General features: G+C 53.8%; 1 protein-coding gene across 1 annotated transcript; it reads right to left on the reverse strand.

Annotated features, from left to right (window-relative positions):
- Nucleotides 1-17,387: 17,387 nt before the first annotated feature.
- LOC121353462 (transforming acidic coiled-coil-containing protein 2-like) lies at nucleotides 17,388-50,365 on the reverse strand (the record flags this gene model as incomplete). Its single annotated transcript, XM_041467325.1, has 15 exons — nucleotides 17,388-17,575; nucleotides 20,714-20,933; nucleotides 21,800-21,914; nucleotides 24,911-26,016; nucleotides 29,127-29,291; nucleotides 30,429-30,554; nucleotides 31,435-31,540; nucleotides 31,952-33,616; nucleotides 38,806-38,936; nucleotides 39,874-41,199; nucleotides 43,224-43,383; nucleotides 45,859-46,641; nucleotides 46,710-48,353; nucleotides 48,781-49,282; nucleotides 50,263-50,365. Coding segments are annotated over 15 exons (8,192 nt in total), but the record flags the coding sequence as incomplete, so codon positions are not given.
- Between the last annotated feature and the right edge of the window lie 570 nt (nucleotides 50,366-50,935).

Below are 50,935 nucleotides of genomic sequence, written 5' to 3' on the forward strand. Positions count from 1 at the left end.
CCATCCATCCATCCATCCATCCATCCATCCATCCATCCATCCATCCATCCATCCATCCATCCATCCATCCATCCATCCATCCATCCATCCATCCATCCATCCATCCATCCATCCATCCATCCATCCATCCATCCATCCATCCATCCCATCATCCATCCATCCATCCATCCATCCATCCATCCATCCATCATCCATCCATCATCCATCCATCCATCCATCCATCCATGCATCCATCCATCCATCATCCATCCATCCATCCATCATCCATCCATCCATCATCCATCCATCCATCCCCACCACTGCTTCCCCCTCTCTCCAGCCTGAGGAAAGCCCACAGGCTGTCTGCACAAGGAGATGGAGGAAAAGTGATTAAAGCAATTAAAGAACTCCACGTATCCCACCCCAGAGACACCTCTGTGATCCTCAATCTGCTTCACAGTTGTTGTTATTGTTAATATTAATTATATTGATTATTAACATCAGTATTTTATATTAATATAAATGCTATTAATAAAAAATTAATGCTATTAATAAAAATGCTATTAATTGTAGAATCACAGAATGGTTTGAGTGGAAGGGACCTCAAAGCTCACCCAGTGCCACCCCTGCCATAGGCAGGGACACCTCCCACTGTCCCAGGTGCTCCAGCCTGGCCTGGGACACTGCCAGGGATGGATGTCATTGACATCATCATCAGAGCAGGAGCAGCGTGTGTGGGGATGAGAGAATGCTCACTTCCCTTCCTGCACACACTCCCAGCCCCTGGGGTGCCTCCCTGGGGACAGCCAACTCTCCCTGCCACATTCAGGGCAAGGATTCATCAATAGTTATTAAAATCCCAATAGCAATATTGATTAGCAGCAGTAATTAAAGCTTTGCAAATGATTTTACCGTGGAAACGGGAACAGCTTCCAGGCCCCCTACCCAGAGTGCTCCAGGGACCTGTGGCCCAAGGTGACATCTGGGGACAAGAAGGCACAGGGGACTTTCCTGGGGTTTCCTGGCACAAAGGGACAGAGCAGAGCCGTGGCAGCAGAGTCAGAGCCCTGCTGGCACCACACACCTTGGGGTCCTGTGAGGGGCCCTCGGGTGCACCCTGCAGCTGCAAACATCTGGATGGAGGCAAGGGCTTCCCCAGCACCCACGAGCCCCATCGGGCTCAGCCTCCCCAGCAGGGTCAGTGGCACTGAGCTGCCCCTCCTGCCACCACGAGCCCTCCCCAGGCACCTTAGAGAACCTTTGGGGAGAAATTCCTCCCTGGGAGGGGCTGAGGCCCTGGCACAGGTGCCCAGAGCAGCTGGGGCTGCCCCTGGCTCCCTGGCAGTGCCCCAGGCCAGGCTGGACACTGGGACTGGAGCACCTGGGACAGTGGGAGGTGTCCCTGCCATGGCAGGGTGGCACTGGCTGGGATTCCATGGAGTTCTGCCTTTCCTGGGCCACTCTGCACAGCCCCAGGTCCCCCTGAAGCTTCAACCCACCCTGCAGGTCCTGCCAGCTCCAGGAGAGGACACACGAGAGGACAAATGCTCCAAAACCCATCCCTGCCAAGAAGGACTGTGGAAGAGTGGTGGGAACCTGAGGGCACAGCTGGGGATCAGCAGCCTGGCACAGACAGGGACAGACCCCAGGGGACAAACAGGGACAGATCCCAGGGGACAAACAGGGACAGACCCCAGGAGACAAACAGGGACAGATCCCAGGGCAGAGACCAGGATAGATCCCAGGGCACAGACAGGACAGATCCCAGGGCACAAACAGGGATAGACCCCAGGGGACAGACAGGACAGATCTCAGGGCACAGACAGGACAGATCCCAGGGCACAGACCAGGGGACAAACAGGGACAGATCCCAGGGGACAAACAGGGACAGACCCCAGGAGACAAACAGGGACAGATCCCAGGGCAGAGACCAGGATAGATCCCAGGGCACAGACAGGACAGATCCCAGGGCACAAACAGGGATAGACCCCAGGGGACAAACAGGGACAGATCCCGGGGCACAGACAGGGACAGACCCCAGGGTACAAATGGGACAGACCCCAGGACACAGACAGGACAGATCCCAGGGCACAGACAGGGACAGATCCCAAAGCACAGACAGGACAGATCCCGGGGCACAGGACAGATCCCAGGGCACAGAGCAGGACACATCCCAGGGCACAGACAGGACAGATCCCAGGGCAGAGACCAGGACAGATGCCAGGGCACAGACAGGCCCGGTGTCCCCAGCAGAGCGTGGCCTCGCTGCTCCTCCATAGCATGGGACATTTCTCCTCACTGCCCTCCCCTCAGCCGGGCAGGATTGCCTCTGCTCCCCCCGGGACTGTCAGCAGGCTGTGGGACGGGCCCTGCCCGGGCTGGGAGCAGCAGCTGGGGCTGCTGCACTTATAAAAGGCCTTTTTGTGGGCAGGAGCAGGCGCTGGCCCTGTCCCCTGCCACCAGCACGGCCGGCAGCTGCACCAGCCCGGGAGAGGGGAGTGAGGCCAGGGCAGCACGTGGGGAGTGCTGGGGTCACCCAGAGCTGGGGTCACCCAGAGCCTGGGGTCACCCAGAGCTGGGGTCACCCAGAGCTGGGGTCTCCCAGAGCCCGGGGTCACCCAGAGCCCAGGGGCACCCAGAGCTGGGGTCACCCAAAGCCTGGTGTCACCCAGAGGCTAGGTTCACCAGAGCCTGGTGTCACCCAGAGCTGGGGTCACCCAGAGCCCGGGGTCACCCAGAGCCCAGGGTCACCAGAGCTGGGGTCACCCAAAGCCTGGGGTCACCCAGAGCTGGGGTCACCCAGAGCCCGGGGTCACCCAGAGCTGGTGTCACCCAGAGCCTGGGGTCACAGACAGGAGAGGGGGCTCTGGCTGCAGGCTGCTCCCCCTCCCAGGCACTCCCTGTCCCCAGCCATGGACACAGGCACAGGAGGTGACCCCGGGCAGCCACAGCCTGGGGCTTCCTCAGCTCAAATTCCAGCACCCCTAACCTGGCACAGGTCCCTCTGCAAGGGACACCCTCAGGGGTGACAGTCCCAGAATCAGGGCATTGTTGGGGTGGGAAAAGCTCCAGGATCACCAAGTCCCAGCTCTGTCCAATCCCTACCTTGTCACCAGCCCAGAGCTCTGAGTGCCACCTCCAGGCCTTCCCTGGACACTTCCAGGGATGAGGACTCCACCATTGCCCTGGGCAGCCCCTTCCCAAGCACCCATTCCTTGAGGAAATTTCCCCAATATCCAACCAACACCCCCTGGCCCAGCCCGAGGCCGTTCCCTCTGCTCCTGTCCCTGTTCCCTGGAGCAGAGCCCGACCCCCCGGCTGTCCCCTCCTGGCAGGAGCTGTGCAGAGCCACAAGGTCCCCCTGAGCCTCCTGTGCTCCAGGCTGAGCCCCTTCCCAGCTCCTCAGCAATTCTCCAGCCCCTTCCCAGCTCCTCAGCAATACTCCAGCCCCTTCCCAGCTCCGTTCCTGCCCTAGCCACGTGTCCCTTCTCCAGTCAAACATCTCCTCACACAAACCCTGGCAGAGCCAGATGGAGACTCCCCAGAGCAGATGTGCCACCAGTGCCATCCCGGGACAGCTCACAGTGATGTCACAGAACTCCTCAGCCGTGTCCCCTCCTCGGTCACTCCCAGGGGCTCTTCCCTGGCCGGAGGAAGGTCAGGGCTGGCTGCTCAGTGGGTGAGTCAGGAGGGGAGGCTGGAGCCAGCCAGGACAATTCATGGGATGTTCTGAACCCATCTCAGCTGGAGGAGCAGCACGGCTGGGGAGAACAGCTTGGAATGCCTCCGGCATCGGGAAGTTGGAAGGAGCCTTTGTTGAAGCAACAGGGCAGCAGCATGTGGGCACACGAATAAAATTGGATTTGAAAACCCCCTTCTCCCCAGGAAGGCCCTCACAAGTGTCCTCATCCCCCTGGAATCTGAGCTCCTTCCAGCAGCATTAATCAGCGTGGCTCCCATTTGTCACGCCGAGGTCGCTCACCCTCCCACAGGGTCCAATTTGGCCGGGAGAATTCACTTTATCTGCTGATGTAGGGAGAAAAATATTACTAAAAGCTTGACTTTGAAACCTTGCTCGTGTGAAAGAGTCGGGCCTTTCCCATTTCCAGCCAGATTCCTGCCCCAGGCTGAACTCCTGCCCCGGCCCAGCGCTGACTTCAGCTGGCCCCAAGAGCAGTCACAGGCTCACAGAGGCAGCACAAAGGAAACAATATTTTAAAATCTGCTTCACTGGATTAAAGTGGGATCTGCACTAATGAACAGCCAGTCAGGAAGTCATGTCTTCCTCAGGGAATTGTTTCAGGAAAAGTGAATTATAATCCAGGATGCATTCATGGAAAAAATGAGATGGACTTTGGGGAGGGCTGACACAAAGCCCATAATCCATCTAATTCCAGGTGCCAGTGCAGGGGGTGGGCCTGCATGGTAAGGTCCCTGGCAATCCAAACCATCCTGGAATTCTGGAAGAGGTTTCCTCACCTGCTTTGGCAGAAATCCTTCATCTTCTCCTCTCCAAAGCCTTCCCGTGGTGCTCTCAGTGACAAAACTGGGAGGAGTCCCCAGCAGGCACCCACGCTGGACAGGCCATGTCCAGGCAGAGGGACAGCAACGGTGACCACAGACCTGGGCAATTCCTTCCCCAAGGAAATTGGGTACATGAGCTGTGTTTCACATCAGCACTGCAATGCATTGCCATGGAAACCCTTCCAGACCCCAGCAGTGACAGAGCGCGTCCCAGACACCACCCCAGCCCCTCAGCCCCTGCTGGAGAGGGGTTCTCCATGGCAGGGGTTCAGAAACACCCAAACCTGCTGGAGAGGGGTTCAGAAACACCCAAACCTGCTGGAGAGGGGTTCAGAAACACCCAAACCTCCTGGAGAGGGGTTCAGAAACACCCAAACCTGCTGGAGAGGGGTTCAGAAACACCCAAACCTCCTGGAGAGGGGTTCAGAAACACCCAAACCTGCTGGAGAGGGGCTCTCCATAGGGGGGGATTCCAAAACACCCAAACCTGCTGGAGAGGAGTTCAGAAACACCCAAACCTGCTGTAAAGGGGTTCCCAAAACACCCAAACCTGCTGGAGAGGGGTTCAGAAACACCCAAACCTGCTGGAGAGGGGTTCAGAAACACCCAAACCTCCTGGAGAGGGGTTCAGAAACACCCAAACCTGCTGGAGAGGGGCTCTCCATGGGAAGGACCCCACAAACCCCCACAGGGCTGCCCCCCCAGAGAGGAGGGTCAGGACTGATTCCCTCGGGATGGAATTTACAGCACAAAGAAGAATGAGTGGAAATGGTCACAAAGGAAGAAATGGAAGGTGCTTCTGTAGGGGGAAAAAGCCTCTCATTTTCAAATAAAGCACATTTAAAGCAAAAGGTGGATTTTTACACCTCTTTTCCATTTCCTCCTTTTCCATCTCATCCAGGAGGTTTCCCAGCTGCAGGTCAGGCTGTGGACACACATCTGTCCTACACAGCAATCCCTGGGGGGTGCTGCTGATCAAAGGACAATTCTGAATAACTGAAAACACAAATCTGTTCCGACAGTGCTGAAAAAAACCAGTCCTGCCCTAATTCCCCTTCCAGAGCTCTGCAGAATTTACCCTAAAAGTCTCTGTGTACAGTAGATTTGGAGGGGATGACTCCACTCTGGAACCAGCACAAGACAAGCACAATTTCCTGAGTGTTTGGAAAGCAGTTTGCTGGAAGCAGTGCCTGCAAATGTCAACAGCTTCCTTCCCCAGAGCTGCAGACTGGGAGCTCTGCATGCACAGGAGCTGCACCCACCTGAGGGCAGGGAAGGGCCCTGGAGCAGGGCAGGGGAGCATCCCCACGGAGACAGCAGGGCAGGAGGGATGGGAACACCCCCCCAGCAGCTCTGGGGGCAAATTTCATCACCCAAAGGTTTGTCCACTCCTGGAGAGCCCATCCTTGGAGGGATTTCAGAGCCCTGTGGAAGAGCTCTTGGGGACACGGCTCAGGGGTGGCCCTGGCAGTGCTGGGGGAACACGGGGCTTGATCTCAGAGGGATTTGGAGCAGCAAGGCCCTCCAGCTCCCTTTGTCTCCTCACTGAAGCTTGAAAACACAAATAAGCAGCTGAGTGGCCTTGAGCGAGCTCCAAGTGAGGCAGGAGCTCGTTAGGGCTCCAGCACCCCCCAGCCTCTTCTCCCAGGGAACAAATCTGTCCTGTGTGTCTCAGAATCCATCAGAGCTCAGCCCAGCGCGCTCAGCACCTTCTCCTTCACACAAAGCTCATTTCCAGCCCCAGAACAAATTCCAGAGGCAAGGCAACAATTCCACCCCACCTGATCCCAAGGCAGTGGAAGGAGCAAATTGCAGCTCAAGGCCAGGTTGGACAGGGCAGGGGCTGGCACTGGATGCCTTCAACCCAAAGCAGGCTGATACTGTGATAAACAGGTAAAACTGGATTTGGGGAGGGAGGAAGGTCTGAGAAGAGGAGCCACAGTCCAAGCTGATTTATCCCAGCCATGGGGTGGTGTTATTTGGAACCTGCACTTTAACTTCCACTACTGAGACCAGACCAGATCAGGGAATCCAGAATGGTTTGGGTTGGAAGGGACCTTAAATCCCACCCAGTGCCACCCCTGCCATGGCAGGGACACCTCCCACTGTCCCAGCTGGATCCAACCTGCCCTTGGGCACTGCCAGGGATCCAGGGCAGCCCCAGCTGCTCTGGGAATTCCAGCCCAGCCCCTGCCCACCCTCCCAGCCAGGAATTCCTTGCCAAGATCCCAGCCCAATCTGCCCTTTGCCAGTGGGAGCCATTCCCTGTGTGCTGTCCCTGCAGGCCTTGTCCCCAGTCCCTCTGCAGCTCTCCTGGAGCCCCTTCAGGGTCTCTCCAGAACCTTCCACCTCCAGTAGTGCCCAGCCCTCCCAGCACAGGGCGTTCCCTCCCAGCTGTTTCTGAGCTGAATTGCCACAAACATCTGAGGCAGAGAACATAGGAAGCCACAGCTCACACCCACTCTGTTTTCCTCAGATGTCTTTTCCTGTTTATCCATCCTATGAACTGCTCAGTGATGATCAGATGAAACTGAGACTTGAGCTTTCATAAACCTCCTCTCTCCCCTGCATCTTTTCAGTGATGCTGGCCCAGGGCACAGCCAGGGACCCTGGCAGGACAAACCATCTGGAAAAGTGGAGTCTCCCAGGAAAGGCCTGAAAGCTCCAACACCACCAGAGGTGCCTCTGCTCAGCCCCTCCTGGTCCCTCACAAACACAGCTGCAGCAGTTATTACAACTCAGCTGTTTTATTGAAGTACAAAACATAACAAGTGACTTTTCTACATTGAGACAGGAATTAAAAAAATAAAAAAAATCCTCGTTAAAACCCAGTGAAAATAAATATATAAAACTGCTATTCCAATCATGGAGTTATAAATACATTATGAAGCAAGTTTTTCCAGACTCTCTTTCCTCTGGAAGTGCCTAACACCACTATAAAACCCCAGCTATTTATTGAAAACCCTGACACTCCCCAGATCCCTAATTCTTACGTAGGGCAGGATCAATGAGCACAGAAGTGACCCAGAGCACCAAGTGAGGCTGCAGAAGCATTTACTGCCTTCTCCCTGTCCCAGCTGCTGTGTGCTCAGCCCAGCCTGGCCGAGGTGCTCCGTCAGCTCCAGGACACCTTCTTCCCCAGGACACGGCTGGTGATCTTCTGAGGGAGAAACAGAACAAGGGCAGTTAGTGCTTTGAAAACTGAAAATGCTGAGCACAGGTTCTCTGCACAGATGGCTATGGAATCCCAGAGGGGTTTGGCTGGAAGGGCCCTTCAAGCCCACCCAGTGCCACCCCTGAGGGCAGGGACACCTCCCCCTGATCCAGGTGGCCCCAAGCCCCATCCAGCCTGGCCTCAAGGAGCAATAAGCGGCACAAAATGGGAATTTAAACTGTCAGGATGAACTGTCGGCTCAGCAGCTGCCCAGTGAGAACACCAGGATCCCCCTGTGCAGGCTGGCACCAGGATATTCCCATGGGGAATGGTCAGGAGCAGGCCAGAGACTGTCCCTGGCACTGGCTGAGCTGTTCCCAGGCAGGATCCTGAGCAGAAGCTCCTGGAGCTGTGTGTGCCCAGCTGGGGGGGCTCAGGAGAGCCCTCCGCAGGGCCCAGGGAGGGTGGGGGCACAGACAGCGCCCTGCCCCAGCAGCAGGGGAGGAACCAGGGCTCCCCGGGCAGGGATGAGCCGGGGGAGCAGAGAGAGACCGGCACAGCCCTGAGGGCAACACGGGCAAAGCCAAAACCCCGCCCGGAGTGAGCTGGGACCCCCTGGAGTGCGTGCTAAAGAGTAACAGGGACAGCACACAACAGCTCCTGTGACCCGGCAGGGCTGCACCCACAGGGGCTGACAGCACCCTTCCAGGGCCTGACAGCACCCTTGCTGACAGCACCCTTCCAGGGCCTGCACCCACAGGGGCTGACAGCACCCTTCCAGGGCCTGCACCCACAGGGGCTGATAGCACCCTTCCAGGGCCTGAACCCACAGGGGCTGACAGCACCCTTCCAGGGCCTGCACCCACAGGGGCTCACCCACAGGGGCTGCCAGGACCCTTCCAGCCCAGATTCCAGATTCCTTCTAGGGCCTGAACCCACAGGGGCTGATAGCACCCTTCCAGGGCCTGCACCCACAGGGCTGCACCCACAGGGTTATACCCACAGGGGCTGCCAGGACCCTTCCAGGGCCTGTGCCCACAGGGCTGCACCCACAGGGGCTGCCAGGACCCTTCCAGCCCAGATTCCAGAACGTTCCCCCAGCAGGAGTGAGTGATTCCAGAACGTTCCCCCAGAGTGGGTGAATCCAGAACATTCCCCCTGCAGGAGGGATTCCACAACATTCCCCCACCCTTTCCAGGGCCTGCACCCACAGGCTGCACCCACAGGCTGCACCTACAGGGCTGCACCTACAGGGGCTGCCAGGACCCTTCCAGCCCAGATTCCAGAACGTTCCCCCAGCAGGAGTGGGTGATTCCAGAAGGTTCCCCACAGGCGTGGGTGATTCCAGAAGGTTCCCCACAGGCGTGGGTGATTCCAGAAGGTTCCCCACAGGCGTGGGTGATTCCAGAAGGTTCCCCACAGGCGTGGGTGATTCCAGAAGGTTCCCCACAGGCGTGGGTGATTCCAGAAGGTTCCCCACAGGCGTGGGTGATTCCAGAAGGTTCCCCAGGGCCTCCCGGCGCAGCCCAGAGCTGCTGCTCTCCCTGAGCGAGGGCAGTGACACCCTGGGCTGTGCCTGCCTCGGGCAGGCATTCCCAAACCCACAGAAATAAAGGTTCCTCAGGGCTGGGCTCCTGCCTCGCGGGACAGAGGGGAGTCAGCCAGGACCTGCTGCTCCCTTCCAGCTTTCTCCAATTCACCGGGATCACAAACTCGCTCCCCCTTGTGGAAGAGCCTCAGTAATGGAACCAATCTGGATCTGATAAACTCAGAAATTTCATTTCTGCTTCACTGGGGCTGAAAGTTCTGATTGCTGCTGCCATCAGATCAGAATCTGTTCCCACTACAGAGTGCAAAATTCCAGGGCACTCCCTGTCCCCTGATCTGACTGGGATGATTTTATGCTCTGTTTGAAATTAAAAGCACAAAAGCAAAGGGCTTCTGGGACAGAGCATCAGCCCAGATCCACGTGCACCCTGTGATAAAAATAACTCTGCTATCTTAATAAAGAGAAGCACTGAACAATTTCACAGATTAAGCATGTCCGTGCACTCCAGCCCAGGGATTTTTATGGGTCTAGTTCTAGGTGGGGCCATATTGTTTCCCCCTCCACTCAGTGCCAACAAAACTCCTTATTTTTCCCTTTTCCCCTCAGTGAGCTGCCCCAAACTGTCACAGAAATGCCTTGAGACCAGCCCTGACAGCCCCTCACTTCCCAGAGCCCTGCAGGGACATTTGCACTCTGCTTTACAAAAGGGAAGCAGATTTTGTTCATATATATATTCATTAATTTGGGGTATTATTTTGAGTCAAATCAACTCAGCTGCATCTCATCCCTCAGCCTGGACACTGAGATTGTCCCTCCCTGGCAGTGTCCCAGGCCAGGCTGGGCACTGGGGTTTGCAGAGCCTGGGACAGTGGGAGGTGTCCCACTGGGATGGGATCCATTCATTCATTCATTCACTGCTTCCTTGCCCACATTTTAATCACACCCTGTGAGCCCTCAAAGCCTTGGGGAAGGGGCTGGAGAATTGCTGAGGGAGCTGGGAAGGGCTGGAGAATTGCCGAGGGAGCTGGGAAGGGGCTCAGCCTGGAGCACAGGAGGCTCAGGGGGACCTTGTGGCTCTGCACAGCTCCTGCCAGGAGGGGACAGCCGGGGGAGCTGGGAAGGGGCTGGAGAAAATTGTGAGGAGCTGGGAAGGGGCTCAGCCTGGAGCACAGGAGGCTCAGGGGGCCCTTGTGGCTCTGCACAGCTCCTGCCAGGAGGGGACAGCCGGGGGGTCGGGCTCTGCTCCAGGGCACAGGGACAGGAGCAGAGGGAACGGCCTCAGGGGAGCCTCAGGGTGGGCATCAGCAGGAATTTCCCCATGGAAAGGGGGGTCAGGCACTGGAAGTGCCCAGGGAGGTTGGGAGTGCCATCCCTGTGGCCCTTGGGGACAGGGGCAGTGGTGGCCCTGGCAGAGCTGGGATGGTTGGACTGGACAGGCTCAGAGGGGTTTTCCATCCCGAGTGACTCCATGGCTCTGATTTTTGGGACAGGCCCCGTGGTGGTCAGGGAGCACAGGGGCTGTGCCCAGCCCCACCCAGAGCTGTGCCTGCCTCTGCCATGTTTTCCCTGGAGAAATGCCAGGGAGCTGCTCCCTGCGGGCTCATGGGGCTCCTCAGGGCCAGCAGCAGCAGCTCTGCCCCTCTGCTCCACGCCAGCCCTGGCACAGACCCCCGGAGCAGCCTGGGGCACAGGGGGTCCTTGAATGCCCCATCCCACACCTCATGGAGCTCCTGGAGCAGCTCCTTTCTGCCCCCAAAAGCTCTGTCTCATTTTTGGAGCCATTCCACAAAACCTGTGGTTGATTTTTCAGGCACAATGAGCCTCACTCAGAAGCTGGTGCTCTCAGGCCATCCTCACCAAGCCATTCCCTGATTTACAGCAGCTTTTCTGCACCAGCAGGGAGAACTAAAGCACCAGAATTATTCACTGCCATGAATCATCACCTCCCTTCCAATCAAACCCATATTTATGTACAAAAGTTCTGATCCTATTTCCTCCCTGCTTCCAGCCCACTCTGCCACTCCAAGTCAGTGACTGCCAGAACTCATTAATTCCTCAATCTTTACTGTACCAGCATCTGGAATTCTCAGACCAGGGAAAAAAAATGTCCTGAAAATACCCTGCCCAAGTATAGCAACAAATTAAAGTCTTTCTAGTGGTAAATTCCCCAAATTAGAGTAGGAAGATGTTTTGCAGAATACACTACAAGTGCTGACTTCCAAAATCCAATGACTTGCTGTTCCCAACAAACAGCCAAGCCTATTACTCCAGCTCTGGAATACTCCAGGAAAGGAGCTGTTCCAGCCAGGAGTTTAACACTAAAACTGAAGTGCAAGTTTAAGAGACAGAGTTTAAAGAAAAGGCCAGTTTTAGTTTCAGTGCTGAAACTAAACAGGGACACTGGTTTATCCCACAGCTTCCCAAACAGGGGTCCTGGCTGAGCAGGGCCAGTGCTGGGCAAACAGAAATTGCTGGAACCCTCAGAGGTATCCTGCCACCAGGACTGCAAGCTTTAGACTGGGTAAATTAAGTCTCCTGACTTTGTTAGGCACGGCTGGGAAGTTGGCTGGGAGTTCCCTGAGCCAAATCCAGCCACAGCCAGGGTACAGGAGAGCAAACCCAGCAGCCTCAAGGACACTTGTCCTTCCTGGGATGTGCTCCAAGACCCCTCAGCTCCACCCCAGACCCTGCACAAGCCCTTGTTTGGATCATTTCACCAGCACCACGTTCCGAGCCATTTTTCCATGGAATGGGAGGATTTCAGGAAAGGAAAGGTGTTGCAGAGCTTGGCTGGTGAGATGGAACACACCTGGGCACCCCCTCAGCCCAGCACCTGGACTCCAGAGCCCTGGGGTGTAGGACGTGCCTGGGGCTGTGTATTCCACCTGTCAGAGCTGGGGCAGCTCTCTGCTGTTCATGGGCAGTTTGCTTTATCCCTTCCACAGCCAATCCTCCCTCCAGGAGATATCCTCTGTTAATGGGCCATTAATTATTAATTATCTTCTGTTCATGGCCAGTGAGTGTCCCTGCATGGCTGATCAAATTCCATCATCCCACTGGGAGATGCTCTGCCCAGGGGAGGAGCCAAGCATTCCTACCTGGATACAATCTGAGCCTGGAACAGCACAGCAGCCTTTGCCCACTGCATTCCCTTGGGAGCAGCTTTCTCCTGCCCTGCATTCCCAGAGGAGCAGCTTTCTCCTGCCCTGCATTCCCAGAGGAGCAGCTTTCTCCTGCCCTGCATTCCCAGAGGAGCAGCTTTCTCCTGCCCTGCATTCCCAGAGGAGCAGCTTTCTCCTGCCCTGCATTCCCTTGGGAGCAGCTTTCTCCTGCCCTGCATTCCCAAGGAGCAGCTTTCTCCTGCCCTGCATTCCCTTGGGAGAAGCTTTCTCCTGCCCTGCATTCCCAGAGCAGCAGCTTTCTCCTGCCCTGCATTCCCAGAGGAAGAGCAGGCCCATCTCCAGCAGCCCTGGAGCTCCAGAGGAAAACTGCAGCCTTGTGCAGGATCCCTGCTCCAGCAGAACCACAGCTGGCACTGCAGGAGGGCTGAGCCCCCATGGGATGGGACTGTGCCACCACCCTGACCACAGGGCTCAGCTCCTGCTCTGACTCTGCCAGTGCTTTGTTTTCTTTTTTGTACTATTGCATTTGTATATTTAATTTCCTAGTAAAGAACTGTTATTCCTATTCCCATATCTTTGCTGAGAGCCCCTTAATTTCGAAATGACAATAATTCAGAGGAAGGGGGTTTCCATTTTCCATTTCAGGGGAGGCTCCTGCCTTCCTCAGCAGACACCTGGCTTTCCAAACAGAGACACCCCTCAGCAGATCCCTGTGTCTGGCACTCCCTGAGGGAACGTGGTGCTCCAGAGGGGAGGGGGTGTCACATATAGGTAAAACCTTACAAAAAAAAGCCTTCTAAAATCTGGCCTCGTAGTACTGTGAGATAATAATTGCAATGGTGAGAATCAGTTAGCAAGACAATCTATTCTTGTGAGAAGACAGCTCACAGCTGTGGAGAGGAAAATCCTACCCCTGTGAAACATTCACTCCCCAGGAGACAAGAATGTGAACAGACCTAGAAACAGAAAGGATTGATGGACATGGACACTAGCCCTTCCCAGCCAGTGAGCTGAGCTTGAATGAACTGCTGAGCAGTTAGATTCAGACATGGTGCCTTCTGATAACCACAGAAATATAATAAAACATATATTTATATAATATATATTATATGTTATATATATAATATATAATAGATTATATTACTATGTATTATATATAATTATATAAATATATATATTGAATAGCTTATATTTATATTATATATTTATATAAATGTATACCGAAATACATTTCTATCAAAAGACATATTTATTATATATATAGATATCATATCTATAATATAAATATATAAAATAAATATATGAAAAAATATATAACATGTTTTATTATATATATTATATAATAAAATATGAGCTATGTGAACAGAGATTTGGCTATTCTGCATGAACAAGTGTCTTTGTCCATCTCCACTGCAACCAGGGGGCACTCTCAGCTTTGTAGGGCTGAGCCCAGAGGGACCAGGGGCACTCCCAGCTTTGTAGGGCTGAGCCCAGAGGGACCAGGGGCACTCCCAGGTTTGTAGGGCTGAGCCCAGAGGGTGCTGCACTCACAGTTTTGTAGAGCTGAGCCCTCAGGCGGTAGGAGCTGTACTCCTGCTTCCTCTGCTCCTCCTCCCTCTTCCTCCTCACCTCGGGGAGCTGCTCGTACATCCTAAAGGGAGAGGGAAGGCAAAAACAGAGATTTGAAAATGCCCGACACTAAAAACCACAGCTGCTGTACACAGAGAGAAATATTATAAAAGAAAAGCCCTACAAAATATGGTTTAGGTCCTGCTACTTCAGCTGAACTAGTAGCTAGCTTGTAAGTTCTGATGTGAAAAAATTACAGTGAGAATCAAGTTTGCATAACAACTTATTCTTGTAAAGAAAAAAGTAATAACAAAAGATCTATCCTATGAGAATCTACAAAGAAAAAATGTAAACACCTGAAGAAAAAAAGCATTAACACATACACACACACACAAGCACCTTCTAACCAATAGATTGAGTGTTAAGGTTACTAACCAATTAGAAAACTGTATGAATATGAGCTTTATTTATTTCTATATTTATACTATTTATTATATTTATACATTTATATTTACTTTGTTTATTTAATATCAGCTTTATTCTTCCTGCATGAAGAAACTGAGTCCCATCTGCTTTACTGCAACACACACCCTCTGCTTTATCCCCACATCCCTAAGGGCTGCTGGCCAAGCACATCCCTGACAAAAGCGTTTGCAGTTTGCTGGTGTCCCACTGTGGAATCCCCAGCAGCACTGAGCCTGGGAATTCCTGCCTCTGGATCACCTCTCCTGCCCCTGGGGATGCCTCCCCTGCCCCTGGAACACCTCTCCTGCCCCTGGGACACCTCTCCTGCCTCTGGAACACCTCTCCTGCCTCTGGATCACCTCTCCTGCCCCTGGGACACCTCCCCTGCCCCTGGGACACCTCTCCTGCCCCTGGGACACCTCCCCTGCCCCTGGGACACCTCTCCTGCCCCTGGGACACCTCCCCTGCCCCTGGGACACCTCTCCTGCCCCTGGGACACCTCCCCTGCCCCTGGGACACCTCTCCTGCCCCTGGGACACCTCCCCTGCCCCTGGGACACCTCTCCTGCCCCTGGGACACCTCCCCTGCCCCTGGGACACCTCTCCTGCCTCTGGATCACCTCTCCTGCCCCTGGGACACCTCTCCTGCTCCTGGGACACCTCTCCTGCTCCTGGGACACCTCTCCTGCCTCTGGATCACCTCTCCTCCCCCTGCGGACACCTCTCCTGCCCCTCGAACACCTCTCCTGCCCCTGGGATGCCTCTCCCCCCAGCACCTCCTCAGAGCAGCCCCTGTAGCTCTGCCCTGCCGTGGTGACCCAGCTGCAGCTCAGTGTCCCCCGTGTCCCCAGCCCAGGACACTCCCATGTCCCTCCAGCCATGGCAGGAGTTCAGCACAGCAATCACCTCACTGAAGCTTTTTAGGCATTTCCAAAATTCCAGTGCTTTCAGTAGTGTTGCCCTGCTTTGTTTTCTCCTGTGCTGATGCTTCCCCAAGTTTTCCTTCAATCCTGCAATGGTTTGGGTTGGAAGGACCTCAAAGCCCATCCAGTGCCACCCCTGCCATGGGCAGGGACACCTTCCTCAGACATCCTAAGAACACTCTTAAATGCTAAAAATCATTAAAATGTATCATGAAAATCATTAAAGTCACAAAAATCATCAAGGGGTTTGTTTTATGTATTGTGTATTGCAGCAGGTGTTTGGTGGAATCCCAGAGAAACCGAGGTTGGCAGAAACCTCTGGAGGCCACCAAGCTCCTGCTCAAAGCAGGGTTAATGCCAAGGCTGGACCAGGCTGCTCAGGCCTCATCCCACCAACCTGTGATTATTTCCAGGAACTCAGGCTCTGCTGGTCCTGGCCCAGCACTTCCCATCCCATTCACAGCAAAATTCAGCTGCAGTGAACTCCCATTTTTTACTGTCCCTTCCCACACCCCCCTCTGCAGCACAGCTCTTCCAAAGGGCAAATCCATGGCAGTGTGCTGGGCACTGCAGAGATGAATTACTGCAGTCAAAAATAACACAAACCCTGCCCAAGGTGGCTTTTCCAAGGGTAAAAGTCTCTGTGTTCCCTTGGGGTGATTATTTCTATAGAGAGCCTCTTCCTTTGGGGGAATGGTGCCTCGCTGCTGCCCCAGTTACCCACTTTGTTAATTTGTGAGCTTCCTCAGATGCTCCAGTGTCCCCCAGCCCATTCCCTCTCCACGTGGGACCAAGTTTGCTGTGGATGGCTGACACTGCAGCAGAATCCTCAGCTTTAGCTACAGAAATCACTTTTCCAAAATGATTTTGTTTCTTGGAACTTCTAAGCAGGACACTTCTCCCTCTGATAAGGCACCTGCATTTTTCACTGAAAAAGCTGAATTATTTGCACACTCAGTTCTTTGACTGCAGAAAGGATTCAAAGCTCTTCCCTAGCCAGAGCACTGATCCACCTGAAATAAAATTCCCTGGACTTTACCTTTTAGATCTTTGAAACATCTCACGCTTGGGAATTGCTCTTCTTTTTTCTCTCATCAGGAAACCTGAACAGAAAATTTTGAGATAAGGGAACGATGAACGAGTTTGTTACAGCAACAACGTGAGTCCTTTGTAAGTTTTATAGAAGTTCTTACAAAAAACTCTTTATAAGATCTTACAGACAACAGGGTTAAATAACTGTAACAGCTTTAGGAGAAATACCTAGTAAATAAATACACCCTGAAGCATAATGTGGAGTTCATGAAACCAAAGAATTCAAAGCAGAGCCCTGAAGTACCTCGGTTGGACACCAGGTGATTTGCAGTCCTGCAGTCCTTCCTCCTCCCTGCAGGCTGCAGCAGCTGCTGGGGTGGCAGCAGTCTTTCCCCCTGGGATGGCAGCAGTCTTTCCCCCTGGGGTGGCCGCAGTTTCTCCCCCTGGGATGTGTGCAGCCTCCTCTCCTCGCGGAGCAGCCGCAGGTGCTGCAGGCGCTGCCCCGAGCGCGAGATGAAATCGGGGCGGTGCAGGGCCAGGGCTTCCTGAGGGGACACAAACAGACCCTGCCTGGCCAAGCTGGGGCTGGCAGCTGCAGGGGAGACCCAGAACATCCACCACGAACCCCAGAGCATGGGAAAAAATCCCCTGACAATATTGGGTGCAATATAAAACTCCTGTCCTTACGGCTGGGTAGGTGCTCGGAGGCCAGCAGCCTCTGAGCCTCTGGTTTAACAATGTGGAAATAAACTGGCCAGAAAGGAAAAAAACCCAAATAATAATAATAAAAACTCTTTTTGATCTCATACTATGTACACCTCAGTACTGTTTCTGCATGGAAACAAGTGCGGTGGGACATTCTGTCAGCTACATCCCCCTGGTTCCTGAAGCCAAGGGGTTTAATCCCTGTAACACCAGACCAAGTCAAATACTGGGGAAATAACTTAAATATCCTGGGGAAAGCCAGACTGCCATGAGCATGTGGAGGGCCCAGCAGTGCCTGGCTCAGCGTGGCCTCACCTGCAGCGTGAGCTTGCCCAGGGGCTGCCCCAGCCCCCTGCCAGCCCCCGTGGCTGTCGCGGCTCCCTGGCCCAGGCTGGGCTGCTCCTCCCAGTTCCTCTCCCGCAGGGGCTCTCTCCAGGGCTTTGTGCTGCTCCAGGGCTCAAACCAGGCTGGCCCAGGGCCAGGAGTGGCACTGCACTGGTTTTCCTTCCTCGACTCACATTCCAGGCCCTCTGCTGGGACGAGCCATGGAGTCCCTGTTAGAAGAACACAGAAGAGAAAGAAGATTTGAGGCAATTCCTGTGCCTGTTGTCCATCCCAATCCATGGTCTTTCCTGCAGGAATGAGGGGACACAGCCAGGAGAGGTGATGCCAGCTGACCCAAGGGGCATCCCAGATCACGGTCAGGAGGCAGAGCTGAGGGAAGAGGAAGGGGAGCACTTGGAATGACAGTGCTTTGACCTCCCAAGTCACATCAGGCACAATGGAGCTCTCCTGGGGATGGGAAAGTGGGCAAGGGCTTTCCAGGGTCCCTCCAGTGCCTACAGGGGGTTCCAAGGAGGCACAGAGGGACCTGGGACAAGGGAAATGGTCTGAAGCTGAAGGAGGGCAGGTTTACACCAGGTATGGGGAAGGAACTGTTCTCTGGGAGGGTGGGCAGGGGCTGGGCTGGAATTCCCAGAGCAGCTGCGGCTGCCCTGCATCCCTGGCAGTGCCCAAGGGCAGCCTGGGACAGTGGGAGGTGTCCCTGCCATGGCAGGGGTGGCACTGGATGACATTTAAGGTCCCTTCCCACCCAACCCATTCCAGGATTCTTCAAGTGGAGAATGAATTCCTTGTCTGGCTGTGTTTGTGTGGCTTTTCCTTTCCCTTCTATCCTGTCTCTATCCCAATCCAGTGGTTTCCCCACTCTCATGCTCCCATCCTGTCCCACATCCCTCAGAAGGGAAGGGCCAGGGGGCTCAGGTGCAGCTGGGGTTAGGGCACAGCAGTGCCCAGGTTTGCAGCTAAACCCAGCCAGTGCCAGCACTGCAGCAACCCCTCACTGCAGCTCAATTCAGGGGAATTTCTGTGGGAAAAGCCTTGGGCAGGCTCAAGAGAATTCCTTCCCTAGCAAGCCTTTATCAAACACCACTTTTGAAAAGCCCAGAACTGTTCACTTTCCATGTTTCCCTCCATGGAAAGAACAGTTATTTACCAGCAATCACACATTTTTAAGGAGCCTTTCTGCTGGGCTAAGCCCTGTGGCTCTTCATCCATGTTTTGGAAGATCATATGCTTTCCATCTCCCAAATGCTCAACGTGTCTCCAGGAATTGAGTTACTCACAGTTTACACACACAATGATGTGAATACATCAGCTGGGATTCTGAGCAGATATTCTGAAATTTCTAAATTAAACCCTTATGAGAGAGAATGATCAGTCCCCACAACAACAACAGTGATGAGTAAGGGAAATATTTTTAAACATTTAATTGTGACGTTGTGAAGAGTGGCAGGAATTTAAGAGACAAAAAAAAAAAAAAAAAAAAAGGGAAAAAAAAGAAAACGTCAGGAGACTCCACCAGCAGCCTAAAAATAGATCTTTCAAAAACAGTCAAGTTCTTCCCAATTTTCAACCAAGTACTCTGGAAAAATCTTCTGGGAAGCCTCAGGGCATGAGACATTAAGGACAAGTTGGTGACCAGCACTGAGAGTTTACCAGAACCCTTTGTATCTCAGAAATTCACGTTAAGCACCTCTCCACCTTGTTTACTCCTCCCTAATGACTGCATTTCCTGCTGTAACAGCCCTTTCGTGGCTGAACTGCCATCAGGAGTCAGCAGCAGCACCCCGGCAGGGTTTTGTGAGCTCCCCTGAGATCCCAGCAGGAGGAGGCTGCGGCAGGGTCAGCCCTGTGCAGAGCCAAGAGCCTGCAGGGGAAGGGCAGGGGGATGCCCTGGAGAGGTGACCTCAGGCTCGGGGCACTCCTCACAGCTCAGGGTGAGCAAGGAGGCTTCCCCCACGCTGCTCTGCAGCTCTGTGGGATTTATCCAGTTCTGTCCTGCCCACTGGCCTTCCCTACATGTTCTAGAGCGTTCTCCCTTCCCCGTTACCCCACTGGTGTGTTTGTGTAACCCTGCCCATCCACCCTGACATCCCCCACTGAGTGGAATCCTCTGCCCTTTGCCCACCCCTGTGCCTCAGGTCACTGACCCCACACTTGAACCTGTGCAGACCCCACGGTTTTGGCTTTGTCCCTGATCCCTTCAGCATGCTTTGGGATAAACCTTTGCTGGAATACATCACACAGTAACCCTTCCTGTCCTTGCTCTGCTGAGCTGTCTGTGGGGTGTGTGCATGGACTGGGAATGGCTGTTCCCATGGCCTGACTCTGAGCAGCTGCTGCAGGAGACACCTCCAAGGAGGCTGCAGCATCTCTACCACCCTGCAACACCGTCGGTCCCTTCCCTGTGTGCCAGCCCTGTGCCCTCAGACCACTGGATCCCTGACTCCCTGCTCCTGCATTCACAGCCTGGACCCTCCTTTGTGCTCGTCCCTGCCCCAGACCATTTCAGCACTGTCTGAAATAAAGCACGTTGGAACTCTGTGCCTGGACCCTCCCGTGCTGTGTGTGTTGACACATGAGGTGCTGAATTAACTGAGGCTAGAAACCCATTCCAGATTTAGGTGAAGTGTGCTGCTTTGACTTGTTTCATCTGTATATTCATTTGCTGTACTTGTAAAAACCCTGTGCTTGCAAAAGCTTACAGCTCCCAAAACTGCCTCAAACAAGGTGAAAAGAATGTGAACTTCCGAGCCAGAAGAAAATAGGAGAGGCCCCTTGGACCTTAAAACAAGAAGCAAACCAAAACTAAAGCTACAGGAGATGGATAGACAACTAGAGAGCTCTCTGCACAAGAACTGATCAGAACTAATTGTGATCAATAAATATGCAAAAATCTATTGTGAAACTTAATGCATATGCTACAGGTTAAGGGACAAAAAGGAAGTTTAGACACTTGAAGAGCACACATACCTTTAGAAATTATTCCCCTTGTACCCAGTGCTATAATAAACACTCCACCTTTCAACTTTAATTAGCTGAAGATTTGTCTGTCCACACATCAGTGTGTGTGCTGTGCTCTCGTGGCTCCTGCCCCTTGGCACAGGGTGCTCTTGGGGCAGGTTGTGTCCACCACCACCACGGATTGTGACACAGCCCTGGCTGTTCCCACCCTGCCCAGATGTCCCCAGCCCTGCCCAGGTGTCCCCAGCCCTGCCCCAGGTGTCCCCCACCCTGCCCCGGGAGTCCCCACCCTGCCCAGATGTCCCCAACCCTGCCCAGATGTCCCCAGCCCTGCCCCAGGTGTCCCAGCCCTGCCCAGGTGTCCCAGCCCTGCCCAGGGTGCTGACCTTGCTGGAAGTGCAGCCTGCTCCTCCTGGTCCGTGTGTCTGTCCGGAGCCTGCCCGGCAGTGCCCGGGGCTGCTGCCAGGCTCCCCCCTGTCCCTGTCCCTGTCCCCTGTCCCTGTCCCAGGGGCTCCCACAGCTGCTGGCTGCTCCTGGGCGTGGGGAAGGTCACCCCCACGTCCCGGGTGTTCTTCTTGGTGGCACTGCTGACGATCTCCAGGTCCCCTGGAATGGAAACCAAGCAGGGAAGTCTCAGTCCCGTGTGCCAGGGCAGGGAGCGACCCCACGCCAGCCCAGAGTGAAGTGCCTCACCCACCTCCAGCAGTCCAAACCTTTTATATTCGTATTTTACACTTCCCCAAACCAAGGAGAGTTTCCAGTGGCTCGGGATTGTTACTGCATGATAATCTGAGGGAAATTAAAACCAAATACCCCAAGCAAAATGTACATTTATCTGGGGGTGGGAATTCAACTGGAGTTAACTCTGCACTATGAAAATCCTTCCCTGATTCAATCTGCTTGCACACAAGCAGGAATAAATAAATAATTGCTGTATCTGATGAATAAACCAAGGCCATTACTCAATGTGATGATGGGGAGTTGGCGTGGAAATGAAAGCAATGAAGAAACTGCTAATTGCCACCAGAAAAAACCCAACTGCAGAACTGCACCAGGCCAGGAGCAGCTCGGGACTGAAATAGCATTGAACACCCAAAATATTCCCAGGAAGAACACGGAACACTGCAGTTGCCTTCTGAAATAGCATATGCCTACAAAACCCATTCTGGGAGGAACAGATGTCTTGGGGAAAAAACAATAGATAAAAAAAGGCAGCTCACCTTTGCCACAGAAATAGAGCAGAAGCTGAGCTTGATAAACTTTACAAGTGAGAAAATTGGCTTTTAAAGCAGCCCAAGAATGGCAAATAAACAGCTCATGTTCACTGAACACATCACCCTTCCCTGACAGCACTTGGAGTGAGTCTGGAGGGTGCTGCCTGCACAGACCCATCACCAGGAACTGGGGAGAAGGGGTTCCAAAGGCAGGAGAGGCAGGAGCAGCCCAGGGAGGTGTGGGACTCAGGGCCTCACCTGCCTGGATGCCTTTGCTCAGCATCCGTGTCCGTCTCTTGTGGCTGAGGGCAGAGCTGGGCCCCCAGGAGCTGCTGCTGGCACAGGTGGAATCCGAGGAGAAGGGGATGGTGCTCTACAAAAACAGGCAAGGGAACAGGAGTTCCTGAAATTCCAACCCAAAAGAGCAGCAAACAGCATTTAAACAGAAGGAAGTCATTGCTTTTCCCTCGTTGCACCTCGGTTCTGCTGTTGTCAGTGTTGTCAGAGCCCAGGCTGATCCGTCCCACTGCTCTCACAAAAGCCAGCCCTGGCTCCACCCCGTGCACTTCCAGCAGCCCACTTTGGTACATTAGTGAAAAGCACATTATTTACATGATAAAAGCACAATATTTCTGTGGGAGCAGCTTGCTGGGATCAGTCAGGACAGCACTGGGCATCCTCCAGCCCACCTGGGGCTGCTCAGCTGAGGGGACAGCTCAGAGCCCCTTCCAGGCCTGGAGGGGCTCCAGGAGAGCTGCAGAGGGACTGGGGACAAGGGACAGACGGACAGGGGATGGCTTCCACTGCCAGAGGGCAGGGATGGATGGGATACTGGGATTAGGAATTGCTCCCTGGGAGGGTGGGCAGGCAAAACCCTTTTGAAGCAGGGGAAGCTCTCCCTCACCCTGTGATCCTCACCAGAGTCCTCCAGGTGGGAGAAATTCAACTGCATAAATCCGAGAAACAGGAGGGACCGGGGAGTCTCACACCTTCCTTCACACCAAGCCAGGTGTGAAAGCTGCAGGGCTGGACACAGCTTGCAGGTCACACATTAATTTCAATTAATAAAGCCATTAAAAGCAGGAAGGCTGTGCCAAGCCTTGGCTCTGTGGGCTTTATTAACACCAGTGACCTGGCAGCACCTCCAGGCTCCCAGGGCACCCTGACAGTGCCCACAGCTCCCCTGAGCTCCAGCTCTAATTACAGAACTGCAATCAGGAACCTGGAGAAAATTACCTGCTGTCCTGTGAGTAACCCCCAGCACCAGCCACCACGGAAATGCAGAGGTCTGCTCTTCATTCCCTTTTACTGCAGCTCTATCACCCCAAACAAAACTCCAATACCAGGAGGAGGCCATTTTGGCTCTCATAAACCTGCTTTTCCTTAATCCCCTGTAACTGTCCCAGCTGCAGGAGAGGCACTCACAGATGCATGGATATGGATTTCCTTTCAGACAACAGAACATGTCAGCATTTGTATTGTGAACGTGTGAATCTGAATTATGTGCCCAGCAAAAATGTTTAAGAGCAGGGAGAAAACCCCCAGGATATGCCCTTCCCTGCACTTCCATGCAGCCTGGGCAGTGCCAGCAATATTCCTGGTGGGATGGGAGTATTCCCTGCTCTCCACTTCAGCTCTGCAGCTGCTGCCACACGGCAGCTCCAGGAGGAAAACCTCCAGGGATGCTCATGCAGAAAGCTGGAAGCAGCTTCTCTGGAAGCAGGGATGGAAACCTGCCTCAAACCACACATTTGCACTAAAAATACAAATAAATCTTCACTTTTCCTCAGCTAAACAGCCCAGAAGTGACCAAAATTGGAATTTTTAATTAAATTTTTATATTTTGCCATCTATCTTCTCTCACTTCTTATTTGAGGAGGGTCACGTATCCTCAGATGGATTTTCTAAAAGAATATTTCACCAGCAGATAAAAAATGTGAGTTTCTAAAGCCATGGGGGTTCAATGAGCCTTTAAAGGGTTTATTCCCCATAGCATTAATTCCATTTGTCATTTCACAGGTGATTTAACAGGTTAAAAAATCAGATTTGGGTTTAAGGTTCAATGGACCCTGAAAAACTCATCTTCTGAATGGAAGGTGGAATAAAATCATCTTCTGAATTCTACAACTGTGCCAGAAATGTTGGATCCTAATGCTGCTGTTCTGGCTAATAGTCCTAACATTGCAAAGTTCAGGACAGTTTTGTTTTACCTTCAAATAAATGTTATGAATAAAAATATTGAATAAAATATTTTTAAACCATTCTTCACCTTCAAAAAGATTGTTTCTCCCCCAGATTTATGTAGTTATTGGCATTATTTTTAATTATTTCATAATTCACTGGCTTATTTGACAAACAGACTTGGAGTTATTTCTATAAAATAGAATAGCTGATTTCAATTAAATCTGGTAGTAATGACACCAGTTCCACTTTAATCTGGAGATACAAGAAAATGAAAAAAGTAATTCAATATTCCTCACTTGTCCTCTGCTTTTCAGCATTCCTGTGTATCACAGAACCCTGAACTCTGTAATTCCTTACTGAAATCACCAAATCCTCTTTAAGAACATTTCCATTTCTCCTGCCAAGGGCAACAGCTGAATTCACCTGAAGGAATTCTTCCCTCCCCTTCCAAACAGCTGCAGAGTTCTCACCTGGAATTCTCAGCTCTTTAAAGAAAAAAATCCACAACCAACCAGACAAAACAATTTACAATTTTTCACAAGCCTAATAGCAGGGAAATTCCAAAAATTGTGTGGATCCTTGCCCAGGGATGCCCTGGCTGCAATTTCCATCAGATTTACAACCTCATGTTGGGCAGTGCCCAAGGACCAGGGACAGCAGGATCTGTTCCCAATGCTCAGGGACAGCAGGATCTGTCCCCAAGGACCAGGGACAGCAGGATCTGTCCCCAAGGACCAGGGACAGCAGGATCTGTCCCCAGGGCTCAGGGACAGCAGGATCTGTCCCCAGGGCTCAGGGACAGCAGGATCTGTTCCCAATGCTCAGGGACAGCAGGATCTGTTCCCAGGGATCAGGGACAGCAGGATCTGTCCCCAGGGATCAGGGACAGCAGGATCTGTTCCCAAGGCTCAGGGACAGCAGGATCTGTTCCCAAGGGAATAGAGACAAGGAAGGCAAGCCCAGGTGGTGTTTGCCAGCCTGAGCTGCTGCCCTGGCTCCTGCAGGACCCTGGCTGGGGCTGCCCCCATGGATGGCAGAACCAGTGATCCCCTACAAACCAGTGATTCCCATTGACTCAGAGATTCCCAGAGATTCCCAGTGACTCTGAGATTCCCAGCTCACAGAGCCAGCAGCAGTGGGGATTCCCGTGGGGATGGGGTAGGGCTGGGCTCAGGGAGCTCTTACCTGGCTCTGCTGGTGCTTCCCGAGGCTCTGAGCAGCCCCCTGGGGACATGCCCCAGCCCCTGCTGCTCCACTCTGCCCGTGCCACTTCTCGGAGCGCCTCTTCTGCTGGCTGATGGCACAGTAGAGCTGGGCCAGCCTTGGGGACAGCCTTGGGGACAGCTGTGGGCTCGGGGTGTCGGTGCTTGGGGCCAGCCTGTGCTGCCCGAAGGCCCGGAGCAGCCTGGCCGTGTCGATGGTGGACAGGGACAGGGAGCTGCTGTCCCCGGAGGCAGGGGAGGTGTCCAGCCCGGTCCCCGTGTCCCACGCCGAGGTGCTGCAGCTGCTGGGCTCTCCGCTCAGCCTGGTCTCCGAGGAGCTGTCACTGGGGATCCCCAGGTGCTGCTGCTCCTCCAGGATCCTGCTCAGGTGCTGGATCACCTTCTGCCCCGGCCTGGCTGCCCTGGGCTCCCCCGGGCTGCTGCTGCCATGGCTCTGTCCCACTCGCGCTCCCCTCGGCTCCCCGCCGCTCCCAGAGCTGCCTTTTCCTGCCAGCCCGATTTCTGGCCGTTCCCTTCCCTGGATTTCCTCCTGAGGAACCTTCTCCCCAGCTGCTGTGGGTGCCAGGGTGTGCCTGATGGGGTTCTGCAGGAGCCTGGCCAGCCGATCCAGGCGCTCCACGAGGGACAGCTCGCCGTTCCTGCGGAGCTGCTGCTGCGTGCCCTGGCGCTGCAGGAACCTCACCCACAGCTCGTCCAGGCTGCCCCCGGCGTGGCCCCTCTGCCGTGGTGCCTTCCCCCCGCTCTCCTGCAGGTGAGCAGCCGGGCCCCGCGGCCCAGGGTCAGCGCCAGCAGCGCCGCGGTGCAGCCCCGTGCCAGCTGCCCCGTGCCCAAAGGACGCCCTGGCACTGGGCTCCTCGCTCCTGCTGTCATCAGCCTCTGCAGGGAGGGCGAAGAACTGCCCCTCTGTGCCCTGGGGGGCACGGGGAGCCCGCTGGCAGCGGGCAGGGTGTTCATCCCTGGCTCTGGAGAGCTCTCTGCGACGCTGGCAGCAGCTGTGCCCGGCGGGCATGGCGCGGGGCTCAGGGACACCACGGGAGGGTTCTACACGCCAGGAACCAGCTGGGAGCTCTGCAAGACACACAACACTTCAATGCTTTGCTGCTCTGCTTAAAGTGGAGGATTTTCATCCTAAAGCTCCCAAAACACCACAAAGGATTAAAAGCAGGATCACCGAGCTCATTCCCAAACGCAGTGAACCTGGAGATGAGCTTTGAGCATTATTAAAATCACATAAACAAATGTTTTCTATCTTTTGCAACATGGAATCCAAGGGAATATTCCATCCAAGTGAATCTGGGGAGGAGTCTAATTCCACCTCAGGGAAGTGCCCTGACCAACCCTGAACTGAGCCTTTATTTAGTCATGGAAGGGACCCCAAAGCCCATCCAGTGCCACGGGCAGGGACATCTCCCACTGTCCCAGCCAGCCTGGCCTTGGACACTGCCAGGGATGGGGATGCCCTGGCCATCCATGAAACACACACAGCACGAGCCAGGACCGCTCTCCAAAACAGCTTTAGTGATTTTTAATATCTGAAAACCATCCAGTTTTAAAATGTGCCATGTGTTTTTTGTAGAAAGGCCTGGGTGGTTGCATCTCCTCCCTTCCCAGCACAGGGGCTGTGGTGGAACACAGAGATCACGGATGCTGCAGCCAGGCCCAGCCTCACTAACTCTGGAAGTGCAGGAATTTTTCTTCCCATACAAGGGCAATGTTTATAAACTTGTGTAAGAGGCTTCCTCCACATCCTCCTGACAAATGAGATCAGGCTTGGGAATGCCAGGCAGAACTTTGCTATTCCTGGCTTTTTAGAAAGTTACCAAGAAATGGAAGGAATGTAAACAGGCAAAAAATAAGTTTGTATAGAGAAACTTTTTTTTTTAAAAAAAATACATAACTTGCATAATTTTAAGCTCTAGACAAGCTCTGTGGGTAGAGGTAATCTTATATTAGATCATCTAAAAATACAGTTGAAGAAGTCAGGGAAGATTTAAGACAGGCAAGTCTTTCTTCTGAAAGCTTCTTTAAAGTTCCAGCTGCACTGGCTGCCTTCACAAAATATTCTTTCTCCTTACAGTTCTTTTCTTACCTTGCTGTGATGGGCCTTCAGACCATCACAGCAATAAAAAAAATGTTAGGAGATAATTTTATGTTAACACTTTTGTTCCCCTCTCGTTTTTATCCAGGTTATTGATGTTGCAGCCTTACATAACCATTGCAATTTTCCTGTGCAAATAAAAATTGTCTTCTGGAAACACCAAAAGGAAGAGAGGAAGAGCTTCAAGGGAAAAAACCCAACCTCAAGTGAAAAAAGAAAATGATCAGATGGAAACCCTCTCAACCCATCAGGACAGGAACCATCAGGACAGCAGCTGCTGCAGGAGAGATGCAGCCAGCCAGGAGTGGTCTGCTCCAGCCTCCTGTGTGCAAAAGCCAGCACCAGCACTCACAGTCAGGGCTTGTGCTGCACAGTGCCCACCAGGGTTATTTCAGCTGCTGCCACCAGAGCCAGGGCACCCAGGGCCGGGCTCAGCCTGACTCCCCTGGGAGCATCCTCAGCAAACACAGCCAGGAGTGCAAACCCTGCCCTTCCTCCCGGGGCAGCTCCTCCAGCCAGGCAGGGCAGGGCAGGGCAGGGCAAGAACCAGGACAGGGCAGGGACAGGGACGGACAGGGCAGGGACAGGGCAGGGCAGGGACAGGGCAGGGCAGGGACAGGGCAGGGCAGGGACAGGGCAGGGCAGGGACAGGGCAGGGCAGGGACAGGGCAGGGCAGGGACAGGGCAGGGCAGGGACAGGGCAGGGCAGGGACAGGGCAGGGCAGGGACAGGGCAGGGCAGGGACAGGGCAGGGCAGGGACAGGGCAGGGCAGGGACAGGGCAGGGCAGGGACAGGGCAGGGCAGGGACAGGGCAGGGCAGGGACAGGGCAGGGCAGGGACAGGGCAGGGCAGGGACAGGGCAGGGCAGGGACAGGGCAGGGCAGGGACAGGGCAGGGCAGGGACAGGGCAGGGCAGGGACAGGGACAGGACAGGACAGGGACAGGAACGGACAGGGCAGGGAAGGGACAGAGTAGGACAGGGACAGCAGCACACTGACTGCAGCTTGGGGACACGCAGGGCACAGAGGAACCTGATGTGACATCACAGGACAGCAGAGTGTCCCTGGGCAGGGACAGCCCCAGCCCCAGCCCAGCTCACAGAATTTTACACAGAATGACCAGGTTGGGAGAGACCTTCCAGACCATGGAGTCCAGCCCAGCCCCAACAGCTCAGCTAAACCCTGGCCCCCAGTGCCACATCCAGGCTGTGTTAAACACCCCAGGGATGGGGACTGCAGCACCTCCCCGGGCAGCCATTCCAGAACTTTATCACCCTGCTGGAAAAACTCTTTCCTGCTCTCCAGCCTGAATTTCCCTTGGCACAGCTGAGGCTGTGTGCTCTGGCTGTGTCAGTCCCTGCAGACAGAGCCCAGCCCAGCTGAGCACAGGCACCTTCCAGAGCTGTGCAGGGTGAGGAGGGCAGCCCTGAGTCTCCTTTTCTCCAGGGGAGCACCCCCAGCTCCCTCAGGGCTTCCTCTCAGGGTTGGTGTTCCCAGCCCCTCTCCAGCCTCGCTGTCCCCTCTGGATGGGCTCAGTGTCCCAAAGTCCTTCCCAAACCGAGGGGCCAGGGCTGGGCACAGCCTGGAGGTGTGCCTCACCAGAGCCCAGTGCAGGGGCAGTGACCTCCCTGCTCAGGGAATCCCAGCTGGCTGCAGACACAGGGAATTCCTGACAATCCCTGGAGACATGGGAATGCCAGCAAATACTGATGGCCAAGTTTTCCATGGGATCCTGGAATGGGCTGTGTTGGAGGGATCTGAAATCCCACCCAGTGCCACCCCTGCCACGGCAGGGACACCTCCCACTGTCCCAGGCTGCTCCAGCCCTGGGCAGCCTGGCCTGGGACACTCCAGGGATGCAGAGTCCCGAGCCTGCAAGGGAAACCTGGATTTTATCAGTCACGGAGAAGCAGAAAGACAGGAAGAGAAAATGGAGTCAAATTCAGCATTGTCTGGCTCAGCAGACTCAGCAATGTCACCAGAACCACGGATCCTGGAGCGTCAAATCTTTTGCTCTGACTTCCTTCACATGTATGAACACACAGAAACAATTACAAAATTAAATCCACATTCTAATTACCTGCAGACTGTTCCAGTGGTGCCCTGTGCTCCTCAGCCCAGGCCAGCTTAGGCCTGTGACCATGGCCTGTCCCTCTGTGCTGGGCAGCTGCCCTGGCTGGAGGGGGCTCATGCCCCACACGCAGCACTCGGGCCAGGATCCCTGGAGCAGGAGCATCCTCTGAGCCTGCAGAGAGAGAGCAGCGTGAGTGCAACAGCAGACACAGAAATGGCACAAGTAACCTGCAATCAGGAGCCCTGGCAGCGTCCCAGGCCAGGCTGGATGGGGCTTGGAGCAGCCTGGGACAGTGGCAGGTGTCCCTGCCATGGCAGGGTGGGATGGGATGGGCTTTAAGGTCCTTCCCACCAAACCACTCCATGACTCCATGATCCCACGCCTGTCTCAAGGTTAGAAGCCTAGAACTGTCCCCACCAATTTCTCCTCCTTGCCAACCCCTCCTGGTTACATCCCATGGATTTCCTGCACTCAGTTCCTTCAGCTGCTCCCCCTGAGCTGAGCCCTGAGTGCAGCAGGGACTGGGAAAAACAAAATGTATTTTTCCATCCTGCTGTACGTTTTCCTAGAACCTTGTGCTGCTTCATTTGCATAGTGAATTTTTATATATGGCACCATCATTTCTGCAAAACAACAGATTTGCATCACATTTGTTTCTCTCATTTTGGACACATTTCCCTAGATAAACTTGAAAAAGGTCAAGAGCAGAGATGCCTAAACCATGCCCAGCACAATTTGTGGCCATAGTGACTGATCTGGGCACTTCTGGCACTGTTGGATCAGCCTGATCCCTCGGTCAGCACTGCTGGAATTCAGGAACTGGAATCTCTTTTTGTCTACAGACCAAACTCTGGATATTAAAAAGCTCTGAGTGAAACCAACCTGCAAATAAAACCTGTGAGAACCTGCAATAAAAACCTGTGAAAACCTGTAATAAACCCAGTGATCCACTCTTTGCAGGACAAGTGTCAGAGATCTGCAAGGATCCCGAGTGAGCAGTAATTCCCAGAGGAAAGCAAGGGATGATCAGGCTGTAAACACTGAGTGCTGCTCCCTTCCACTTCAGAGTGGAGCAAGAACCCCCTCCCAGCCCGAAAGGAGAGCAGAGCCTGCAGGCAGAGCTGCCCTGTGGCTCACACACAATTCAGTAATCCACAGGAACAGCCATCCAGCCTGGATGGAGGTGCAGCAAGAACCCCCTCCCAGCCCGAAAGGAGAGCAGAGCCTGCAGGCAGAGCTGCCCCGTGGCTCACAGACAATGCAGTAATCCACAGGAACACCCACCCAGCCTGGATGGAGGTGCAGTACCTGAGCAGGAGCTGGCTGTGCTGGCCTCGGGCTCCCCGGGGGACACGCTGCCTCCTGCTTTCTGGAAGGGCACGTAGTACATGCCAGAGCTTCCCCAGGGCTTGTAGGGCAGCAGCAGGGGCTGGGCTGGGGGAGCAAGGCCAACAGTGAGCAGGAGCCAGGCTGGAGCCCCTCATGCAGCAGGGCAGGGCCTGGGCAGGCTGCTCAGGGTGCTCCTGCTGCTAAAGCCTGAGGAATACCCTGTTCTTCAGCAACAGGGATTGCTATTTCATTAGCTAAATTTAAATATTTCCGTTTTTTTAATCCCCACCCACAGGGAGAAGGTTACCATCCCTTACCTGGAAAACCAGCTGTACCTATTCAATATTAAAATGGTGATCAGGGGGGCAAACAGTGACTTACAGAAACATCCCCTGTACCCACAGAGCTGATCCCAGTTTTGCTCTTTTTAAAGGAGCAGGGATGTGTCCCTCAAGTCAATAAAAGCAACAACAGAGCCCAGTACCAAACACCCCTGGGGTGGGAAACCCTGTGAACATGCACATCCCCCTGCTGACAGACAGCCCAAACCCTGCAGTTTTCTGTTTTATTCTATTAAAAGCAGCAATGTGCAGACTTCCCTCTGATCTTTTGGGGCTAGATTTACTAGAGAGTAAATCAGTAATCAGATCCAGCTCTCAATGAACTCCAAGTGAATCAAACAAACCATCTACACACAACACCAGAAAATACTCTCCAACCACACTTGGACACAAAGAATTCAGTTCTAGAGAAACCTGAACTGAATCCCAACTCTATCCACACAAATCCCTCCTGACAAGGCTGGAAAACCCAAGTTTAAGGGTTGAGTTTCCCCCACATACGAGCAACTTCAAATATCCCAATTATCTCAGGGATGTTATTTCCACAAAAAGCTGGGTTAGGTTCTGGGCTTTGACATTTATCAGTATCTTGACCTTGTGCAGATTCAAGTGCACAGACACCCACAAGACAGGAATGTGCTCACCAGGCTGCCTTGGGAAGGGGGGAATCTCCTTGTGGGATGGAGCTGCAATCCCAGGAGCTTCAGGGCTGCTGGGGAGCGACGGCTGCTGGGCAGCACTTCTCCCCTCCTGGGGATCAACACAGATTTCTGCTGAGAACGTGGCTTTTGTAGGACTCTCCGTGGTGATCTGGGTGGCAGCATCAGAAGTCCTTGTGCCAGGCTTTGCAGGAGGGGCAGAGCTGGGGATGCCCTGGAGCTGGGCTCTGGCCCTGCCCTGCAGCAGCAGCTCCTGCCTGGGGGAAAGCACCCGGCTGGGATCTGCTGGCCCAGCTGAGCTGGGCTCCTCTGGAACACCCTCAGCAGGAGGGGATTTAGGAACACCTTCCACTGAAGCTTCTGGAGCTGCTTGTAAAGCCACTGCCCGAGCCTTGCCTTGAGGTTTGTCCCACACCTTGACCCCGTTCCCAGCACTGCTGGCACTGGGGTGACCGACCCTGGAGGAGAGGGTGATGTGCACACAGCTCAGGAATCTCCTCACCGGTGCTGAGGGAGCCTCAGGCGTGGTGGACAAAGCCTCATCTGCAGGTGTTGGGTGAGCAGGACCCATCTGCTCCCTCACAGCCTCTTCTGGAACGAGAGGTGGCTGGTCAGGGCCTTTCCTCCCCTCTGCTGTGACCCCAGCAGGGCCCTTCAGCAAGCCCCTTTGTGCAGCTGCACCCGGGCCCTCTGAGCCCCCCCGGAGCCGGGGGTGCCCAGGTGGGATCTCCTCCTGCTGGGATGGGCTCAGAGGGGGGGGTTCAATGGATGGCTTCGTTTCCTGGCTGAGCCCCCCGGCTCTGGCACCCTGTGTGTGCCCCTCAGCCACAGCTGCAGGCAGGAGCTGGGGCTGCTTGGCACTCAGGGTCTGTCTCTTCCCGGCGTGGGTGCCCCCGGGCTGCGGGGCTGTTTCCTGAGCAGCTGCAGCTGCAGCCCTGGCAGCAGGGGCAGGAGCAGCCTCGGCAGCACCCCCAGTGCCAGCCAGCACGGGGCAGGGGGCACAGCCCTGTCTGAGAGCTCTGTGCCAGGGCTCTGTGCCCAGCCTCTCCTCCCCGGGCAGGAGCCCAGCCAGGCTCTGGGGGCTCAGGGTGATGGGGGTGCCTGGCTTGCCCAGCTCCCCGTGGGCACGGGGGGCAGCTGCAGGGCTCCCTGCACAGGGGTCCCGTGCCAGAGGGGCACGGAGCTCTGCCATGGCACTGGGGTGCCCCACGGCCGGCTGCTGCCTGTGCACCTGCAGCTCTGCAGCACTGCAGGGCTTTAGCTGCATGTCCTGCAGGTCAGCAGCACTGCAGGGCTTTAGCTGCATGTCCTGCAGGTCAGCAGCACTGCAGGGCTTTAGCTGCATGTCCTCCAGGTCAGCAGTGTTCCAGGGCTTCAGCTGCACATCCTGCAGGTCAGCAGCATTGCAGGGCTTCAGCTGCATGTCCTGCAGGTCAGCAGTGTTCCAGGGCTTCAGCTGCACATCCTGCAGGTCAGCAGCATTGCAGGGCTTCAGCTGCATGTCCTGCAGGTCAGCAGTGTTCCAGGGCTTCAGCTGCATGTCCTGCAGGTCAGCAGTGTTCCAGGGCTTCAGCTGCATGTCCTGCAGGTCAGCAACATGGCAGGGCTCAGCAGCACTGCAGGGCTTCAGCTGCATATCCTGCAGGTCAGCAACACTGCAGGGCTTCAGCTGCACATCCTGCAGGTCAGCAACATTGCAGGGCTTTAGCTGCACATCCTGCAGGTCAGCAGCATTGCAGGGCTTCAACTGCACATCCTGCAGGTCAGCAGCATTGCAGGGCTTTAGCTGCACATCCTGCAGGTCAGCAGTGTTCCAGGGCTTCAGCTGCATGTCCTGCAGGTCAGCAGTACCCCAAGACTTCAGCTGCACATCCTGCAGGTCAGCAGTGTTCCAGGGCTCAGCAGCACCCCAAGGTTTCAGCTGCATGTCCTTCATCTCAGCAGCACTGCAGGGTTTCAGCTGCATGTCCTGCAGCAGGGAGCAATCCCAGGGAACAGCTCTAGGGAAGGGTGCTGCTGGTGGGGAGCTGGGCTGGAGGAGCTCCCGAGTCCTGGAGAGCTGTCCATGCCTGTCCCTGGGACACCTGGGAGCCTGGACACCCCCCAGGTCCTGCTCCTGCTTCCTCAGGTGCTCAGAAGCTGCTTCCAAACCACAGAGCCAGGGATCCTGAAAAACAGAGCACAGTTCAGGGGTCATGTGAGAACGTCCCACTCTGGCCAAACCTGGATGGGAAAAGCCAAAGATGAGAGCTGTGACCAACCAAGAGTTTGTTGTCAGGAAGGGAAGGAACCCAGCTGGTAAGGAACCAGTGAAACTTTACCCTTTCAAAGTGCCAAGCCACCATTCCCAGCCATTTACCATTTACAGGGCCAGTGCTGGTCCCAGCCCACAGGAGGTGCTGCCCTGGAGCACAGCAAGAGCAGCACTCACTGAGCTGAGATCTCCTCACTGGAGCTGCCCTGGCTGCACAGTCACCCAGAGCTGTTCCCAGCCCTGGCAGGGCAGGCTGGGCTGGGATCTGGGCAAGGAATTCCTGGCTGGGAGGGTGGGCAGGGGCTGGGCTGGGATTCCCAGAGCAGCTGTGGCTGCCCTGCATCCCTGGCAGTGCCCAAGGTCAGGCTGGGCACTGGGAGCAGCCAGGGGCAGTGGGAGGTGTCCCTGGCACAGCAGCCTGCAGGAGCCAGGAGCAGCAGCTCTCCCACCCCTGCCTGCAGTTCTGTTCCCAGTCTGGGGCAGGATCAGGGAATGCTGGCAAGGGACAGGACACAGGCACAATTCCATGGGGATCCAGCCCTCCCATCCCCTGTCCCTGTGTGTGGGGCTGAGACCACCACCCTCCTGTGCACAGAGCTTCTGCAGCGGCCCCAGGCTGCACCAGAGGATGTTTAGAAAGGATCTCAGGGAAAATCTCTGCCTGGAAAAGGTTAGCAGGCATTGGAACAGGGAGCTGGTGGTGCCACCATCCCTGGAATTGCACAAAAATGTGTGGGTGAGGCACGTGAGGATACTTTGGTGCTGGTTGATGGTTGGACTCGATGATTTTGGAGGTCTTTTCCAACCTGAATGATTCCATGATTCCAACCACCAACATAAATTTATTCATTCAAGTGTAACCCAAAATTCCAACACTTCCACTGAAGAGAGTAAATCTGAGATAAATGTGCTGCCATGGAGATGGGCCAGATAAGCTGAATTACAGAAAAAAGACACAAAAATCTAGGTTATATTTACTTTTTCCTACTGATTGGGCCAACTGTGGAAGCAGCAGAGTGTGTTTCAGTCATGAAGCACCACGGGCCCCTGGGTGATTATATCCCCATCAACCACTGGGAATTTGGCAACAAAAAGCAGTGGGAAACATTTTTGGTGTAAAGCAAACACATAAACAAGTATTTCACAAGAGCTTTCCCAGCCCTTCTCCATCCCAGATGTCCTGACAGCAGCGACTGCTCCAGCAGGGCCTGGATCACTATCCCACTTCTCTATTCCTTTATGGATTTCAAGGCAACAAATGGGATTATTTGGCACTTCCTGCAGCCAGGAGGGCCTGGGGAAGAGCACAGGGACAGGGAGCAGAGCTGTGCCAGCACAGGGATGATCCCAAACCTTCTCCTCCCTGCACCACGTGCCAGTTCAACGGCCTGAGGTAATCCAGAGCAACTCCCACCAGCGAGAGCAGGCACAGAAGTTGTGATAAACTCATCTTCCCAAGCCTTTCACATGTTTTATTGTGCCTGTTATGTGTCATCCTTCCAAAAAAGCTCCCTGTGCCATATGATCCACAGGAGCCTGCAGAGCAAATTTAGAGCTACAACTCCGTGAACTTCCTGGAGAAGTGAGAAAGCTCAAGAGTGGAAAAGTACAGCAGGGAGTGGAGGAAAACACTGCACCAAGGGGGAAGGAACTCACAGGGAAGGGAACAGGGAGCACTGGCACCCTGAAATACAGGTGGGGAATCAGGTCCTCAATTTAGGAGGAAAATCCTGAGGTTGAAGGTGCTGGAATTGTGTTTACATCCAACAGCAGCTCCAAACCTGCCATGGCAGGGACACCTCCCACTGTCCCAGGCTGCTCCAAGCCCCAGTGTCCAGCCTGGCCTTGGCACTGCCAGGGATCCAGGGGCAGCCACAGCTGCTCTGGGAATTCCAGCCCAGCCCCTCCCCACCCTCCCAGCCAGGAATTCCTTGCCAAGATCCCAGCCCAATCTGCCCTTTGCCAGTGGGAGCCATTCCCTGTGTGCTGTCCCTGCAGGCCTTGTCCCCAGTCCCTCTGCAGCTCTCCTGGAGCCCCTCCAGGCCCTGCCAGGGGCTCTGAGCTCTGCCTGGAGCCTTCCCTTCTCCAGGGAACATTCCCAGCTCTCCAGCCTGTCCATGTTGACTATTCCAGGGGTTTTGAGCCCTCCAGAGCACTCCACGTTTGCAGCCCCTTGCTGTGCCCACCCCAGGCCCCTCCTGAACCCTCTGCTCAGCCAGACGTGGGAAACCCACAGGGAAAATGGGAACTCTTCCCAAGGAAAACATCCCAGAGAACTTCCCCAGTGCCTGCTCCTTTCTGTGCCCTCAGAGTTCACACCCTGCCATGGCAAACAAGGAAATGCCAGGCAAGTCCAGTGGCACCTGGATTCCTGGAGCTGTGGCCTCTGAAAGCGAGAGGCAGACCTGAACATTCCCAAAAAATGCCCCAGCCTGCCCCACAGGCAGCACAGGAGCTGTTTGCCCCAGCTGTAGGAACAGTTTGTCTTCCTTGGTCTTAAAATTTTCAGAGAAGGAAAATTCTTTTCCTAATCTTTGCTCTGTTCTTTTTAAGTCCATGCAAGGCACTTTGGCTCTAAAACTTCCACCCTTATTGTACACAACAGTTCCCACCAAATTTACAGGAGAATATTGTGCCTGGCTGTGGTTTCTCTCAGTGCAACAGTTCTGAACAGTCTGTGTTTTTCAGTGACAGTGTTTGTCTTGGGGGGAGAAGCACATTTATCTTAAGTACAACAAAAAAACCCAGTGACCTTCACTCTGCAAATTCAAACCTTTTTAAATCTCAAATTAAAAACATTGCAGTGCAAAAGTGTTTTTGAGATCAAAGCACGAGGTGCTGTGGTTGAACTGAAGCAATTTCTCAGGAGCTTGGTTTGCAAAATTATGGTGAATTTCTTCTTACTCTAAAGGGGGATAAAACAATCCCCAGCTGACACTGAGTCACAGGAGGGTAAAATCCTTGGTTCCACACTGCACAGAGCTTTTCTAGGGACAAAGCTGTGACCAAACAAAATCTAAAAGCTGGGGGGAAAAGCTTTGATGCCTCTGGTTTTGTGTTTGTGCTTTGTTTCTCTTTTTAAGAAATCTGAATTTTAAGAAATGTGAATTTCTAAAATGTTAAATAATATTTATAATGCTATTCTATATTTAATATTCTATATTATGTAATATATAATATTAAACTTTATATGTTATATATTATTAAAATATATTATCGTATATTTATAATTTATTTATATAATAATTATAAATAAAATAGTCACTTTCTTTTTCCCCAGCTGCCCAGATATTCCACCAGTCTGGGAATACCTGGGAAGTTTGGCCTGCTGGCTTTTGGGAGCTGCTGTGTCTCCTCCCAGCACTGCTGATCCAGAGAAGCTCTGAACACAGAGTGCTCCTAAAGCACTGACTGTCACTCCTGCTAATGCAGGGCTTTTAATTAAAACAAACAAACCAACCCCTGCTGCTGTTCCCGGGAGGCAGGCAGGCTGCAGGAGAAAACAGGGAAAAAATCAAGGGAAAAAATCAAGGGAAAAAATCAAGGGAAAAAATCAAGAGGAAGCTCTTCCTAAAGCTCAGGGCACTTGTCTGAACCACCAGTCCCTAAAAACCTTGCCCTCATCACCCTGGAGACCAGAGCAGTGCCAGAAATGGCATTTGAAGAGAAAACAGAGGTAACACACTCCTGCTCAGAGCAATTCCAGCCCAGGCATGCATTTTAGAACGAACTAGAACACTCCAAAGGAGATGCACCAACCGTGGCAGCTGCAGGGCTCGTTCCCCCAGACAACCAGAGCTGCAGAGCCTGAACCTCCTCAGCCCTGAGCCCAAATCCCTGAGCCAGCACAGACACCCCACGCTGCCACAGACACCTCCCAGCTCTCCGGAGAGCATCCTGTGCCCAGCACTCCTTGCTTTCCCCAGCATCCTCACCTGCAGGAGCAGCCCCTTCCCCTTCCCCTTTCCCTTTCCTTTTCCCTTTCCCCTTTTCCCTTTCCCTTTTCCCCTTTCCCTTTCCTTTTCCCTTCCCCTTCCCCTTTTCCCTTTCCCTAATGCAGGGCTTTTAATTAAAACAAACAAACCAACCCCTGCTGCTGTTCCCGGGAGGCGGGCAGGCTGGGGAAGAAAACAGGGAAAAAATCAAGGGAAAAAATCAAGGGAAAAAATCAAGAGGAAGCTCTTCCTAAAGCTCAGGGCACTTGTCTGAACCACCAGTCCCTAAAAACCTTGCCCTCATCACCCTGGAGACCAGAGCAGTGCCAGAAATGGCATTTGAAGAGAAAACAGAGGTAACACACTCCTGCTCAGAGCAATTCCAGCCCAGGCATGCATTTTAGAACGAACTAGAACACTCCAAAGGAGATGCACCAACCGTGGCAGCTGCAGGGCTCGTTCCCCCAGACAACCAGAGCTGCAGAGCCTGAACCTCCTCAGCCCTGAGCCCAAATCCCTGAGCCAGCACAGACACCCCACGCTGCCACAGACACCTCCCAGCTCTCCGGAGAGCATCCTGTGCCCAGCACTCCTTGCTCTCCCCAGCATCCTCACCTGCAGGAGCAGCCCCTTCCCCTTCCCCTTTCCCTTTCCTTTTCCCTTTCCCCTTTTCCCTTTCCCTTTTCCCCTTTCCCTTTCCTTTTCCCTTCCCCTTCCCCTTTTCCCTTTCCCTTTTCCCCTTTCCCTTTCCCTTTCCCCTTTCCCTTTCCCTTTTCCCCTTTCCCCTTTTCCCTTTCCCCTTTCCTTTTCCCTTTTCCCTCCCGGAGCCTCCCAAGCCCCGCTCCAGGGCAGTGCCCACACACACCCGCCCTGCTGAGGGTGCTCCCTGCACACCCAGTTCCCACCACAGCCCCAGGACCTTCCCAGGCCCCGTCAGCACCTCCACAAACATTCTGCGTAAAGAACTGCCCCAGCCCACCCAGCACCAGGAGCGTTGGGCACTTTCCCACAGCAGCACCAACTGTCCCCCCAACCTCTGTCCTTCACACTTCCTCTGGGAATGTGAGTGTCACCCCCACGGCCAAACCACCCCAAACTGCCTGGGAAAACCATAAAGCCCCAAAACCCCCCAAGAGCAGGCACAGCCCAAGCTGAGCTGGTTTGTACCTTGGCTGGTGTGGGTTCCCTGCTCATTGGGAGCAGCTCTGCCTTGAGTCCCTCCATCCTGAGCTGGGTCTCTTCATCCCAGTCTGCCCCACACTCCTGGGACTGGCTGGCCAGCTTCAGCTTCACCCAGGCTGCCAAAAACACAAACCAGGAGAGGTTCCCTTTCCCATTTCGTGCATGAGAACAGTTTTTAACTTAAAGCCAAAGCTGTGCATTTCTGGTTAGCCTAGCTGAGAGAGCAAAGACCACAACAAATTCCAGAGCTCCTGGAACGACCAGGAATACAACAGCAAATGGCTCCTTGAATCATTTATTTGGGGAGATGGGTCTAAGACTCTTCCCTGGTTCTGTCATCCTCAGTCTCACACACAAGTCAGAGCTCACTCACACAATCCCTTCCCACATTCCTGACTTAATAACTGTGTGGACAAAATAATTCCTTACAGTGATATCAGGAAAAGAAGGTTTTCAAACTGGAAAAGCCCAATTCTACCCAGTTTTATCACAGCACAGAAGATTCCCCAGTGTCCTGCTCCTTTCTGTGCCCTCAGAGTTCACACCCTGCCATGGCAAGCAAGGAAATGCCAAGAAAATCCAGTGGCACCTGAATTCCTGGAGCTGTGGCCTCTGAAAGCGAGAGGCAGACCTGAACATTCCCAAAGAACATCCCCCCAACCTGCCCCACAGGCACTGCACAGGACCCTCACCAAAGCTTTAAGTGGGTTCTGCAGGTAGCTGGATGGGATCAATCAAAATATTTCAGCACTTTAGAGAAAAGAAGTGTCTTACTGGAACAATTGTTCCAAAGTCAATCCTGATCTCCTTAAACTTTAAACTATTTCCCATCTTTTCCTCACCAAAGGCTGTAAAAGTCTACTAATGAAGTTCAGTGGGATATCCGTTAATAGTCAGGAGATGACTGGGAAGCATCCCCCACTGGAGCCCTGTCCCGTTAAAGGGTCCCAGCACACTGCACAACAATCCCCTTCGAGCAGGGAGCAGCCTGAGCGGCACAAACCCCCCCAGGCCGAGCCCCTGACGACCCCAAGCCCTGAGAGGCGTTCTCACCTCGGATCTTGCTCTCCTGCTCCTCGGCGCTCCGCAGGATGCGGCTGGCCGGGGCCCCGGAGCCGGCGGTGCCCAGGAGGCGGCGGACACGGGCAGCCAGCGAGTCACGGCTGCTGCTGCTGCGGCTGCTGCTGCTGCTGCCAGCCGGGCTGCGGGCAGCCCCAGCCGCGGGCACGCTGCCCTGCACCGCCCCCGGGGCACTGCCCGGCTGCTGGCAGCGCCCAGGCTCCCGCAGGAGGCTCCAGACCCGGGCACTGAGGGAATCGCCGCTGCTGCTGTCCTGGCTGCCCCGTGGCGCTGCTGCCCGCCCAGCCTGGCACCAGGAGCCCTGGGAGCCCCCCAGGCCAGCGGGGACAGTGCCCGGGGGCTCCGGGGCAGGAGGATGGCCCAGCTGTGGAGCTGTGCCAGTGCTCAGGCGGATCCTGGCAGTGCCCTGTGCCAGCCCCGTGGTCACACTGCTGCACCCTTCTGGCTCCGACCTGCCCGCGGATTTCCCCGGCCTCGGCTCCTGGGCCGTTCCCCTCAGCCCTTCCCTGCGCTGGGAACTGACAGCCAGAGGGTGTCCCCATGCCAGCTGGCAGCTGGCAGAATCCAGAGGGGGCATCCCCAGCCCCTGTCCCCACACACCCCTTGGGGTCACGGCCTCATCCCACGACAGTCTCTTCTGCAGCTCGGGGATCCACTCCTGGCCCAACCTGGAATCCTTGGGATCCTCCTCCCTCCCAGCCAGCCCCGGGGGGGACTCCCCAGGCTCCCTGCAGGAGGCTGTGGGGCAAGCAGGACGGCTGCAGCTGGCAGTGAGACCCTCCACCTGTGCCAGCAGCTCCCGGAGCTCCTGCAGCACCCCAGGTCCCAGCAGGGACTCCCTTTCCTGGCCCTGGCTGCTCTCACTTCCCACCCCGGAGCTCGAGGATGCCCTGTCCAATTCCATCTCACTCCCAGCCCCAGGCAAAGCCCCCACAGCCCATCCCTGCTGGCTGCTGCCCGAGCTGCTGGACCCCGGCTCAGCAGGGGCACCCTGAGCCCCTCTCCCCCCAGCCCGGGGACCCCGGCCCGAGGAGCAGCTGGGCAGGTCCTGCTGTGCCCCAGAGCATCCAGGGGACCCCTCTGCACCCCGGGCTGGACCACCTGGGGCAGCCTGCTCCAGCTGGGGGCCTGCCACGCTGCCCTGGCTGGATGGGGGGTCCCCAAGGAGCTCCCGGGGGGACAGCAGGTCCTGGTCCTGCTCCGAGCCAGCCTCGGAGCCCACGGCAAGGGACACGCTCAGAGGGGACACGTCCGAGTCAAAGCTGGCCTGGGACATCTCAAAGGCTGGCAGCAATGCACCTGCAAAGGAACAGAACACTAATGAATATCTGGAGGCTCCAGAACACAGCAAACATCCCTTCCTGTGCTAAGGGCACACAAAGGGAGGGAAGAACTCAAATACTGGAAAATATTTCAGGTGCTTCCTTAGGATGAGACTTGAACAAGATTTCTGTGAGAATTGTCTCCTGAAAGAAATCTCAGGAGTACTTCACATAAATATCAAACAAAATCTAAACTAATCAGAGAATTAGAGAATATCTAGAGCTGGATGGGATCATCCATCCCGCCCCTGGCCCTGCGCAATCCCACCCTGTGCACCTGGGTTTGGAGCAGTGTCCAAACCCTCCTGGAGCTCTCGCAGGACTGGGTGTTACACAACCACAGTAATTTGGGTGATGATGATGATGGATGGATGGATGGAGCTAGGATCAGATCTGGTCAGTTATAAAAACACTGACAACATTTCATCACACTGAACACACCAAGAAACGGCAGAATGCAAAAGAAACCAAGAATTATTGTGTCCCAAGAAGAAAAAGTCTGGTGCCAGTCCTTGAGCGTGAGGATGCAAACCATTTCCTTCTGAAGGACCAGAGAAATAAGGGGAATGAGGGCCGTGTCTAAAAGCACAGGCACGCTCCTGAGCAGGGGGCAGTTTGCAGAGGTGTGCGGGGATGGCAGAGGACGGGTGCCAGGGCCCGGGAGCGGGGTCTGTGCCCCGGCTGGACCCCACGCTGAGCCTCACGCCTGCTGTGCCAGCGAGCAGCGACCCTCAGGGGAGCACTGCGCCCGCCGGGCCGCGGGGAGCGCTCCCAGAACGGCCCAAAACCAGAGTCCGGAGGGGATGCTCTCAATGCGCGTACGGAACATCACCAAGGAGAAAACTCAGAATTTAAACTTTCAGTAACACATAGCAACGTTTTATAAAAATATAAAAATATAGAGTGAAGCTTTAGTAATATATAGCAATTAAGTATTATGCAGTGTTTAGTATATAGTGTTATATAGTATTTGGTCATATATAAAACAAAAGTTGTAAAACAGTAACTAATCCTTCTTCTTCACCTTCCTCATAAGTTTAAGTAATATTATGTAATTAAATGAAAAAGCCCACATTACAAACCACGAATAATTAGTTATTAATAATAACCTAGCCCAATAATCACTACTTAGTTATTAATTAATTATAATTGTAATTAGCTACACTATAGAACAATAACAATAATATATATTATAGTATTAATAATAATTGTTCTATAATTTTTACAATAATAATATAACAACATATATATTAATAATATTATATAATAGTATAGAACATATATAATATTATTAACATATATAATATTCTATAATATATACAGAACAATACAGTTAGTATTAATAATTAATTACAGTTAGTTATTAAAATAAACTAACCCAATAATTATTCACTAAATATAATTAGTTATTATATATATAACAATTATAGTTCTATAACAATATATAACATACATTATTAATATTAGTTATATAATAACATATGATATGATATGACATGATATGATATGATATATGATATAATATGATATAGTATGATATAATATATTATATGATATAATATAATATGATATAATATAGTATACTATATGATGTAATATAATATAATATGATATAGTATTATATAATATCATATTACATGATGTAATATTATATGATATAACATAATACGATATGATATGATATAATATAATACATATATCATGTAATATGATATAATGTAATATAATATACTATATAATACATATATCATGTAATATAATATGATATAATATGATATAATATCATATATAATACATATATCATGTAATATAATATAATATAATATAATATACTATACTATATAATACATATATCATGTAATACAATATGACATAATATAATGCAAGCTGATGTAATGTAATACCATATCCTACCATGCAATGCCCACCATACGCTACCCATCAGTCATAGTTAGTCAGTGTAACAAGCGAAGCCAAGGAAGCAAAGCCCCCAGCCCGTACCCTGAGCCGGCGGGGGGGCCCAGGCCAGCGCGCCCAGCGGGGGCTGCAGGCTCCGGGGCTGCCAGGGGGAGAACTCCAGCTCCGGGAGGGGCGCGGGGGGCACGAAGGGGGCCAGCAGGGTGCCCGGGGACTGCTCGATGCCCAGCCTGCGCAGGTACACCTGGGGAGACACAACATCGGCACGGGGAGTCCTGGGCACTGCGGGGTGAGCGCTCCCACCGCCCAGGGCAGGCTGGGCTGCAGCCGCGCCTGCTGGGAACTGCACTGCCCCGCTGCCAGGAACGCAGAGGTGTGGGTGAAACCATGGGTGTGGGTAAAAACATGGGTGTGGGGTAAAACCACGGGTTTGGGGTAAAATCATGGGTGTGGGGTAAAAACATGGGTGTGGGTAAAAACACAGAGGTGTGGGTAAAAACACAGAGGTGTGGGGTAAAAACACAGAGGTGTGGGTAAAAACATGGGTGTGGGGTAAAAACACAGAGGTGTGGGTAAAAACACAGAGGTGTGGGTAAAAACACAGAGGTGTGGGTAAAATCATGGGTGTGGGGTAAAAACACAGAGGTGTGGGGTAAAAACACAGAGGTGTGGGTAAAAACACAGAGGTGTGGGTAAAATCATGGGTGTGGGTAAAAACACAGAGGTGTGGGGTAAAAACACAGAGGTGTGGGTAAAAACACAGAGGTGTGGGGTAAAAACACAGAGGTGTGGGGTAAAAACACAGGTTTGGGTGTAAAAACAAAAGCACAAAGGTTTGGGTTCAAAGCCTTCTCCCTCCCCACTCAGCTGCTGCTCAGGAAGCAGTGGCAGGCTCGGGAATTCCAGGCAGCAGCAGGGAAGCTCCTCATTTTTTAGGACAAGTTGGGTCAAACCTTCCAGGCAGATAGTTGGGAGCACTTTTGTCAGAGCTGGTTTACACAGAGACCTTATATGCAGGAAAAAAACCAGCCAAAATTTGCCTTGACTTCATCACCTGTATGGCAAATTAATTTCAACTCATCCACACTATGTCCTAAACTAGCCAGGAAAACGAAATAAATTCCTTACACATCACAGCCAGCTCCACTTCCTACGATTTTATCACAAACTTCCACATTACCAGCCAGATAAGTGACCTGATCTCCTGCACCTTCCAGGATTTATGGGAGCAGCATTGCTCAGAACTAGGCTGGAGAGTGTGTAATTATAGCCAGGAACAGAAGTCATCTCTCTGTCTCATGAACTGCATTTCAAACACCCTCCCTCCAATATTTATATTTGTTTCACCACGGGTTTGCAGGGACAACAGAGTGAAAAGAGCTTCCAGAGCACATTCCCAAAGACCTGGTGATTATGGAGTCATCTTGTGAGAGGAGCAGCCTCTTACTCAGAGCATAATTACATGCTAGTCATTACCATAAATCTGCATCTCATTTGCTCCACCACTCCCAGCTGTTAATGCCCTGGAGGTGGCTGCAGCCGCAGCAGAAACCTGGGTCAGCCACAGGACGGAAAGGAGAGAAGGGATCAAGAGGCTCTGAAAGCTCCTTCGTGAGGAACACGTCAAGCATTCAGAACTGGGGCCTCAGAAACTGGAACACAGTGAAAAAGCAGTGAGAAAATCACAGGAAAAAAGAGATTTCATTTCCCAGGAGTGGTGTTGGGTGTGCTGTCCTGCAGAGCTGGGGTGGTTCAGCCCTCCTCACTCAGCACCAGAGCCTGAGCTCACGTTTGGACAGGGAGAGCCTGACCTGTGAGACAGCCTGCACGTCTCCCTTCTCTCTCCTCCTGCTCCCCTGGTGCTGCACTGAGCCCTTTTCTGACCCACACAGGGTAACTGGGAGGTGTTTGCAAAACTTCTATTCCATTTTCAGTCTCACGAGAAGGGTGAGACATTACAGATGTTAGAATTCACACCATCACAATCAGGAGTTAACTATTTCCTAAGTACAATACACATTACAAATACGTGTTTCTTGGTCTATCACCTTTGGCCACACCATGCTGTAAATGCCTTAAAGCCAATAATCCAAAATTACCCCTCCTGGGTCCCACTACAATGCATCTTTGACAGTTCTATTTCTCCAAAGTGTCCAGTCTTGTTTGCAAAGCCATCCTTTAAAACCTGTTTCCAGCTCCATTTCTCTCAGTGTCTGTCCTATTCCCTGGCATTTCTAAGTCAGCATTTCTTGTCTCACAGTTTGCACACTGGGGGAGCCTTCTCTCAGGCTTTGAGAATTCTCCACAAATCCATTTCCCACACCCTGACACTCACCTACCCCTGGCAAGGACAAGAGGCCTTTCCCATATCCAACCCTGTCTTTGTCCATGTTAAATATTACTAGAAGTTATTTTTCCACCTCTATTTAAGATAAGCTGAACCAGTATCATGGATGAAATTCACTGCAGAACAACCATGTGTAAAACCAGAGCTTGTAGTGATTAGACCCTCTCCTAAAAGAGCAGTGGGGGGAGATGGAAAAGTGAAAAACAAATGGAAAGCTCTGAAAAACAAATGGAAAATGCTGAAAAAAACAAATAACTGAAAATAATGGATAACTGTGGCAAAAGAAATGGTGAACTCTGGGAAAAACATGGATAACTGGGGGAAAAAAATGGATAACTCTGGAAGCAGAGCTGGAACTAGAACCAAACTTACCGGGATCCTTTCTTCAATATTCAACTCTTCCTTCTTGGGAGTCTCCAGGGCTGCTCCAGGGGGCATGGGGCTGTCCCCTCCTGCACTGGGACAGGGCCTGGGCACCACCAGGGCCCCCTGAGGCTCCCCTGGACCATCAGGAAAATTCAGACTCTCCAAGGAAACGGCTCCAAAGCTGTCCATGACGTCGTGACCAGAGGGAATACTGAGGCTGAGGGGCTGATTTCCCTTCTCCTCACAGTCCTGGTGCTCCTCAGCTGGGGAGCTCCCGTCCTTCTGGAGCTGAGCAGCCCTGGACACAAACACGTCTGGGGCCGAGCTTCGCCTCCTGGTGCCGTGCACACCTTCAGCACGAGGTGCAGGCAGCACCTTCGGTGGGGTGGAGCTGTCAGAGGCCCCCAGAGCAGGGCTCTCCTGCCCCGGGGGCTCCCCCGTGCCCTCTGCTGCAGGGCTCACTGCAGGCAGGGCTCTGCTGCTGCTGCTGGGAACGTCCACGGTGCTGTCAGACTGCGACCTGCTCAGAGCAGGGGCAGCACGGCCCTCGGGGTCCCCAGGGCTTTTCTGGGCTGATGAAACACAGCCTGAAGCCCTGGGAGACGCACTGCAGGCCGTCCTTGCAGGAGGAGATCCACCTGGCACACGGGAGCTGGTGGCAGCAGGACCCTGCAGAGGCTGGCCCACCTCCCAGGCTCCCACCTTCTCCAGGAACCCCAGCGAGGAGAGGGACTGCACCCTGCCAGGGCAGGGGGATTCTCCCTTCTCCCTCCTGCACTGGGACAGGGCCTGGGCACCACCAGGGCCCCCTGAGGCTCCCCTGGACCATCAGGAAAATTCAGACTCTCCAAGGAAACGGCTCCAAAGCTGTCCATGACGTCGTGACCAGAGGGAATACTGAGGCTGAGGGGCTGATTTCCCTTCTCCTCACAGTCCTGGTGCTCCTCAGCTGGGGAGCTCCTGTCCTTCTGAAGGAGCTGAGCAGCCCTGGACACAAACACGTCTGGGGCCGAGCTTCGCCTCGTGGTGCTGTGCACACCTTCAGCACGAGGTGCAGGCAGCACCTTCGGTGGGGTGGAGCTGTCAGAGGCCCCCAGAGCAGGGCTCTCCTGCCCCGGGGGCTCCCCCGTGCCCTCTGCTGCAGGGCTCACTGCAGGCAGGGCTCTGCTGCTGCTGCTGGGAACGTCCACGGTGCTGTCAGACTGCGACCTGCTCAGAGCAGGGGCAGCACGGCCCTCGGGGTCCCCAGGGCTTTTCTGGGCTGATGAAACACAGCCTGAAGCCCTGGGAGACGCACTGCAGGCCGTCCTTGCAGGAGGAGATCCACCTGGCACACGGGAGCTGGTGGCAGCAGGACCCTGCAGAGGCTGGCCCACCTCCCAGGCTCCCACCTTCTCCAGGAACCCCAGCGAGGAGAGGGACTGCACCCTGCCAGGGCAGGGGGATTCTCCCTTCTCCAGGAACCCCAGCGAGGGCAAGGACTGCACCCTGCCAGGGCAGGGGGATTCTCCCTTCTCCTGGAGCCCCAGGGAGGGGAAGGACTGCATCCTGCCAGGGCAGGGGGACTCTCCCTTCTCCTGGAGCCCCAGCGAGGGCAAGGACTGCACCCTGCCAGGGCAGGGGGATTCTCCCTTCTCCTGGAGCCCCAGGGAGGGGAAGGACTGCATCCTGCCAGGACAGGGGGATTCTCCCTTCTCCTGGAGCCCCAGCGAGGGCAAGGACTGCACCCTGCCAGGGCAGGGGGACTCCAGCTGCTCCTGGAGCCCCAGCAAAGGGAAGGACTGCACCCTGCCAGGGCAGGGGGACTCCAGCCTCAAGGACTCCAAACGCCCACAGGTCTCTTCCACAGCACTCTGGGGAGGGTGCTGCTCTCCAGGGGATCCAGGGACAGGGGACTTCCCTGGGGCTTCTTCACTGGGACAGGAAGGAGAGCCTTGAAGGTCCGAAGGGATCACCAGGACTCCAGCAGGTCCTTCTGCCTTCCCAGCTCTCTTGAGGAGCACCCCTGGAGTGGACTGGAAGTTGGGATGAGCCAGGTGCAGGGAGAAGGAGCCCTCACCCCCCAGGCTGAAGGAAGGGGAGATCTCTGTGGCTTTGTGTCCCCTCTCTATGGAGCAGTCAGAGCCAGTCAGCTCATCCCTGCTCCCTGCAGGCTCTGGGGAATGCCCAGGGCATGGAGCAGTGTCCTGGGGCTGGCTGGGTGTCCCAGCAGGGACCAGCCCCTCTGTCCCCAGCTTCCCTGCTGGCTGCTGGTGGTCCAGCAGAGCTTGCTGCAGCTCCTCAGGAGCAGCTGGGAGCCCCTGGGAGCCCCTGGGCTGCACCCCAGGCTCCTGCAGCCTTCCCCTGCCTGCCTCAGAAGCTGCTGCACAAAGAACATCTTGAGCACCCGAGATTTTGGCACGGCCTCTCCTCAGGCCATCAGAGAAGTTATCCGACCAGCCAAGCTCAGGCACCTTCTTTCCCTTCTCCAGGGCTGCTGCTGCACTCCCCAGCACCTTCACCTTCTCCTGCTGCACACCCCTTTCACTTTTCTCCGAGAATTTGGTCAGTGCAGTTGTGTAGGAGGAGCTTCCCGAGGAGGAGGAGGATTCCTCCTGCCCTGGGGACTCCTTGCTCCCCTCTGACAGCTCAGAGCCAGCAGCTGGGCCATCACTGTCCTGGGAGGAGTGACCACTGGAGTGTCCAGAGCAGTGTCCATCCTTCCCAGCTGTGCTCCAGGGCTGCTCCAGCGCCTTTGCCAGCCCCTCCTCTGGAGCTGGGTGTGCCGGATCCCCCCTGCCCCGGGGGGCTGCTGCCTCCTGCTCAGTGCCACTGTCACTGTCCCCGCTGTCCCCCTGGCTGCCCAGGCGCTGCCCAGCGCGGGGAGCAGCTCCAGGATCCGCCTGTCCCACGGGCTGGGATGGACTGGGAAGGGCTGGGCACCTTCACCTTCTCCTGCTGCACACCCCTTTCACTTTTCTCCGAGAATTTGGTCAGTGCAGTTGTGTAGGAGGAGGAGGAGGAGGAGGAGGAGGAGGAGGATTCCCCCTGCCCTGGGGACTCCTTGCTCCCCTCTGACAGCTCAGAGCCAGCAGCTGGGCCATCACTGTCCTGGGAGGAGTGACCACAGGAGTGTCCAGAGCAGTGTCCATCCTTCCCAGCTGTGCTCCAGGGCTGCTCCAGCCCCTTTGCCAGCCCCTCCTCTGGAGCTGGGTGTGCCGGATCCGCCCTGCCCCGGGGGGCTGCTGCCTCCTGCTCAGTGCCACTGTCACTGTCCCCGCTGTCCCCCTGGCTGCCCAGGCGCTGCCCAGCGCGGGGAGCAGCTCCAGGATCCGCCTGTCCCACGGGCTGGGATGGACTGGGAAGGGCTGGGCCCCTCAGGGATGTGCTGCCATGGACCTGGGGAGGCTCTGGATGCTCCAGGGATGCTCCAGAAACATCCGGGATTCCTCTGCAAGAAAATGGAATTTCTGATCATTTCTTTTATTCCAACACCTCTGGTTTAAATCAGAGGCAGAGGAACTTCGGTGACAATGGGGGGTTAGCAATATTCACACAAATAGCCATAAATTCATCCCCTAAAGGGGCAAAACCTGAAGGAATGGAAAGAAACATCAAAAATCTCCTACAAAACAAATGCTCAAAAATAATATTATAATAATATCCATTTTTACTTAGTATGGCAATATTTTTCAACCTGTTAGGACTGAAACATTTTTTACTGACAGGCTGTTATTAGTTTCATAAATAAATAAAATTAGCTAAGTAAAATATGCAATATGTGCTTACACATATATCAGCTTGCCTGTGATTTTTTCATATAAATCACCTACTTCAGTTCATTATATCAATTATTTTTTTTAAAGGATAGTAAAGCAGCCAGGTCTCAGACAAGCAACAAATTCCTATAAAGTTCTAATTCTCATATTGGGAATTGCTTAATTAATAGTTCCTTTATATTAAACATACCATCAAAAATAATAAATATTATTCCATGCAAGCAGAGCACCTCGGAATGAAGGTGACAAAGCCTTTTACTGGAACAGCTCTTTCTTTATGCATTTTAACCCCAAACTTGTACTGTAAATTACACATATGGCTCCAGCATCTACACACCACAACACTGCCCATGTATGTCTTACTCCTGTAAATACAGAAACCTGATCTTTGTCCCCAGAATTTCATGAAGTTTATTTCAGAGTCCAAGAAGGCTCCAGAGATGTTGAAGAGGGTGGAATTCCTCATTTTCCCTGGGTAGCTCAGCATGACAATCTCAGAAGAGCCTGCTCCTGCTTTTCCCTTGCTCAAACTCTCCTGAAGGCAAAACCCAGCGGTGCCTCCCTGCACACACCCCCAAACCCCCATTTCTGAGCCCAGAACCTGCCACTGTCCATTACCCAGTGCAGAACCAGCCCCAGGAGCCCATCCCACCTCAGGGGAAGGAAATCCAGCTGGGATCCCTGCAGGAACGTCTCAGCCAGGCCTGGGCTCAGCAGCAGGGGCAGGCAGGGGGAGAATCTGCTCTCCTGGACATCTGGGAGAGAAAACAGCAACAGGCACTGAGAGCTGGCAGCAAGCCTCACAGTCCCAAAGATCCTCAAAGACCCCAGCCTCACAGTCCCTAAGACCCCAGCCACACAGTCCCTAAGATCCTCAAAGATCCCAGCCTCACATCCCCAAAGACCCCAGCCTCACAGTCCCTAAATCCTCAAAGATTCCAGCCTCACGGTCCCAAAGATAACCAAAGATCCCAGCTGCACATCCCTAAAGATCCCAGCCTCACAGTCCCAAAGATAACCAAAGACCCCAGCCTCACAGTCCCAAAGACCCCAGCCTCACAGTCCCAAAGACCCCAGCCTCACAGTCCCTAAGATCCTCAAAGATCCCAGCCTCACATCCCCAAAGACCCCAGCCTCACAGTCCCAAAGATAACCAAAGATCCCAGCTGCACATCCCCAAAGATCCCAGCTTCACAGTCCCAAAGACCCCAGCCTCACAGTCCCAAAGATAACCAAAGATACCAGCTGCACATCCCCAAAGGTCCCCAAAGATCCCAGCCTCACACCCCCAAAGATACCCAAAGACCCCAGCCCCACAATCCCAA

The sequence above is a fragment of the Pyrgilauda ruficollis genome, unplaced genomic scaffold (assembly GCF_017590135.1).
Source record: "Pyrgilauda ruficollis isolate IOZ18807 unplaced genomic scaffold, ASM1759013v1 scaffold206, whole genome shotgun sequence".
NCBI classification, from domain to species: Eukaryota; Metazoa; Chordata; class Aves; order Passeriformes; family Passeridae; genus Pyrgilauda; species Pyrgilauda ruficollis.